This window comes from Triturus cristatus, chromosome 8, assembly GCF_964204655.1.
Source record: "Triturus cristatus chromosome 8, aTriCri1.1, whole genome shotgun sequence".
NCBI classification, from domain to species: Eukaryota; Metazoa; Chordata; class Amphibia; order Caudata; family Salamandridae; genus Triturus; species Triturus cristatus.
The window spans coordinates 1,612,110,698-1,612,182,786 of record NC_140591.1 but is presented as its reverse complement, the minus strand read 5'-3'; positions in this window follow the sequence as shown (position 1 = coordinate 1,612,182,786).

Here is a 72,089-nt window from a genome sequence, read left to right as displayed (position 1 = left end):
ACAGTGGAGGGGTGTAGAGTGTTGTAGAGTGAAGTAGAGTCTCATAGAATGGAGTTGCGTGGAGGTGAGTGGCATAGAGTGGAGTGTTGAAAAGTGTTGTGTCATGACGTACAGTGTCATGGCATAGAGTGAAGTGCGGTAGAGTGGAGTGGAGTGAGCTAAAGTGGAGTGGTGTGTCATAGAGTACAGTGGAGGGGTGTGTGATAAAGTGACATGTCATAGAGTATCTTAGAGTAGACGGTCATAGAGTGGAGTGACGCAGAGTGGAGTGGCATGTCATAGATTGGAGTTGTGTGTAATAGAGCAGAGTGGCATGGAGTGGAGTGGTGTGTAGTAGAGTAGAGTGGAGAGGCATGTGATAGAATGGCGTGACATAGAGTATTTTAGAGAGTACAGTTGTAGAGTGGAGTGACGTAGAGTGTACTGGCATGTCATAGAGTGGAGTGGCGTGTGGTAGAGTGAAGTTGTCTGTCATAGAGTAGAGTGGAGTGGCGTGGAGTGGTGTTGAATGGCTTAGAGTGGAGTGGAGTGTTTTAGAGTGGAGTGGTGTGTCTTAGAGTGGAGTGGTGTGTCATAGAATGGAGTCACATGTTGTAGAGTGGAGGAGTGTGGCATGTTACTGAGTCAAGTAGAGTGGCATAGAGTGGGGGCATAGAGTGGAGTACAGTGTTGCAGATCGGAGTGGTGAAGAATGGAGTGGCATGTCATAAAGTAGAGTGGAGTGGTGGGCCATAGAGTGGCATGTCGTAGAGTGTCTCAGAGTGAAGGGACGTAGAGTGGAGTGGCGTGTAAGGGAATGGCATGTTGTAGAGTGGAGTGGCGTGTCATAGAGTGGAGTGGCATTTCGTAGAGTAGAGTGGCATGTCAGAGGGTGGAGTGGCATGTCATATAGTTTAATTTCTTTTAGATTTCAATAGTTACCGCAGTTCTTCCTTGATAATTTCACCAAAGTATTGTGGTGCATCGTAAGATTTATTTTAAAATTACAAATCAATAAATATACTTTTCCCTAACTCGACAGACTTTCCAAAACTGCTTAATTTCTTCCTATGCATCTCTTCATTACAAATAGAGTAGTATCCTATACTTCACGTAAAAACACAAAACAAATAGAAAGTGTGGTCTAACTAATATGGCTGCTATTTCTTTTTGCAAGGGATTTGATTTACCAATAACATTGTGTTTCATCATAGCAATGTACTATGTACCACGGTGTGGCATGAAGGTGCCGCAGTCTACCGATACCAAATATATCACTACATTTTTGTCCCTTATTACTTAAAAGCAACTAAACAAATTCAGCTCAATTAACAAAAAGGAACCTTTCCACACCTAAATCTTTAGTCCTCCCAAATTTCTGTTCCGAAATCCGTTCAACCATTTTATTGCTGTGTCTTTTTAAAAGTGGATGGAAAATTCATTGATGGTAAAAACGTGTTCTGAGGTGCCCCTTTTTTCTTTCACCACAAAACTTTGCATCATCAACCAATGTAGAAAAACGAATAGGTCTGCAACGTTTCATTGAGATTCATCAAACGGTGACAAAGTTATTATTAAAAAAAATCTGAAGAATTTCAATCTCTCTGCATCCTAACTATAATTAAAGAGTGGCTACTGCCACTCTGTAATAAATATAGATTTGAAAATTACCCATGAATTCCTAGCAAAGTAAAAAAAAAAAGGTTTTGCCCCGACTACCAGGCCTATGGGGTTAGAGTATTATTGCCCTACCTTCTTATGTCTTTTTTTACCTTTTTTCATTTGGACCCAAGACTGCGTCCCGAGTACTAAGATAGCTGCCACCACATTGTTGTTGATGTGGTGGCAGCCAATCATATCTCACTTCGTGATCTTTTGGGTTCGCAGAGCCTCCACGGCAGGAAATATGAACAGTTTGTGAGCATTAATTCCTCAAAAACTACTGAACGGGTTTACAACAAATCACACAAAGCACTCTTTCTGGACCAAGATGTAATTCATCAAAATGTGTTGTAAATCCGTTCAGCGGTTTGGGCTGTAGCTGTGTTTAAAGTTCCTATGGAACACACATTTTAGGCCCCTCCTTTTTCTCGGCACCCACTTGACGGATCCCCCTGAAACTTTCCAGTAAAGACCTCAGGTGAAAACGTGTTTATTGGGGGGAAAGTTTCTTGAACAGGGCCCGAACTGCTCAATGGAATTACACCAAATTTGGCAGAAAGGTAAATGTTGGTTCAGGGAAGTGCCTTTTTGTGATTAGGTGTAAATCCGATCAGTAGTTTTTGAGATATTAAGAGAAGAACCTAATTGTATATATAGTGACACGAAGGATCCGCAACATCTCCCAATCTCGTGCTGAGATCTGATTGGCAGGTAACACTTCAAAGCAGGAACTGTTGGCAGTCAACAAAACGTAAAAAAGAGAAGGGCGCAGGGTATGAATGCCTTGACCTTTCGGGGCCTAAGAGCGTTTTTTTTTCTTTATTTAAAAAGAGATGCGTGGGCTCCCACACTTCTTTAGTAATAGGCCCCAGGTGGGTCGGAGCCCAGGGTCATGTGTTGCACTTAAAGGTGGGGGGCATGGGCCCCCCTTCTGGGGCTAATGAATGCCCTAGGACTACTGCCTCCCCGGGAATTATGAGTTTTTAAAGGGTGGCCTCTAGGACCACGTGGACCCCAGGGATCACCACCTCCCAGGGGGCACATTGAATAAATACATTGGGGGCCTCACAGATTCCCCAGTGCCACAGGGACACCAACTCCACAGGGCTATTTAATTTCTAATGGGGACCTCAGGGAGCCCACCAGGCACCGGTGACCACCACCACCCCGTGGCCAAATAAATGTTTTAAAAATGGGAGGGCAGTCCGTTCTCATCCCCGGGGTCTGCCACCTTCTACAACAATAAAGGAGGGGGGCCGTGTGCCCTCCCCTCCTGGAGCCATAGATGACTCCTGGGGACTGCCACCTCCCAGGCTGGCTCCTGCTCTGTCCTGGGGTATCAACTCCAGGACATACCTGTTTGCTGTGGCTTGGCAGGAGCATTACAGCTCCCGCCAAGTCACAGTGAACGCTCTGCTTCCAGTAAGCAAGAGCTGACAAAATGCTCTCGCTTGCTAGAAGCGAAGCATTTGTTTGTTTCTCTGCCTGCTATCAAGCGAGAAGGGAAACTCACAAATTGCTTTCAGACACAGGAGTTGCATCTTTTGCAGGTCCCTGTGTCTGAAAGCAATGCTGGCTCCCGCAGGAAGCGGGGAGCCGGCAGGGACCGCAGGGGTTTTGGGGCTTCCCCAGCGGACGTCACTGGGTGCTCTGGGTGGAACTAGGGCACCAACAATGGAGCCGGGCCCCGGGGAATAAGGCCCCCGGGCCAAAATCAGCCCAGGAAGGGGGGCTGCACGGCCCTCCTCCTCTTTTATAAATAATACTTAAAAAATAAAAGTTCTGACCCCGGGGGATGGGATCCCCAGGGCCTACATCATTCACTAGATGGGGCATTTTTATGTGAACTGAGCTATTGTTTCATCCACCTAAGGGAGCGCATGGAGAGTTCAATACCTTAACCCTTTCACTGCGGAGCAGGTAAGTGAACCAAGCAACTAGAGAGAGCTTGAATGCCCTCGTCCGGCTAGGCGACATACTCATCTAGGAGTTTTTACATGATTTTTGTACCCTGACTCACAGATTGGGATTACGGAGTTACTTCATACACTTCTGACAAACCAATACCATTTATGCAGACTCGCGTGGAGGGAATTGGAGTAAATAAAAAACAACCGATTTACCAATAAATGTTATTTTTAAACTCACTGTGAAGCATGAGGTGACTGAGGCTGGTTTCAGTACAATGCAGCAGTGCATGGCACCGAGTCCTGGGCACAGGCCTGGATAGATGCAAACACGCTTCACGCCTGTTACTTGCACTCAGAGGATGCGTACCAGAAGGCGCCAATTGCTCTTCTCCACTCTCCTCATGCACAATGCTGTAAGTAGCCTTTTGCTTCTAATGGACCATGCCCATGATAAAAATGTTGAAAGGGCACAAGCATACAAAGGGCGAGAGTCTAACATTAAAATGCGTAGCGCCTCAGTGTGATGCCTGGTTCCTAACGAACAACACAATTGCTTAAGCCATCTTCTTCTTGGGTGTACATACTTTGGCATTCAAATAAAAAATGCGCCACAGACTCTTGTCTAGCTATGCAAAAAGGGCAAAATTCTATGGTCTGGGCTGGGGGTTTCCACCGAGATGTAAAAGCATGAAGTGGAAGAGTCCTGGACCTAAATTTAAAGTAGAGGGTCCTATCAAAAGGTCTCTCTATGATATCAAGATATAATTCCCGGATCGGCAAGTCCTTGAATTACTTGCACTCAGAGGATGCGTACCAGAAGGCGGCAATTGCTCTTCTGCACTCTCCTCATGCACAATGCTGTAAGTGGCGCATGCATGAGGGGAAAAGGTGAAGAACATTGTCATTGAATATCACATTTAAAGACACATGACAATCACTGTGTGGATGTAAAATAAAAGAACACAGTGCTTGGTCATGTCCTTTAATGGTTCCACCCTCGCGCTGCCTCGAAAGCGCGGCCCGTGGGGACAGGCTTGTCTACCCAGGACCAACCTAGACTTTGCTCTCAAGGATTTCATACTTAGCTCTGCACAAGAGCAAAACAAGGATTGCTTGTGGCAGGTGTACTCAGCGCTCACAAGGAGACCAGGAGGGCGTGCTGTGTTCCCTCTGGCTCCCTAATGGAGCATGGGTTCGAGGCCTTAAGTGCGCATGTCAGGTTGGCCACAGTCCTAGACTTATCCACCCCAACATGCGCACAGGACTTCAGAAGCTGGCATCGTCAATCACTAGGGTTGGCTGGTGCCCACACTGGGGGTGGGGGGCAGGGCAACGCTCCTTTGCCCCTGGGGAGGAACCCCCGCTGCTTTAGCACCTTCTGACCAAGGTTATTTTAAGTGAATAGTGCATTTTTGGACAAGTGTTGCATAGAATGTACACTGTTCTTAGTAGATAATTTCTAATATGCTGTGGCGTATTTCTTTTAGGAATTTCACTGTCTGCAAACAGTGTCGTACAGAGCACATTCTCTGCATAGAGGAAACATTGTTTACAGTACCCACTTTTCTACTCATATCCATTTAATTTCTCACTGTAGGTTCGGTGACTGTGAGGGGCTTGATACAGATAGAAGCTGTCCATAGGAGGGCATTCGTTTTGGAACACACCTTGAGTATCTTCAGTACCTGGGCTTTCTCTGAAGAGTTGTATGCATCTTGAACCCCGTGTGCGATGAGGACTTCCCATACATCTGTGGTTGATTGTTAAAGTGAACTACGCTACCCGTGAAGTGGATGGTATGGGGTCAATGTTGCACATGACACATGCTTGCGACACCTACGGGAGTTGGATCTGTGATGTCTTCATATTACTCTGAGCTATTTTGTCCTTATTTTCAGGTCTCTAACGCCATACCAGTTTTTTTAGAACAATGTTTACAAAGGAAGCTTGGATGATGTCATCAAGTATGTCATTTGAAATGTCATCAGTGATATTATAAAACATGCCATGCCTGATGTGATATCTGAGGTCACAAGCAGTGCACGGTGCGCCAGTTAGAGTGAGATCTGCTAACCTTAATTGGTGAATTTATGTAGTTTTTTTCATTCAAAACTTGAATGTTGTCTTAGACATATTCACTTAACTATAATGTCACTTTAACCTTTATTGTTTTAGTGAATATATATATATATATATATATATTCACTGAAAAAACCATAGGTTTCACACATGTTATAGTTAGCTGGACATTTTACTGATAAAAAACCAATGAAATTCCCCCGTTATAGTTAGTGCAGGCAACTATAACTCACGCGACCGCAATCCTCTGCTGATGCTAATACTGTATTTAGACACTTATTTGCCCATGTCTTCTTCCATTAAATTTTAGCTTTACATATATTACAAATATTTTTTTTTCATAAAGACACATATGTCATCAGCAGAAGATTGCGGTTGCGTGAGTTATAGTTGCCTGCAGTAACTATAACGGGGGAATTTCATTGGTTTTTTATCAGTAAAATGTCCAGCTAACTATAACATGTGTGAAACCTATGGTTTTTTCAGTGAATTTGCAAGGTTTTTTAAATGCTAAGTTACTTTACGCTTTACAGTTCGTTCCGTGCGCGCACGGTGCGCTTCGCGCACCGTGCGCGCACAGTGAGCACGCGGTGCGCTTCGCGCACCGCGCGCCCACTTTACGCAGTTAGTGCCGTGCACGCACAGTGGTCACGCGGTGCGCTGTGCGCACCGCGTGCCCACGTTAAGCGGGATGTGCCATGTACGCACGATGCGCTTCGCGCACCGTGCGCACATGGGGGACATATTTTGCGCATCTTTGTGAAATGTATTCTTTGTTAACTTCTTAGCTGAAATAAGCCATGCACAAATGGTGCCCTGCGGGCACCGTTTGCACACGGGGTGGGGAGAATGTGGATATTTTTTTTTTTTTAAATTTTTACCGTACGCGTACGGTAAGCGTAATCGGCGAATTTCCGAAAAAAAAATAATTTTTTTTTTTGGGGCTTGGGGGTTGTTTGGGGACCCCTGTATCAATGCTGGGTGGTTAGGATCTCATGAAACTGCCTCTTTACACATTTTTGGGGTTCGTTTTTGCTGCCCAACTCAGGAAGCGAGAGAGAAAATGGCGGCCGCCGCTTCCTGGTTTCGACCGATTCGAATGTTTACTAAGATCTAAGAGCCAATCAGAATCGCGCTCGCGCACGCCACCGTACGCGTACGGTAAGCGTACCGTAAGCGCACCGTAAGCTGGCTCAGATATATATATTGATTTAAAGGCTATTTTCTCAGAATCTACTGAACAGATTTACACCAAACCTACAAAAGGCACTTCCTTGACCTGGGGACTACCTCTCTGCCAAATTTCATTAAATTCTGTTCAGCCGTTCGGGCTGTAGCCCTGTCTAAAGGTCCTATGGAAAAATGCATGGGAAAAACGCGTTTTGGGACCCCCCTTTTATCTCAGCCCCCGCTTGACGAATCCCCCCGAGACTTTCAGGGTAGGAGCGGAGCGTAGCGCCCCACCTATTTTGAAAAATTCGCGAGGAATCGTCGACCGGCGCCAAAGTTATTCAAAATAGAATGTTGCGGATTTCCTATGGAAACGTGGTCCTAACTATAACTACCTACTGGCGACCGCCAGTAGGTAATATATATATATATATATATATATATATATATATATATATATATATATATATATATATATATATATATATATATATATATATAGAGAGAGAGAGAGACAGATAGCCAGATAGATATTTTTATCAGTGGCTACACGATTATTTGCACGTATGTGTGTGTGTATTTATATATGAATGTGATGGAGCGGGTAGTACAAAATTTTGTATACCCCCCATTTCTGCATGATTCATATTAATCTGAATAATCTATTAATGGTAATAATATTAATTTGTTTAAAGTGATATCTAATCAATCGTATTAATGAAAGAATTATACGTGGAGTTTGCATTTGCATGGCTAAAATAATTTGTAAACTAATATACGTACGCATACTAATGCTAGAAAATTAGAATATTGCATGATATATGTTGCTTCTGTGACGTAATTGTAAGTCGCACCAGATGACATCGTTGGGTGAATATAAACGCTTTGAATGTTGCTATCATGCTAGATAATTACATACACATATGGGAATTAGTGAGGGTTAAACATTTTAATCGTTATTTCCATGTTTTAATTACTTTTGTGTTTGTTTTACTTAAGTTGACCGAATTGGGCCTATGTCAAGATGGCCGACTTTTGACTGGATGGGACTAGTCACCATTCCACGAGGTTTCGGGTGAAATGCGCCTGCGCCACCGCGAGCAACAATGGCCTCGTCCTGACCCCATGCAAGATGTACCCATCAAGGTCACAATGGGAGAATGGCCAGAACTTTAAACAAAGGACTGTCTCTTAAACCGGAACCAGCAAGTGTGATGACCTAACCAAATAGACTATGTGAGAACTTCACTGAACGACCCCAAACCCACCAATCAGGACTGCCTAAAACTGATTTTTGTTACATCTTGACATTAAATTTATTATAAAAGATGGTAGAATAGTGAGTTGATGAGACGCTGACGTACTTTTAAGGTGTGTATACCTCCTTATGAGTCTACTCCTCGCCTTATCTCCCAAGGAGTTCCGCAGGGTTCGGCACTTAGTCTGACCCTGTTCAACTTGTATGTACGACCACTGATGGGGGTTGCCAATAAATGGGGCCTAACCATGGTGTCATACGCTGATGACACTCAATTAGCGGTCGTACTAAATGGAAATACTGCACTGAATGCTTCTAATTTTCAGAGGGCCCTTAGGGAGGTGGCAAGCTGGATGACGGATAACCGTCTCCAACTCAATGCCTCTAAAACTGAAGTTTTAGTACTGGGCAAAGAAGATCACCTTTGGGGAGACGATTGGTGGCCGTCAGAGCTTGGTCAAACCCCCATTCCGGTGACTCAGGTGAAGAATCTTGGGGTTCTGCTGGATGCTAATTTATCATTTACCCCTCACACAAAAAAAGTTGCGGGTACCTGTTTTGGTGTCCTTCAGAGTCTTAGGCCCATTTTTTAATTTGTTGATGCCTCTACTAGGCAATTAATAGTTCAGGCTCTGATTCTTTCTAGATTAGACTATGCTAGTGCGCTTTTATTGGGCTCTAATCAAGCAGAACTTACACGTCTTCAGCGTGTGCAAAATGCGGCTGCCAGAATGTTGATTGGTCTGCCTAAGTTTTGTTCAGTTAGGCGTTCCATCTCTGATCTTCATTGGCTGCCTGTTAGGCAGAGGATAAAATTCAAAGTATTGTGCCTCGTTTTTAACATCCTGAAGCTTGCCTCCCCTCCTATTCTAGCTCAGACCATTTCTTATTATATCCCTGCCAGAGCACTACGTTCAACGGGTCAATTTTTGGCTAAGGTTCCCCGTTTTAAAAAAGCTAGAGTGGGCGGCCGCTCATTTGGTGTTTTGGCAGCCAGCCTCTGGAACACACTGCCTTTTTGTATCCGTTCTATCTCTGACTTGCTGCCCTTCAGAAAGGCTGTGAAAACATTTTTGTTTCCTTTGGCGTAATGGTCATTGCTGTAACTATGTGTCTGGTGTTGTGTTGCTTGTTCTTGTATAGCGCCGGGACGCCGCTTGGCTGTGGCATCTGTGCGCTTTATAAATATAAAATAACATAACATAACATAACGTAGAGATTCCTTCGACTTCGACTTAGAGACGTGCGAACTGATGCTTATTTTCCTGACGTTATGCTGACGGAGAGGACGGTGACACTGCTGGACAGCTGTTTCCCTGAATCTTTGACAGACTGAATCGCTGCCTGATTTTGATGAATTAAAGACTTTCACGACTTGATTGATTTAGAGGACGACTAATAGCCAGATTAGGTAAATATGATGTTCCGTGGTTTGACTAATGATTTATTAAATTTTGCAATTAATTAGATAAAAAAGTATTGGTCTACAGACAAATGTGTTGGGCTGTTTATTGAAGAGATTAGATTGAGATTGAATATAAAATAGAAGAATTGAATTACCAATTATCCAAAAACAACTAATTTGATCCATCGACTAAATGGAGGGAATATCTCGAGGTTCAAAGTTCAATAAAGGTATTCAATGTATGTATATGTAATTATGTTGTTTTAGGTCAAAAGGTATTCCTTTCATGTCAGCGATTGGAAAACTTACCCCTCCCGTAAGAGCAGATCAGAATAGTGTGAGTGTTGGTGTTATGGGCCCCACCAATGAATGTATTGAGTGAATGTGCTAGTGTGATGTTTGGTCTGTAAGGAAGGGAGGATTTGACATTCCACGCTGCATCAAATGCATGCATGTATGAATGCATACGTATGTTTATGTGCATCTATATAGTCATGCATTAATACAGGCATGTGTGTGTTTGCAATCATGAATGCATTTATGTATTGTTGGCATGTTTTATGCGTGATGAGCGCATGCGTGTATGTACGTGTTGGCACCGCTGTACCGCAGTTTATAACTCAACACAACAGCAATGCAAATCCTCGTGAAAATGAAAATGCTAAGACCGCAAACACAATCAGACCCTTCTGCTGAGGTGCTGAAAGTAGAAACGGAAGAGGGGCCGCCGGACGTCTGCCGAAAACGAGCGCATCCGGCTCCTGCCGCAGAGGGGCACTTACTGGGTATGAAGGGTGGGGGGGAGGCGGCACCGCTTCCGCCTCTGATGAACTTCAGTCTAAGCGCATTAATTCGGATATTTCCTCTGCCCCCCGAGACTGTGGGCTTCCAGGCCTGATAGAAAGGCGCATTCAGATAGAAAGACCCCGTGATAAGGCGAGGAGACACGTCCTTCCCCCCAGACTCTCCTGGGCAGCCAGGGCAGAGGCGACACAGCGCCTGGTGCGGTCTCAGCGGCCTCCTAGGGGAAGGCGCTTTGAAACACAGACGTGAGCGGCGCCTGGACTGTGTTTGATACTAACAGGATAATACGCCTCGAGCGTGCTGATAAGTGTGAAACAGTGATGGACTTTGGGTCACTTATAGAACTGCAGACAAATGTGCGCGCAAATCAGATGCAAACTTTTCTTTTAGGGGGCAAAGTCTCAGCCCTCGATGAGAGGGTGAGGATTGGGGGGACTTCGCCATCAAAAGGGATTTGCCCACACACAGACCTGCCAGTGGTGTTAAATGCCCTTATACTCTGCGCATCTGCATGTGTGGTTTATCAAGCCATGGCACGTTGCCACGTGCGCTTTTTTATCACTAGGTATTTACCCGGAACCAGGACGCAAGGAGTTCCATTAATGCCGCGCGGTGAAATCACAATGAGAGCGCACAGTGACTGCTGGGGGATTTGGATTTTTGTGTAATGTGTTTATTTCATTCCATTTGTGACGCAGTAACTGTGGTTTTTCTCTTGTGACGTTTGGTGTACAGTGGTGATGAACTCATTTGACCTTTGCACTACAGTAATAATTGCGTGTGTATTAGTACAGAAAGATGTGTTATTGTGCACATGTATGTTCATTACCAGGGTCAATTCTATATCATCATACATGACAACATTTTAGAGCCAGAAACTAGGACATTTTGAAAAGATATTCGGAGGGATTCATTTTCCCTGTTGATTTCTGTTGGAGCGGCTGCAGTTTGAAGTGGGGCGCGGGAGCCGGCTGAAATGGAACCAGTTTTGGATAATAAAATCTCCCACCTGAGTCAGGTCTATTGGCATGTATGCAATATCTATATATTCATGTATTCATGCATGCCAACATTTTAGATGAGGAAAGCGGGAGGATGCGTTTCTGCCCTGGACTTCTTCTGAGGTCAAGGCCTTCATCGGGTCTGTATGTAGGGGACTTGCAAGGGTGCTGCTGCGAGGTCGGGTACCAGAAAAGCAAAAATACATGTTTGTGCTTCCCTATCAGGAGCACAGAGAGAGAGCTATAGCAGGCAGAGACAGTGTGACAAACATGCTGTGCACTGGCCTGTGGGAGTAGGTTACTGGCGTGCATTCTCCGAGTCAGTGCTTTAAATGGGGAAAAATAAGTGCAGGTGCTCATTAAAATATAGGCGGGGCAAGTGGGCGGGGCTAGGGGCGGGGCTAAGGGCAAAATAACATCATACATAGAGACTTCTGTACTAGTTGCAGCACATATTAAAACACATGAGACGTGTTTATGTCAAAAAACACAGATTAACTCATAACACAAAATGAAAGTCGTGATGGCACTTTCTCCCGAATGGTCGCTGCGCACCTGATTGACAGGGCGGGGTCTGTCTAGAGACCCTGCCCTGTTAATCACAGCGCGACACAAACCCTCTCACCCCTCTGCAGTTTGGGGACAATGAAATGGGCGCTGCTGGAATCTTGCGTGCCGGAATCGAGAGGCGGGAGCCTAGCCTTGAAATCGGCAGTGTCCCGACTGGCTCGGGAGGGTTGGCATGTATGTACATTCATTCAGCAATGGTGTCTCCCTTTCCAAAAACTCCCAGCGAGCCACTCCAGAGCTGCTCATTTGGCTTATTTGTTCCACGCTGCCAGGGAACAAAGGACGCTTGGAGAAGGAGGGTCTGGGTCACATGATCACACTTGGAAGCCATTGTGCCTAAGAATAATAAAAAGTGAAAATGGACCAAATCTCTGTCCATGGAATAACTAATAAGGTGCAAAATGAGGTAAAACGGTAGCAAAAACATTAATTCATAGCTAGTCACTAGACTTAAATAATTATTCAGCAGAGATAACTCATTATCGGCTGTCAGTCACAATTGTAAGTAATTAATTTGCTTTGATAACATTGACCTATTCTGCGAACTTGTGAATGAAGATTTACTCAAATTGCTACCGGTATCAAAGCCACATATGGTCGAAAATCATAGGTGTTTGTTTTTCTACAACAATAGCAGTTAATTAACTCTCAGAGAGCGCAGAATTACGTTCTTGTGGGAAGGTTCATTGGATTGGATGTTTGGCAGGAAGTGCGGAGCGCGTGTTGGGTGGCACCTTCCTTGTACCAGTGCCCGACTGGAGGCTGCATATATATTGAAAACAGAAATGGGGACCCCTCGATAGGTCCCAAATGTTTTGGTCAAAAGTCCCCCATGTGGAGCACTCTACAACACCAGCGACACTCTGAATCTGCTCACCTCATATGTCTGTTTTTCTAGCAGGGTTTGTAAGCATCGGCTTAGCTCAGATAGTTCAAATCCCAAACGCGGCACTTCAAAAGATCTTACGCCAAAAAGGGTTCTGAGAACCGAAAGCCTACCAGGACCTACCTGCTCACTGCCTGGCTCAAGGTGCATCACCGGTCGGCCTGACTTCATGGTAGCTCCTGCTACCTTTTTCTCAGCAGCAGCAAATCCTATTTAGCGGCTCTTCTCTGGAAGGGTATCCGGCCTCATGGAGCCTCATCAGATACAGCCTGCAGTTTTGTCCCACTGGAGATATCCACTTCCATAAAAGAGACTAAGTCCGAATGCAAAATCTTCACAGCGACTTCGTCCAGTGGCTCCCAGATGACGAAGCCTCCTCCACGGTCACTGCCAGATGCCTTGCCCGCTGAATTTACCTTCTCAGACATTTTTCCTTGAAATTTCTTCTAAGCCAGAAGCCAACTGGAGATCAGGCCTAATCCAATTTGTGTCTCCAAACCGTGCTCCGAAAGTCGACCATAACTTTTCATTTCCCCCCGGTTTCGCATGATTAGATGTCTCTGGTTGCCAGTTTGGTCTTTTAGGTGCTATATTTTACTAAAACCTTTCAGAACTCTGGTTCTACTAATTGGATTTTTGTCATTTTGGTTTCAAATAATTTATTACATTTTACTCTATTTTTGGTGTGGGATTTTCTTGTGTCCTGTTTCCACTTTATTACTGATCATGTGCTGTATAAATACTGCACACATTACCTCTAAGTTAAGCTGGACTGCTTTTGTGCCAAGCTGCCAGAGGGTTGAGCACAGGTTAATTTAATGACTTTTGTGGTTCACCCTGGCAGGGATTGTGGCTGTTGCATTAGAAGGGCTCACAGCTCAGTCAACCATAAACCAGTTTCTCACACACAGGAAGTAATTGACCAGTAAAGTTATGATCCTGTAGATTTTTCTTTCAGAAATGGCCATCTGCATCCTTTCCTTTACATCGGTATTCCTTTGCTTCAGTAAATCCATCTATTAAGGGAAGATATTCATAGATTGATATCAATCTGTTCCCACTGCAGGTTCACGCCTCATAAACCCCCAAAGCTATGCCCCTATTCTACATGCTCTTCGGATAGAAGCTAGCACAAGCTTGAAACGGTTCAAATGTTTGGTATTGCGGGTTTGTTTGAGGCAGGGAGATCATCATTATGTACGTATCTACCGATAATGATAGACGAAAACAATTCAACAATCTGTGCTTCCCATGCTTCCATATTGACATGGAATGAATTATGTTGTTATATTTCATATCGGTACCCTAATATAGGTTTAGAGAGCATCGTACTCTTTCCCTACATCATCTCCCCTTCATTTCATATGAACGAGCCTTATAAGGACATAACTCCAAATAAGGACAGAATGCCTTATAGGGACTGAACGCCTTATAAGGACTGACACCTTTTAAGGACTAAACCTTTCACCTAGTTCCATGACGAGGGTGGGTTCTGCCCGATCTATATTGCTAAGACGTCATCCTTAGCACATATGAATAATTTATGAGAACACTCTCCAGGGGGGATACTTCACCTCTCCTATCTACGCACAAGGTTTAATCCCCAACGTCATTCTCATACTGAACAATGGCTAACAAACGCACATGGACTGTATAAATACAGCACCTCTTGCTATCAGTAGGCAGGAGGGAACCGAGACTTCAAGGCTGACACACTGACCAGAGACGCTGCGGCTTCGGCATGCCATCGCTCCAGCTGATAGTGGTCTAACTATCCCTGACGGGGTGTCCAACTCAGTCCAGGACGAAGTCCCACACTCTCGCTATTCAGGTATGGAGGTTCGACTAAATCCTAGCGTGATTCTTGGCTCTTAGATATTAGGCTCTTAGGCTTTCACACCTACTTCCATGTTAGGTACACTCAGGAACATCTAGACAGGCATCTTAGGAGTACGCACTTTATTGTATAAGTGCATTTTATATTTATGCATGTGTTCATGACCATTGCAAAATGGTAGAACAATACTATTCCTTTTTATTCACTGTACTGCTGGTTCTATATCTCTGCTACTGTGTCACAGTTGTAGCAGCACATTTGTTTTACATGAGAAGAACAACGGTACAATAAATTCTTATTGTAAACACGCCCAACTGTTCCTTCTGTGTACCTCTCTGAGAGCAAAACAAGCAAGCACGAGTGACTGGGTGTAAAGTAGTATATTGTTTGTACGAGTCCGAGGAATCAGGGTTTGTTGTGTTCTGAGGTTGCCAAAAACTAATCTCTCTGATAGAAGGAGATTCTTGTGGCACTGCAAGCTAGCTAATGCAAAACATAGGCTAACATATTCGGTGGGGGTGTACAGAGTCAGTCTACCACCAGCCCCATAGTTTATGTTATCCGTAAACAGTGCAGGTCCTGCATGAAGGGTACAATAGGAACTACACTACATGGCTCCCAACGTGGTCTAAATGGCACCCAACCATTTGGTTTTGTACTTATTTAACAGGAGAATCTGAGTAGCTCAGTCGTGCTTATTTTCAGCGACCCTACTTACAAAATCCAGAGATGTCTGGAGTGAGTGGGAAAAAACTCCGCCACAGCTGAGTAGGCGAGATAACCTTTTTATTGGCTGTTGGTTAATCAAGCTCGATATTCCCAAAATTGTGCATAAAACCTTTGCATAAAACCTTTTCATAACTCCCTTGGACTGTTATTCTATGTTCTATACACCATGTCTGATGAACAGGGAGTCTTAAACCAAATAGACCATCTGGCCCAGGGACTGAACCAGTCTGGGGAGGAAGATGCCAATGCAATACAAATTGCAGCCAAAGTAAGACAAACTCTGACAGTTAAACTCGTCAAACATGGGTTATCACCCAGAGGAGGTGTAGTAATATTCGTGATAGAGGCACCAAGGATTTCAAAACAGAGGTATTCTATTTATGGGTTACATTCTCAGAAGCAGATGCTGTAACAAAAACGTTTCATTATTACACACATGAAAAAGTTCCAGCGGCCTACACTCCGTTTGAGGAGACTGAAATTCCGCTTACTTACCAGGAACATATTTTCTGGTTTTATGGCGTGCAACCCCACACAAGAACAAGAGCAAGGCTTGGTCCTTTAGGAAGACCAGGAGCAACATGGCTGATATTAGTGACCTATGCACCACATCCAGACATTGACACAATGCCAGGTGATGGCTGCTTGTTCAACACAAAGAGTTGATAAAAGTTTACAGAAACATGACACACTTCATCTTGAGGACACTAGCGGTCCAACCAACGGTAATTACACCAAATGCAGCTCCCACACAGAGCACAGCTACTAAAATTACTCCACATACATTGCACACAGTAATGGGCAAAGTGCCCACAAAACGTGAACAAATTCCTTTCTGGGTAGCTCAGAAAATAACCCAGTTAGAAGCAGTATTCCCAAATCCAACACCATTTGAAAAACATTGGGATTACACCACAGTTAGAGGATTGCACCTCTTGGGGTACAGTCTTTGCTGCCATATATACCAGAACTCATGGTATTCCTTCATTGGCAGTAATATCTGATGTATTAAGACAAATACAAAATGAGTACGGAGCAGAACCTGCCCTAATCTTAGGGATGAAGTTATTAAATAACTACGACCAGGTATCAGCCATAATACTAGCTAACATTAAAGGGGAAGCAGCATCAGTGGCAATCCGCCAACGCCTAAGGGAGGTCGGCCCGTTAATACAGGGGGCTGAACTACCCAAAATAATTGAAACTGCGTATGCAGAAATAGGCAGGGATAGTTTGGGGGAAAAGCTTTAAAACCTCAACTACAGGGCAGTCCCGAAAAGGACACTTTCTAAGCAGACACCTACTTCTTCTAAAAAGAAGTGGGATCGTAAAAAAAGAAAGCTTTAAAGACAAATGATCTCAGTCCCAAGGTAGGTCTCCTCCACGGGAGCCCTCTGAAAAGAGGGACAACCTTAGGAATAGGGATAATATTAAGAAACCTGACAGGTATCAGGATACTGATACACGTTCCTCTCGTTTCTTTCAGGGCTCAAAGACAAGCTCTGAAAGAGAAGGACGGTCAGAAAATATAGAGGAGCGCACACAGTCCAGAGACAAGCAGCGCGCTCAAGACTTAACTTCAAAAAAGAAGATAAGCAAAATCCAAAACCTCAATTTAGGAAAAACAAAGTTGCTGGTCTGAAAATCAGACATGCCCAGAATTCTGAGGACACAACTTTTGAACGAGGAATGGGCTCTGACGATGCTAGACAGCGCGGCAGAAGTTACAATAGCTCGCCTGAACCTGAAGGAATTTCTGGTGACTGCGGAGTTGAATGATTACATCACGATGGAAACACCAGACACCAGGGTGAGCATCCCACATAAGTTATATGAAATAACACTCCGGGTGGAGGAGCACAAGCCCAGGAAAGTAAAAGGTCTTTTTTGGAAGAACTTATCATCTGGTTATGACATCCTGTTAGCAGAACAAGATTGGCCACCTGCATTCGTAATGGAGTGCCCCAGGGGAGAAAGTATAATTTTTCCTGCATTTTCCAACCACGTTCCCGTTCACCTTAAACATACATATGCACAGGAGTGGGCAGTAGTCCAAGCCCCGGCATTGTACAAAAATCACGCAGGGTGGGATGAGAACTCAACCTACCACGTGATCCCGTTAAAAGTTTCACCTAATGCTCAGAGGCAATATCCAATTAAGCAAGAAGCGAAAAAACAGGTCAGGGAGATCTTAGATCAACTTGAATACCAGGGGGTAATTGAAAAATGTACCTCTCCAATGAACAATTCTTTGTTTCCTGTCGCTAAACCCGACAATACATGGGTGATTTCTGGGATATTGTTTTTGTTTTCTGGCTATGCTTAGTACTGACTTTTAGTATGCTTATTAATGGACACTATCTTCAATGAAGTTCCACAGCCCAAAAGGTCAACATCCTACTGAAGCCATATACATCATCACATTGTGAACAAAGAGACTTGTTATCAGTGAATATTACAGCTGTTCCTATACCCGATGGTATAGTATGGGATAAGGTTGATTTCAACATTTTCAGCCCGACCGAACTTTTAAAAATTAATCATGTATTTAAAATCTCATTAAGTGATTTCATTACCTCCAGTACATTTTCTGATGATTGGGACACTGAAACAGTAAATAACATATTGTATGATTTAGAGAAAACTGCTGCATTTTCAAAAAAAATAAATGTTAGAGGGTTCTTCAGACTATGACAAATTGTACTGTTACCAACATTATGGTCATCATTTCCTGCACAAATCCATTTCACCTAGGGATGTATTTGAGTACCATCAGTAGGAACATTGCCCAACACCACCGAAAAGTAGGTCACAAATGTTTGCACAGAAATTTGCATACTTTTCAGGGTTTAACACCACAGACCCAGCCTCATTCTATTATAAGGTTGTACCAACACCAGCACTGAATATTATGTTGAAAAACACTAAATAGATTTACTCTGCTTCCTTTTTGGCCCAATTGTCTGAACAGGGTTTCAATCTATGGAAAGACGAAATTGACTCAAAATCGACTTGGGGTTCAAGGGGCTGGCAAGTCCAGGGTACAGAGGCACTATTTAGAGCATGCCTCATTCCACAGCAGATGATCTTTTTAAATGATACTGTGCAACAGACATCCTGTCGTGGAATAGCTAAGATAAAGGACCTGAACACTCCAAGGTTATCGACACCAACACAGGGGTGGCAAAATTCTTCTATAAAAGAAGGGGCAACAGTTGATGAAGTACTAAAGTACAATAGATCAGGCCCAAATTGGAAGGAGTGGGCGGTTTGGCCCTTAGACACAAACACATGTCATAAACGGTTCCTGAACATCACCAGGGGACTCAGTATGCATAGGCCAGACCCACGTTATGTACAGAGAGAAAATCCAGGGGTAGTGACATTCTACAGTGTTGGGAAGTTGTGCCTAGATTGGCTAGAAACCTCAACACTTGCAGAAGTGAAACAACACTTATCTTTACTCTCACAAGACATGGATCTTAAGGACTTTTTACAAGGACCTAGGAAACAACGTAAACAACTTTTCATATATGCAGGCATTTATGCAGCCTATAATGAAATCTGGAAGACTTCCCAACAAGAAGCCGCAGAGAGAATATGGGAAATAGACCGTATAAACTTAGAATAAGAATTAGCTGTGGTAGATAATGGGTTAATAACTTTGACCTTCAGAATTTATTCATTGGGCAACGTTGTATCTTCTGCCACTGACATACTGAAACAAGATTTAGCCATATCACAAAACGGCCAATCACAGTTACGTTCTATTATGTTATTAAGCTGGACGCTGCAATCTTTGCGTGCAAGAATTGTGCCATGGCGTTTTATAAACAGTACGTCTCTGTTTTCAGAATACAATCTAACTGATACACAGATAGAAATGGCACGAAGGGGAGTAAAATATACAATGCTGCAAATTGAAAAACTGGATAGGCTACCATTCGCAGTGGCTGAATTACCATCAACAGATTGGCTACTTCATGGCCAAATCACTCTCCCGGTCACGACCTTTCAGTTTCACTACTGCCTTGAGCAAAGGCAGATAGGCAGATATGAAAAATTGGGTAAAGAATACATTAAGAAATCCTGGGATTTACCATATAAATTTCAATACTGGAGAAGGGGATCGAGAAGTGTTTCTTAGTGCTACTAACTGCTAGAACGCTTTAAGCGGTTCTCTCATGTGCCAAGATATTGTTTTACACAGGGCCTGTAATGGTTCAGTTTCGAATCTGTCTTGCCAATTGAAAGGAACTCTAGCTGCCGTGATCACGCCACCGTTCGAGTTACTTTCGAATGGGAGTTACTTGATGCTGAGCGATCAAGGTTGTTGTGGGATGCTCCCGGGCATTGCCTATCTGGTCACCATGACCACCATGGTTACTTGCTGTATGCAAGTATTGTTTCCTCCGACAGATACAGTCAGGGAGGCGCCAGTATGAACGTCACTGAATGTTTCTTTTATACAGTTTGATGCTTTGAGCAGAATGAAAGCCATGCTTTTACAGCAAACCGTGCTGTTAACCTCCGCTCGGGAAACTTTTGCACTTCAGGTCGCAAGGACTTATTCGTACTAACTGCCCCCTATATTTCGTAGAAATGGTGGGCTGTATCTTTAGTATGTCAAATACGAGTGGTATTGTACACCTATTTAAGACCATAGGGTCAGGATGTCTTAACACCTTCCAGACCATCCTCGGAGTTATTCCTAACTTTATACACTGCGTATTTGGAAGCATTTTTGGGGTTCTACCTCTGATCCTGCTTGCTATTGCTGAAATCCTTACTATCGTTTACCTGCTGCGCAATGGACGGACCATCCGCCAGCAAGATTGCCAAAGCTCTCCTTGAAAGATGTTACCGTGACCGCATGCTACAACATCTGGGTGCACCTCGCCTTCGAGAACTAAGTGCTTCTTGGTTCCTGTCATTCAGACCAGTCTTCGAAGACTGCATCGTACCTATTTTCCGATACCTGTTTTGCGGAGGAGAATGCGAGTTGGACATCTGTCTGACTACTCTAATGGAGACGCCAGCGGACTTAGACTCCAGGCTGGAACCACTGCGGTCCCATGCTCGTTTCTGTCATCAGCGTATTCCCATCCAAACAAATGCATTCCTCGAGGATCCACAGGTGCCCTTAACTGAGTTGGATTTCAGCTCCAGCATCGTCACCGAGATATCGACTACAGCACCGGCTGCCTCTCCAACAGCTGTTGGCAGTGATGCAGCGCGGCTATAAATAAAAACCTTTTCCTTATGACATCAATCCAGAAAACCCCTACACCTATTTATTTATATAAACCTACGTCGGTGGGGCCCATGACACCGAATTAGCAAATCTACTCCGTTTTCTGGATTAATGATAAGTAGACGAGCTGGAGGACGAACGGGGTACCTTATTAAAATGACCGAATGTACATTATATACATTATATACATTAATCTTATAAACTGTTGGTTCTAAACATCAAGGTACTCCGCTATTCCGTCGATGGACGAACTAGTAGAATCAGTTGATGGTGATTAAGTCCAGCTCAATCACAATTAAAACCTTTAACATTTATTGATCATGTTTAATTTAAGAATCACAGACTCAATCTTAGAGTTAGCACATGATTTTATCTGAATTCATTGAATGAAAGTAAATAAGTAAAGTTTTAATAGGCAAATACATTTAGCATTATCCGTAAGCATTTAAGTAAAATAGAAACGGAAAATACTCATTATCCTTGGCCATAGGGCGATGAAGAGAATGGTTCACCAGAAAGAAGAATGAACCGCAGATCACAGGATAGATCTCCCAACACTGACTGACTGTCCCTCTAACCTCCTCGGACTCAATCTCCTCCCAGGGCAACTCCCTCTACGGTCTCTTTCCTACTGCCCACCAAAGTTCGAAGTCCAAAATGACAGAGTCTCTCGTAGCATCAGGATAGAAAAATGAAGGAATGTCGAATCGAATCTGATCGAACCGAACTGAACCGAACCTCTCATAATGTAAGCGCAGACTCATTGATACCTTTTCCTCTAACTCGCTAAACTCAAAATTGATATCTTTAGGGGCTGAATTCATTCTAATTGGTCCATTGGAGGGGTGGTGATGGTCACCTCATCGCCCTCCTTGTTCGAACTGGTTTGCAAACAATAAATGCATACAGTAGTTCTCGTGATCCACAGTGTCCAAGGGAAATTCAGCTTGTTAATGAAATTTGTAACAAACTCCGATGGTCATCCTCTGTAGCTCAGTTCTCCCATCCGTTCCCATGCATACATGCTGACCTCTTGGCACGACTCTCGTTTCAGGTAAGGCTGGCCTTGACATCTCTCACTCCGGGCATAGGCCGCATACACGTGACTGGAGCATCCACTCTGCTCATGCGCCGGGCCATCTTATTCGGCGCACGCAATCCCATCCCTCTCCGGCAGCCATTTTCAGGCATGGCCTACCAGGCCAGAACGAAACTAATATAAGAACAAACACAACAGAATTTAGACATAGAAAATAAGCCTTTCTGTTTACCACCCGCCATTCTAATAACCCGTGTTAGATATTACCTAGCAAAAGCGACATTTAAAGCCATTTTACTTGCCATCTGCATTCTTTGCCATAGTATAATTTTGCCACACAACAAAATCCATGTAATTTTACTCTATTTATTATGTAAATCACAAGACCTATGTTATTTAATCCACACTTGTAAGTAAATTCGATTTCACAAAGCCAGTTAGTTTTCCCACATGTAGTGTCTAATAAAGGTGCATTTTGTTGATGAGTACATGCGTTCAAACAATTAGTATCATTAAAGGTATGAGGTCATTAATTTCAAAGGGGTACCAACAGTGTTTTGTTTCCGTTGCTCCATCAATTCCCTCCTTTGGTGATTTTTTAATATCACCACTAAAACCTATCTTTATCAAATTTATCAGGAATCATGTTTCTTGTCCGTTTGCATTTGTTATTTAAGACAATGGTGTTCTTTTCATTTTGGTTCTCTTTAAATTCTTCTAATTCAATCTCTCCCATTTCTTGCTATCTTTCCTTATTTTTCTCATTTTCTCTTTTTACTTTGTTTTGTCTTTTTCTCCTTTTAACACACACACATGCTAATCTCAACATTAATGTCATCAATATTAATAATGTCACTGGAATTAGTATTTTCCCAATTAGGGAACTACCTACTTCGGTGAACCATGTCTTTATTGAGGAAAAACTCTAACCAAGCTTCTCCCAAGCACCTTCAACCTCCAGTGGGGCAATTTCTTTATGCAATTCAGTAATGTTCTTTATACATTTTTGTATATTCTGACTTTTGTCTGGAATGTAAGTGCAACAATGTTGTACCTTCAGCATTCCACAGACTCCACCCTCTTTTGCCAAAAGAATATCATGGGAAAGTCGATTTTGCATCACCATAGCTCTCATGGCAACCATCTCGGTATTTACCATCAAGAACCCTCCAGCAGTATTCGTTGACAAACGATCTACTACTATAGATAATTTCCGAATTTTGTATGCATTCAAAGGTACACCCACTGCTGGTATCAATGCTCCAAAAATGTCTCCTATTATTTCTGAGAAGCTTTCCCTTCTTCTACGTGTTAATGGTTTACCTATCTTGTGAATTCCCTTAGTTCCCCTTTCTACATGAAATATCTTTGAAAAGACCAGGCCTAGATAACATGTTCCATACCAATGGTCCAGTAACCTATAATAAGCTTTGTTCCCGCAAATATAATAGATCCCTGGAAATACTGGATCTTTTCCTCCTTTGAATCCCCATCCTCCTATAATTTTGTATGTATCTCGGCACTCACTAGAACCCACGAAATAGTTATCATACACGGTTTTATCTCTGCTAATACACAATTTTCCTTGTTGTGGCCAATCTAAAACCATTGCTGCATTGGTTTCACCTTTATTGTACCTTCCTTCCTCAAAAACCCAAGGTGGCGTTTTCATCTTTTCTCCTGTTGCTTTTCTTTGAAATTCAACCCTTCTGTCTTCTACCATGTCTAAAAAGACCCGTTCTTCTTTCCTCAATGTACAAGTAAGATTGTGTCTAAATGCGTAATCTAATTTTAATTCTTTTGTTTCTTAAGAAAAATTCTCCAAAAATCTTAGCAAGTTTCACCTTATTTAATCAGGGACCACGGAAACTTTAGCAAAAACAGTATATATGTCAGTGTAATAATATTCTTATTTGCCTATCTTATAGAATATGCTTGCTAGAACACTACAAGTTATTCCATACGTCAAAAGAAGGTGATGATATGTTACACCTTTTGACACAGACGCGGGTAACTGCATGCAGACATAACAATCCCTGACGTCCATTGTCTCTACATATTCATACAAAAGTTTAGCGAAAACATTCTTGGAAAAATCAGTTATTGACCTGTCTCTATGAAGTTCAGTGCTATCTATCAGTGTTGTGGTGTCCATTATGTTAGATGTCTTGTCACTATTCGTGTCATTGTTAATTTTAGATGTATTTTCTTCAACTAATCTTAGTTGAAATCATTATTGCTAAAATAAACCAAATAAGCATCAGCAAACCTGTACAATGGAAACACATCTTACACCATCTACGGAGGAACTCACATCTAGATCTTCTACTCTTAGTGTCTACTATAGTGGACTATAATCTAAAATATGTACAGGAAAAATGTATCTCTCCACACTCCCAGAATGACCTTTGCCACTTTCCCCTTTATTGTTGACTGGAGTCAAATGCTTTTAGCGTACTTTTTAGTCCTTTACAAATTTCTTTTAACTTTATCAGTTCATGTGTCTTTTCTGGTTTCTTTGGTCTCCTCAAGAAGTGCACAGTTTACTCTCACCCACTTGTTTACAGTCCTCGTTTGGGTTTTCGTGACTGCTATCCACCTCTTCAATGTCAGGCAGTGCTATGTATGTCCATTCAGGCAATTTGTATTTCAAATTAGGTCTTTTCATTTTTTTGGGTCTCTGCAATTGTCCTTTGTTCAATTTTATTTGTTTTCTCTGGCTTTTTATTTCATTCACTTGTTCTTCTTTATTTTTGTTCAAATGTATTATTGTATATCTCAGTCTTTTATTTTCGTCGGGCCAATTGTCTCCTTTCCTTGGCCTTTTGAGTTTGTTTTTCTTTTCCCCACGTTCCACTTTCCAAGCTCTCTTTCTCGGTCCTCGGCTTTGCCTTATCTCTTCTTCACTTTCCTCAGATTCTGTTTGAGATCTCACTTCACCTTCTGTAACTTTGAATTTTATGATCTCTGATTCTTGGTCTGAATCTAGATTTTCTTCTGTTGTTTCAATTATTTCTGAAGGGATTTCCCCAAAACTTGTACTTGGTTGTTCGCCATCACTGTGAATTATTTCTGTCTCTCCCGTTTCAGTATCAATTATTTGTCTTCCAAATTCTTCTACTTGTCTTTCACTAGATTCAGATAGTTCCGTTTCAGATGTCGAACTGGTATCCGATATTTCAAGATGTTGACTTACAAGTCGATCTTCAGGATCTGGAACTCTGACTTCTTCAGTTTCTGCTTCAGATGCCGAACTGGTTTCTGATATTTCCAGATGTCGACTTACAGGTCGATCTTCAGGATCTGGAACTCTGATTGTATGGCTGGCACAAATCCAATTTTTCACACCTACACACTTTACTGCTGTGGTAGTCACCAGAATCACCTGTCGTGGCTTAGCCCAACGAGGAACCAAGCAATTTCTTCCTCTGTGGACTTTTATATGGACCCAATCTCCTGGACTCAGATCATGAGCTGGTTTTCTCTCAAGAGTGGTCGCATCCGGCCCAACCTGATGAAACACAGAATGCACCACATCAGCCAATCCTTTGCAATAGTACAGAATGAGATCATCAGTTATGGTCAGCAGTTTGTTGACAGGTACGTGTGCTTGTCTCATTACTCATCTCATTATTATTTCATGAGGAGTCAGACCTGTTTTTCTGTGTGGTATGCTCCTTATGCTCCTGAGCACGAGGGACAAGGCATCTGGCCACCTGTGTCCTGTGGCCTGACACATTTTTCCCAGCCTATTCTTGATGGTGCAATTTACTTGCTGAACCACCCCAGAAGCCTCTGGTCTGTAGGCACAGTGCAGCTTTTGTTGAATATCCAGCGCTTCACATATCAGCTAGATAATTCCATTCTGGAAATGGCTTTCTCTATCTGTTTCTATCTTTACTGGAAACCCATATCTAGGAATGAATTCTCTCAGTAGAAGCTTAGCTACAGTAACTCCATCATTCCTTCTTGTCGGATAGGCTTCCACCCAACAAACAGGCAACCACCAAGACATACCTCAATCTGTTACTCGGGGCATTTCAATAAAATCTAATTGCAGTCTGGTAAAAGGACCTCCTTCACAGCCTATTGTTCCCAAACTCACTACTGTCCTCCTTCCAGGGTTTAGCTGTTGGCATATCAAACATCTTTGAGAAAGGCTTTCCGCTATAGCCCTAAATTTGGGGTTGTACCAAGTCTGTTTGAAAAGTCTAATCATGGCATCTCTACCTATGTGTGCCTGTGCATGGTACATCCGTGCCATGTTAGAGATCATGCTATCAGGCATAACTGGTCTTTCATCTTTGTAAACCCAAACTTCATCTTCCTCTCTTCGTCTACAGCCTGCTTTTATCCATGTATCTTTTTCCTCATCACTTACTTCTTCTTGCAGTTGTCTCACCTCATCCCATGTTTCAACTACGTTAGTAAACAGCAATGGACATGAAACATGTTATTTTTCCCTCCTCCGATTTATTGAGGTCATATTTCTAGCACAGTATTGAGCTATCTCATCAGCAAACTTGTTTCCCTCTGTAATGTAGTCATTTCCATTTTTGTGTGCAGCACATTTCACCACTGCAATTTGTTTAGGCAGCTGTATCGCCTCAAGCAACATCTTTACAAACTCACCATTCCTAATTGGAGACCCTGAGGAAGTCAGGAATCCTCTCTGGGACCAGATCTGTCCAAGATCATGGACCACTCCGAAGCCATACTGGCTATCTGTGATCACAGTGATTCGGAAATTTCTTCCCAGTTTGCAAGCTCGTATTAGAGCGATCAGCTCAGCAACTTGGGCAGAACGTATTCCTCTGAAACAAGACGCTTCCATTATGGCTGCCACCGTGCATACAGCATATGCAGCGCTTAAAACTCCTTGTTTTGTTCTCAGGCATGACCCATCCACAAACATCACATAATCTGACTCTTCTAGAGGTTCATCTCTACTTTCAAGACGGGGCTTTGTGCAGAATTCGAGCACATTCAAACAATTATGATGAACATCATCTTTGACCTCTGCATTTACTGCATCAGGCAATATGGTGGAAGGATTCACACTTATGCATCTTACAATCGTCACATTATCTGCACCCAAAATCACCTTTTCATACCTAGTCAGCCGACTATGTGTCATGTACTGTGTTTTTGTTCTGGTCAGGAGAATCTCAACTGAATGTGGGATGTATATCCATAAAGGATATCCCATTACAATGCCTTCACTCTGTTCCAGTCTCACACATGTAGCAGCTACTGCTTTCAGACATCCAGGCTACGCTTTTGCTACTGGGTCCAAAACAGCTGAAAAGTTAGCAATTGGTCTTCTCATTCTTCCATGCCTTTGTACTAGTACTGAAAGTGCACATCCGTCTCTTTCACTGCAGTACAACTCTAATTCTTTCTCATAATCAGGTATTCCCAATGCTGGGGCTTCACACAGACTGCTTCTCAGTTGCTCAAAAGCTTCCATTTCTTCCTCATTCAGCACAATCAGATCGTTTACATCACTTTTGTTAATCGCTATAAAGGTTTTGCAATCAATGAAAATCCACTTATCTACTGTCGGCAATAACCAACCATTCCTAGGAACATTCTCACTTCTCTCTGTGTCATTGGGGCTCTTATTCCTTTAATAATCCTGATTCTTTCTGTTGTCAATTTTCTCATTTCTTTTTCAATCTTATGACCTAGATACTGTACTTCTTGTGGACAAAACTGCAATTTTGATGGGCACACCTTGTGTCCTCCTTCTGCCAAATGATTCAATCATGCAATTGTGTCGGTGACACATGCTTCTCTTGTCCTTGATGCCACCAGTAGGTCATCAATGTACTGGACCATCACAGATTTTTCAGGCATCTTCAAACTCTCTAAACATTTTTTTTAAATTTGATTGAAAATGGAAGGACTTTCAGTATACCCTTGAGAAATTCGGCACCATGCCAAAATACGCTCGCCAAACCGAAACGCAAATAATGGCTGGCTGTCAGGGTGTAATGGAAAGAATGCATGGCACAAATCAATGACTTTGTACCATTCTGCATCATGAGGGATTTGGTACAGTATTACAGCAGGATTTGGCACAATTGGGCAGCAAGGAACAACAATTGTGTTCACTTTTCTTAAATCTTGCACTATCCTATATGTCCCATTAGGCTTCTTCGGTCCCACTATAGGTGAATTACAGGAACTGCTCATTATCTCCCTCAAAATTCCTTGTTCAATCATTTTATCAATCACAGGGGTTATTCCTTCAATAATTTCTGGTGTCAATTTGTACTGCGGGGTATTCGGGAAATTTGTTCCTTCTTTTGCAGTAATCTTTACAGGGTCAACTCCTTTCATTAGACCTATATCTTCACCAGTGAAATCCCACACATCGGTCCTCACTATTCCTTTCAATTTAGTAGGGATTTTCTCTGCATCAAACCCAGGAAACATATCACACATTTCTGGTTCTAGTTCTGTCATAGTCACTTTATACAGAACATCATTACCTGGTGTCTGGAAAGCAAAACCATCTGGGGTACAGTAGATGGTGCAATTCATTTTACAAAGTATATCGAGTCCTAGTAAATTTACAGAACTGCAATCGCACACTACGAAGCGATGCATATCTCTAAATGGACCAATGTCCACCTCTACTGGTTTTCTAAGAGGGGTTTTAATTTGTCTGTTAGAGACACCTACAACTTAGATGAATTCTCCTGAGAGAGGAAGGTTTGAAATCTCCACTGATCTTACAGTAGAACGGGTAGCACTAGTGTCCACAAGGAAAGTAACATTTACACCATTCACCTTTCCATCCACAAATGAACCTGAATGATCTACCTCTAGAATTGTGCCAAGCACGCACTCGTCTTCCTCTCCTAGGCACCGTCATAAGCTTTCATCTGATTCATTTCCATCTGGCTGTAGCCAATGTTGTGAAACAGTAGCTGCGCACGGCAATTTTGTTACCTGCTCTCCACCGTAGAATCCTGCCTCTGCACTGTATCTTTGAGGATTTACACTCTTTTGTAGAAGTGGTTGCGGCACCTGACTCTGTTGAGTAACTACCTGCTGCTGTCACGGCTGTTGGTAACTCACCTCATTCTGCACCTGTGGATTTAATGATTGATTCTCGGTATTAACTTTTGGAGGTACTTTACACTCATTTTTCCAGTGTCCTAATTTTCCACAATTATGACATGGCCATTTCTTTTTGGCTTCTTCTATGCTCATCTCACCTTTTCATTTACCAATGTTAGGTCTGAACTTGGTCTACCCTGCATCACTAATCTGGTTACTTATCTGGGCTTCTTGCTGTTCTGCAACCTTTACTTGTGCCCACATTGCTCTTTCTTTGAGCTTACGTTGTCTTGCCTCAATATCATCACTACAATATTTTGCATACCGTAGTACCTCATCTACTGTACTAGACTGCCAACACAACATATGCTGCTTAATCATTTCACTTATCATAGGTCTCATCCCAAACACAAATCGGTATACAAAATGACTCATGTCCTTTTCACTCAAATTCTCATATCCACTATACTGTTTAAAGACTGAAAGCAACCTTTCATAATAAGCATGCACAGACTCCGTATTCTCCTGAGTTGTTCTATCAATCTTTACCCAGTCCGTTTCTTTCGGTGGAATTTTTCAGGAATGTGATTGCCTGCGAATACTTTCTCAATACTTCTGGACCTGGTGCTCCTGTTTTTGCATCTCTAGGATATTCTTCCTTCGGCCAGTCAATTGTAATTTTACATTCTGTCCATAAATCAGCAGGAACAACAATCTCAAATAATCCATCCAAATCTTCCCACAATACTTTTGAAACTTTTACAAACCTTTCCACATGTCTATACCATTCTACAGGCTTTTCTCTCAATCTTGGAAAATCATTTGTAAACAACAATATATCTTGTCTGGACCATGGGACGTGTACATAACCTCCTCCTGGAATTTCTCTCTTCGGACATTCTATTACCGTTGGTTCCTTTTCTTTTACGGGGAAAGCTAATGTTGCCTTATCAGCCGTTCCTTCTTTTTTCCTTATCCATCTACTTCTCCACCTGTCTACGTCTCCATGTTTTCTCAGTAACACAATCAGTTCTTTTATCTGTGTTAACCGTCCAGAAGTGTTCAGGTTTTCTATATCTTTTTCAATGAAATCTACTAAAGTTCCCAGCTCTCCAAGTAATAATTTTACACATAAACATTAATTCATCATCTTGATAGGATTTTAGTCGATCTGTACCAATAGTCCCTAGAATCAATTCTTCCATATCTATCTTTGACCTAACCACATCCAAAGGTTGTTGTTCTGTGTCTTTCTTCTGCAAACTACTTACCCATTCATTTAATTCTTCCGCAGTCTGACCCACAGGGGTTCGTGTTTAATTCTACCCTACTTACACTTCTCTGGGATTTCAGTTGCTGACTTGGTTCCAATAGGATTTTTATTTATTGGACTCTGATTTATTGTCAAATTCATAGGTGGAGTTGATCTAACCGAATCTTTTGCTTCCCTGACATCCAGAATTATCTTTTCTCATACTTTTTGCATGCTAGAATTCAAGGGAATGGTTAAGGAATGTTCATCTATCTTTTGATTTTCAAACACTGGTATGACTGGACCTATAGTTACCGGCGCAGCTACAGCTTTTACATTCTTTGTCAATTCTCTTATCTTTTCTGTCAACTCTCTTGTTGTTCTGTCTAGTTCGGTCGCATTTTGATTATTAGGTTCCACAGTCCGTGGTATTTTTTGTCTATTAAATGAACTATCAATTTCAAAAAATTGTTTAGGGTTTGTATTTTTCACAGTTTCCATTGGCGGTGCATTTGGAGTCACCACCGCAGAAGCCTGTTGCTATGGAGGGGGTCCTTTATTTAAAATGTCCTCCAGCAACTCATCATCAATATTGCTAACTCCATCTCCACACCTCTGATACTGCATACTTCTTTTTCTCTGTACACTTTTTCCCTGTTACCTCCTCCACTGTTCTAGCAGGAAACATACCATCCGTCATATTAGCATACCGCCATCGTCTAATCCTGTCCTCATGACTAATTCCCCATACTCTTCCAGGAATAAAACAATAATCCTTTGTACCTCTGTGTCTCTCTCGTTCATACATCTCATCTTCCTATTCACCTAGGGCTTCAAACTGAGTCGGTCTAGGTCTCGGTTCAAGTCTCATCATTTTGCTTCTTAAATTTCGAAGTACAGCTGTGCTAAACGAACCGGTTCCTTGAAACGCCAATGCTCCATCATTTTGAGTATATTTTGCCCAATTTTCCAACCAAATACAAGTATGATAGCCATATTTCATCATCATGTAAGATGCTTAACCAGAATACACCAGAGCACACCAGATCATTGTATCTATTATCCAAAAGAAAAATCACATAAAAAAAGAATTTCTGCCACAAGGTATGTTTCAATTTGCCATTAATCAAGTGTCCTTTCGATTGGAAATTAGAGAAAAGTCTTGAATCAGGTCCTTCTGTTAATTTTATTTTCACTTCTCAAAACATGGAAAGCAACAGCAGCTGACGCACGTTTCGCTCCCTTGGGCTTTTTCAAGGATCGAATTTTGATAAAATAATGTCCAAATGTTCGTATCAATGTTAATGAAAAGTTAGCCTTCATGCTGGTTATTTCTGAACAATCAACCAACAGATGAGATGCCATCCCGACTAATAATGATGTCATCTACTTTAAAGTTATGAGTCCTTTCCAAGAGCTGCCGCACATAAATGAAAACCGCTATATTTTCTTTTCACTCGGACCTTGATAAGTCCATTCTGTGTCTTGCCATGTTCACCGCTACTTGTAACCGGTAGCTCAGCCCATATAAGATGCTGGTGTCTTCGGTGGAGGAAGCACTTCTTCTTGTCTCGTTACAACCCTTTTGTCTTTCTTAAAAATATTCTTTAGCTTCGTAAACCATGACGGTTTCTCTCCATCTCCCTCATCATAATAAGCCATATTTTCACTATTGTTTGTCGAAACAAATTCACACTATTCTCCTTCAACCTGCTCAACTATTCTGTCCAATCCCAGCGCGACTCACACTAATGCACAAATCAGAAAGTTCTACGTCACTTTCACACGGACCTATTCCAGCGCGTCTTTACGCCAGCACACCAATCAGAAAGCTCCTCATTCTACCACGACTGACCAATCCCAGTGTGGTCCTTGTTGACGTTAGCTCTACTGCTGCTTCTGCTGATCCCTCCTTTACAAAACATTATCGGCACTAATTCCCTCTACCTTACCCTTCTCTCAAGCAAGAGGTAAACCCGTTTCTCTGGGGATAAAACACATGTGAGACTACACTGCTCCTGAGAATTAAGGCCAAAGTTTCACAATAAAACCTGTTGCTATTTCACCCAACGCAACTCATACATGAAATTCCCTAACATAACACAGCCCTGTGTTATCACCAAGTTGAAATCAGACAATGCACAATTCCATGTGACTTCTCTTGTCACACTTGTCCACTTCCTACTTCCCGGAAGCTTCAAAATTTTGACTACATATAACATAATACAAACTCAACATAAAGTGTTAGACAAAGAAAAAATCAATAATCAATAATCCCCAAACTGACCTATAGAAACCATCCGCTGCTACCAAGAAATCTGATGCAGCGCAGCTATAAAAAAAACCTTTTCCTTATGACATCAATCCAGAAAACCCAAACACCTATTTATTCATATAAACCTACGTCGGTGGGACCCATGACACCGAATACACAAATCTACTCAGTTTTCTGGATTAATGATAAGTAGACGAGCTGCAGGACGAACGGGGTACCTTATTAAAATGACCGAATGTACATTATACACATTATATGCATTAATCTTATAAACTGTCGGTTCTAAACATCAAGGTACTCCGCTTGTCGGTCGATGGACCAACTAGTAGAATCAGTTGATGTCGATTAAGTCCAGCTCAATCACGATTAAAACCTTTAATATTTATTTATCATGTTTAATTTAAGAATCACAGACTCAATCTTAGAGTTAGCATATGATTTTATCTGAATTCATTGAATGAAAGTAAATAAGTAAAGTTTTATTAGGCAAATACATTTAGGTGCCGATTCCGATCCTGGAGAAACCGGGTACGAACCGTCGGACGGAGCATTTTCTCCGTCCGACTCGTACCCGGCAAAAAAACATTACAAAAATGCAAGTACGATTCACATGGAAACACTATTTCCGTGCGAATCGAACAAAACACCGACCGACGAAAATATACATACAAATGTGATCCGGGAAAGCACCGACGTGACGTCGGAACGCATTCTGGCTCCGTTTCACAAACCAGGAAGTACGATCCGCACCGACGTCACCCCGCACGGATTATATTCTCCGGCTGCCAAAAACTGCCGGGAAATCAGGACGACGCGCACAAGGAGCACCTGTACGCGACGGACAGCCATGGACCCCAACCTACGCGTCATCCCGGCCCTCATAGCAGTCCACCTGCTCTACAGGAACCGACGCAGACGCCGCAGAAGGTCAGAACAACACCCAGGGGCAAAGGGGGGGGCAGGGGCAGGAAACATAACCCACACCCAAGTCCCAAATCAGACATGCCCTGGACATACCTGACCTGCAGGACCTGGTCACCTCGAGGGGGTGGGGGCGTGTCCAGCAATGCAAGCGTCCGCCACAACGGAAGTGGATGTTGACGCGAACCGGCAACACAACAATTCCGGTACGTACTGTACCCACGCCTTAAGAGCGTGGGCACGGGTCGTACCACGCCCACCCCTACGTCACCCCAACAATGGCGGTACGGCCCGTACCCACGTTCCAAAGGCATGGGTACGGGCCGTACCAACATCGTTGGGGTGATGTAGGGGTACGCGTGGTACGACCCGTACCCACCCTCCGAAGGCCTGGGTACGGTGCGTACCCCTACGGCACCCCATTGGGGGTCTGCACCCTACCCAGGCCTCAAGAGCGTGGGTACGGGTCGTACCACGCGTACCCCTACGGCACCCCAACAATGCTGGTACGCACCGTACCCACGTTCCAAAGGCATGGGTACGGCCCATACCCAGGCCTGCAGATCGTGGGTACGGGAATGTACGGAGCGTACCCCCACCCGTGTATCAATGGAGCGTACCCACACCCCACCAGTGTATGTACGGAGCGTACCCCCACCAGTGTATGAATGGAGCGTACCCCCACCCGTGTATGAATGGAGCGCACCAACACCCCACCAGTGTATGTACGGAGTGTACCCACACCCGTGTATGAATGGAGCACACCAACACCCCACCAGTGTATGTACGGAGTGTACCCCCACCCGTGTATGAATGGAGCGTACCAACACCCGTGTATGAATGGAGCGTACCCACACCCCACCAGTGTATGTACGGAGCGTACCCCCACCAGTGTATGTACGGAGCGTACCCCCACCAGTGTATGAATGGAGCGTACCCCCACCCGTGTATGAATGGAGCGCACCAACACCCCACCAGTGTATGTATGGAGCGTACCCCCACCAGTGTATGAATGGAGCGTACCCCCACCCGTGTATGAATGGAGCGCATCAACACCCCACCAGTGTATGTACGGAGCGTACCCCCACCCGTGTATGAATGGAGCATACCCCCACCCGTGTATGAATGGAGTGCACCAACACCCCACCAGTGTATGTACGGAGCGTACCCCCACCCGTGTATGAAAGGAGCGCACCAACACCCCACCAGTGTATGTACGGAGCGTACCCCCACCCGTGTATGAATGGAGCGCACCAACACCCCACCAGTGTATGTACGGAGCGTACCCCCACCCGTGTATGAATGGAGTGTACCAACACCCGTGTATGTCCCGAGCGTACATGCCCAGACACGGGAGGCCTGCAGATCGTGGGTATGGGAATGTACGGAGCGTACCCCCACCCGTGTATCAATGGAGTGTACCCACACCCCACCAGTGTATGTACGGAGCGTACCCCCACAAGTGTATGAATGGAGCGTACCCCCACCCGTGTATGAATGGAGCGCACCAACACCCCACCAGTGTATGTACGGAGTGTACCCCCACCCGTGTATGAATGGAGCGTACCAACACCCGTGTATGAATGGAGCGTACCCACACCCCACCAGTGTATGTACGGAGCGTACCCCCACCAGTGTATGAATGGAGCGTACCCCCACCCGTGTATGAATGGAGCGCACCAACACCCCACCAGTGTATGTATGGAGCGTACCCCCACCAGTGTATGAATGGAGCGTACCCCCACCCGTGTATGAATGGAGCGCATCAACACCCCACCAGTGTATGTACGGAGCGTACCGCCACCCATGTATGAATGGAGCATACCCCCACCCGTGTATGAATGGAGCGCACCAACACCCCACCAGTGTATGTACGGAGCGTACCCCCACCCGTGTATGAATGGAGCGCACCAACACCCCACCAGTGTATGTACGGAGCGTACCCCCACCCGTGTATGAATGGAGCGCACCAACACCCCACCAGTGTATGTACGGAGCGTACCCCCACCCGTGTATGAATGGAGCGTACCAACACCCGTGTATGTCCCGAGCGTACATGCCCAGACACGGGAGGCCTGCAGATCGTGGGAACGGGAATGTACGGAGCGTACCCCCACCCGTGTATCAATGGAGCGGACCCACACCCCACCAGTGTATGTACGGAGCGTACCCACACCAGTGTATGAATGGAGCGTACCCCCACCCGTGTATGAATGGAGCGCACCAACACCCCACCAGTGTATGTACGGAGTGTACCCCCACCCGTGTATGAATGGAGCACACCAACACCCCACCAGTGTATGTACGGAGCGTACCCCCACCCTTGTATGAATGGAGCGTACCAACACCCGTGTATGAATGGAGCGTACCCACACCCCACCAGTGTATGTACGGAGCGTACCCCCACCAGTGTATGAATGGAGCGTACCCCCACCCGTGTATGAATGGAGCGCACCAACACCCCACCAGTGTATGTATGGAGCGTACCCCCACCAGTGTATGAATGGAGCGTACCCCCACCCATGTATGAATGGAGTGCATCAACACCCCACCAGTGTATGTACGGAGCGTACCCCCACCCGTGTATGAATGGAGCATACCCCCACCCGTGTATGAATGGAGCGCACCAACACCCCACCAGTGTATGTACGGAGCGTACCCCCACCCGTGTATGAATGGAGCGCACCAACCCCCCACCAGTGTATGTACGGAGCGTACCCCCACCCGTGTATGAATGGAGCGCACCAACACCCCACCAGTGTATGTACGGAGCGTACCCCCACCCGTGTATGAATGGAGCGTACCAACACCCGTGTATGTCCCGAGCGTACATGCCCAGACAAGGGAGGGGTGGGTGCAGAGTCCTCCCAGCAGTGTCCAGACACAGGAGGGGTGGGTGCAGAGTCCTCCCAGCAGTGCCCAGACACAGGAGGGGTGGGTGCAGAGTCCTCCCAGCAGTGCCCAGACACAGGAGGGGTGGGTGCAGAGTCCTCCCAGCAGTGCCCAGACACAGGAGGGGTGGGTGCAGAGTCCTCCCAGCAGTGCCCAGACACAGGAGGGGTGGGTGCCTATCACTCCCAGCAGTGCCCAGACATAGGAGGGGTGAGTGCAGAGTCCCCCCAGCAGTGCCCAGACACAGGAGGGGTGGGTGCAGAGTCCTCCCAGCAGTGCCCAGACACAGGAGGGGTGGGTGCCTATCACTCCCAGCAATGCCCAGACATAGGAGGGGTGGGTACAGAGTCCCCCCAGCAGTGGCCAGACACAGGAGGGGTGGGTGCAGAGTCCTCCCAGCAGTGCCCAGACACAGGAGGGGTGGGTGCCTATCACTCCCAGCAGTGCCCAGACATAGGAGGGGTGGGTGCAGAGTCCCCCCAGCAGTGCCCAGACACAGGAGGCGTGGGTGCAGAGTCATCCCAGCAGGTCCCAGACACAGGAGAGGAGGGTGCCTATCACTCCCAGCAGTGCCTAGACACAGGAGGGGCGGGTGCAGAGTCCGCCCAGCAGTGCCCAGACACAGGAGGGGTGGGTGCCTATCACTCCCAGCAGTGCCCAGACATAGGAGGGGTGGGTGCAGAGTCCCCCCAGCAGTGCCCAGACACAGGAGGGGTGGGTGCCTATCACTCCCAGCAGTACCCAGACACAGGAGGGGTGGGTGCAGAGTCCACCCAGCAGTGCCCAGACACAGGAGGGGTGGGTGCTTATCACTCCCAGCAGTGCCCAGACATAGGAGGGGTGGGTGCAGAGTCCCCCCAGCAGTGCCCAGACACAGGAGGGGTGGGTGCAGAGTCCTCCCAGCAGTGCCCAGACACAGGAGGGGTGGTTGCAGAGTCCACCCAGCAGTGCCCAGACACAGGAGGGGTGGGTGCAGAGTCCTCCCAGCAGTGCCCAGACACAGGAGGGGCGGGTGCCTATCACTCCCAGCAATGCCCAGACATAGGAGGGGTGGGTACAGAGTCCCCCCAGCAGTGGCCAGACACACGGGCGGGGTGGGTGCAGAGTCCTCCCAGCAGTGCCCAGACACAGGAGGGGTGGGTGCCTATCACTCCCAGCAGTGCCCAGACATAGGAGGGGTGGGTGCAGAGTCCCCCCAGCAGTGCCCAGACACAGGAGGGGTGGGTGCAGAGTCATCTCAGCAGGTCCCAGACACAGGAGAGGAGGGTGCCTATCACTCCCAGCAGTGCCCAGACACAGGAGGGGTGGGTGCAGAGTCCGCCCAGCAGTGCCCAGACACAGGAGGGGTGGGTGCCTATCACTCCCAGCAGTGCCCAGACATAGGAGGGGTGGGTGCAGAGTCCCCCCAGCAGTGCCCAGACACAGGAGGGGTGGGTGCCTATCACTCCCAGCAGTACCCAGACACAGGAGGGGTGGGTGCAGAGTCCACCCAGCAGTGCCCAGACACAGGAGGGGTGGGTGCTTATCACTCCCAGCAGTGCCCAGACATAGGAGGGGTGGGTGCAGAGTCCCCCCAGCAGTGCCCAGACACAGGAGGGGTGGGTGCAGAGTCCTCCCAGCAGTGCCCAGACACAGGAGGGGTGGTTGCAGAGTCCACCCAGCAGTGCCCAGACACAGGAGGGGTGGGTGCAGAGTCCTCCCAGCAGTGCCCATGGAAAGAAAAGGGTGCAGTACCCACAGATACAATGGCCACAATTGTCAGTCAGGTGCTCAAAGACCCTGCAGAACACGTAACACATGTGTGCGAGGCTGGGAGTAAACACATGCATAGTGTGTAAAAGGGAACATGTCCACATGAAGTCATGTCAATATACTCCATTCACAAGTACAGTGACCACCAAGGATGCCACTAATGATGCAGGTGGAGACATTGCCCAGCATGCATGGGCAAAGTTGAACGGATCCGTCACACACCCAGGATATGTAGACACAGCCCAGCACAACATTTATGAAACACCCTCCAGGGAAGATGTCAGGGGCCACAGAGGAAGGAACACACCTTGGGACAATGTCACCATGCAGTAAGAGCTGACATGAACAAAGAGATTTGGCCAATACCTTGTGATGGCACACAGATACCAGGGTCCACCCCATGAGCAGCACACCACTACATTTCCCAGACACCTAACACATTATCACCACCCCAAATCATGGAGCAGCACCAACAACAGCAATACCAGAAAAGCAGTAGTGTTCAAAGGAAAAAAAGCATTGCTTTATTCAGCATGAAAAAAAAATGGGTAATAAAAGTTCAATATGTACAAGGCCCATAGGGCAGTCCATAGTCCAATTCCTGGTGGGGGACACATAGGGACGCGTGTCCCCTAGCTTGCCTGCACAGTTCATACCTCCTTAGCTTCCACAGGGGGAGGGCATCATGTGGGGGGGAAGGACCAGGCACCGCAGGGACAGGAGGGGCAAGGGTAGGTGTTGTGGGTGCAGGGATGGAGGACTCCACCACAGGGGGTGGGGCAGCGCCGAAGGTGGTGGTGAGAATGGCGCTGCACACGGTTGCAAGGTCCCCCAGCGTCTCCCCTGCACCCGAAGGAACCACAGGCCCCAAGGAGAAGGGGGGGGTCGGAGGGATGGGTCGCAGCGCTACTGGGGGAGGGTGTGGACAGGGGGGGGGACTCAACTACCCTGACCGGGCACTCCTTTGACCGCTTGCGGGGTGGTGACACACTGGGGCTCAGGAACAGAGCGGCCATGAAGGAATCTTTGTTTGAATCTTGGCCAGGAGACCTGAGGGGAGTGGATTTGGAGGGAGTAGGTTGTGAGGAATGTGGACTCCCACTGTGGCTGCGTGTCTTCCGTTTGCCCCCCGACCCAGTGGGTGTGCCTACTTCACCCTGTGTGTGCGTGACAGGAGGTGTACGCTTGGCCTTCCCTGGTGGTGTGGTGCCTGTGTCTGGTGGGGTGTGTGCATGGGGACGTCTGGGCGTGCTTGGGACAGGCATGGGAGTGGGAAGTGTGGATGGTGCAGGGGTAGGGGGGGACACAGCGCTGCAGGAGACCCACTGCTGCAGTCAGTGTCGAGTCTATGGACCTCAGCAACTGGCGTTGGTCAGACTGCGCAGCTGAGATGCCCTCCATGTATGCCTCCATCTGGGTGAGCACACGAGTGTTGCCATGGAGGACATTAAGCATCGCAGTCTGACCAACCTGCAACTGGCGCAGGATGTCCACAGACTCGGCATTCGCGGCAGCAGTGGAGACAGGGGCAGGGGGTGCGGTGCCTGGCAAGAAGGAGACACTTGGTGACCGAGCACGGCGGGAAGGGACCCGAGCAAGTGGGAGGCCGGTGATGGTAATGGAGGGGGCGGGCAGAGATTGAGTGCTGCTTTCAGCTGTGGGAGCTGCCTCCGCGCCCTCTGGGAGCTCAACCTCGGACCCGTCAGCGTCATAGTCGGTGGTGGGACTGGACAGGTCCTCCGCCGTACTCCCCTCGGCTTCCGTGCCACTTGATTCGCCAGACAAGACAGCACTGGTGCTCGATACCTCCTCACGGTCCGTGCCAGTGTCTCCCTCGGAGTCCCCCGATGATGCTGTGGGCAAGGTGAAGAGACAGGAAATAATCAGACACCTCGATACATATGTCACATGAGTCAAATCTACATAGGTCACAGTGCAGAGCCTGAAAAGCAACATGAGTAACATCTACAATACAAGGTACACACGGTTGGTTGACCCACCATGCCACTGAGAAACAATGGAGAGCATGACACAACAGCAAATTACTTGATATCAAATTGGACAGAGGAGCCAGGCTCTGGGGACAATCGTGCACAGCATCTGCACCACACAGCGTTGCCAAAAAAGGGATGAGCAAGAACCATGTCTATGAACTTTATGCACATGCTGCAAAGCTAATACATTAAACCATGCCAAACATGACTGGGTCACTGCACCTTGAGTGTATGTCCAGACAAACATCACACACAGGCCAGACCTACCAAGGAGACTTCAGATTTTTACATGTAGGCCTTGCCCGCACAAACCACCCCCTACCTGAGACAATGTGATTGAGACAGAGGAAGTACTTCCACCTCTTACTCTGGGATAAAAACACATGGCCTGCACTAAATCCTGATTGTACACAAACTACCCCTGGTGCGCCTGTCCACATATTTCATTGACAATAAACCATCATCAGATTGTCGTACCAAGACACACAGGCACTGCCCACTGTGAGTATGCACAAGCAAAATTGGGTCACACAGTACAGTGGACACATGTAGCACAGTTTACGTAAATACAGATGAGGCCAGGGTACAATGCCACAGAGCCCAACCTATGCCGAAGACACAGAGAATGTCCACATTGTTGGATGACACACATGATACCTAGGAAAAGGTGCCCCAGGGCACGGTAGTGGCCACACTCCTCCATGGTCCTGGATGGATATGACTGCAACTGAAGCAACCGTCCCTGCACTATGCATTACTCCCACTCATGCACATCATGTCAGAGGGCACAACATTGGACATGCATGCTGTAAGGCAGTACACTTGTAAGACACACTCCTATGTCGGGACTCACCATCAGTGCCAACTGACATGGACCCCACAATGACTGAACTGGCCAGGGCACAGGCAAGGTCCCAAAACCTGTTACACACCACCCCCACACATGATGCTGCAAGCATTGGGCACTTGGATTAACTGGCAGCCTAGATAACCTTGTGCAAGAGTGACTACACACAGACCAGGGAACACATGGCAAGGAGGGGAAGGGAGGAAGAACAGCACCGGTGTACTTTGGGGAACAGGTCATGCACTGCACATTTAAACCCTGGCAGTTTATCCATGCAACAGCACACTTCCAAAAGCTGGTGACACACAACAAACACACATGAACCTACCCCCTTCCTGCTGCTGCTTCTCCAGTAAGCGCCTATCCAAGTCGGGGAAGACCACCGCCAGCACACGCTTATGGATGTGGGTCAGACGCCGGCGCCCACGGTTCTTGTGGCTCTCAGGTGAGTCCCCCAGCAGGACCCGTGCGATCCTCCTCGTCCAGCACCGGATATCCTGCCAGCGTTTCCTCACTTGGGCTAGGCGCCGCTTCCGACCCTCCGTCTTCCTCACGGCACTGACGGCTTGCTTCCATATCTCCCCCTTGGCATGGACGCCTACCTGTGAGGATGCAAAAGTGAGAATACTTTAATACACCTGAGCAATGACACAGACACACACATTAAATAACTTGTCTTGTTTGAACAGGCCATGGTATGCAGGCAACTCATTGCACCTTTGTCATAGGGACATTATCCTCTGGGGAAGGCCAAATGCACTACGTGGCATTGAACGTACACAGGTAGCATGAGGGGTGCCACACAATCAATGATCCTGGATCACACTGTGCATCACAAGCTACACCAGGATTATGTACAGCACCTCAAAGCAGTCACATGCCCCAGCCCACTGACGCAACCTCAGCAGAGTACACAGACACACACAGGCACAGGACAATCACCTGCCATTGGCAACTGCAGGTACAAACCTCACTCTGCCCATGTGCCACTAGACTGGGGGGTGTCACAGGTGTGGGGCTGGCTCAGCACGGCAGTCACACAGCACTGCTCCCTGCTCACATCAGATGGCCAGGGTATATCCATCCCTCATGCAGCTGGTGTGCAACACTCCCCATATGCACTCACCCACATGACAGGGGACTTACACACACACACACCAATGTCCAGGGGACGAACACATCATTTGGACACTCACAGCACAGGTACACTAAACAAACACACATCTATGGGTACTGTCACCTGTCACACTGGGGGGACCACAGAATCACATCAGGACTGTAGAAACAACATTCCCAGGAGGAGTAGCCAGGCAGAATGTGGCATGCACCATGCATTGATTGTCACAGTAAGCACTATGCAAGTGAGGAGTGCACACAGGAACTACAGCATGCTCTGCATGGGAGACATGAGGCCTTCCCCACCCTGGGACCCACTCTAAACAACATTGCATGTCTGTCACACATGGACACAATGCCAGAAGTCACAGTCACAAAAAGGGGCACAGTCTAAGCTAGTGGACTCTGCACTCACCTGCTCCCCTGGTCGACCATACAGCATGGTGTACTGTGGGAGGATCACATCCACCAACGCCATATTCTCCTCCATGGTGAATGGCTGGGCCCTCTCCACAGACCTGGACATGGTGCCAGAGGAATCACAAGCAGCACCAGTGTTGTGGAATGAAAGGATGTGCAGGCAAGTGCTCTCTCATGGGACCTGGCTGCCTTATATCTGCCTTGCTGGCCTGTTTCATTTACAGGAGTACAGAGTGATTGTTCAGTCACATTAGCATTCTACATTTCCTCCAATCCCTTTAAACCTACCCCAGTGAGTGTCTTTGCATGGTTTAAAAATTGAGCAAGATGTCAAGTCAACAACCACTTTGCAACAAAGTATATTGTTTCCAACCGACTTCTGCTGGCCACCTGATGGAAAAATTCAAACTTTAAACTCGGTCTCCATGACAACCAGCATGCATTTAGGCCCTTATACTTGTACCTCATGTGTCCCCTATGTTATTTCAATATTCACACACAGGTACGGTGCGTTCCACGGCCCTAGGGCACCCCAAATGCAGTGAAACGGACCGTACACGCGTGTGTAGGGTCCCTATCACTATGGGAGTGCTTGCGTATTCGTACGCCATAGTAATACGGACCGTACACACGTGTGTAGGGTCCCTATCACTATGGGAGTGCTCGCGTATGCGTACGCCATAGTAATACAGACCCTACACACGCGGGTACGGACCGTATCACCATGGCGTACGCCTAGCGCTGCACAACCATGGTGGTACGGACCCTACACACACGGGTACGGTCCGTATTACTATGGCGTACGCATACGCGAGCACTCCCATAGTGATAGGAACCGTACACACGCATGTACGGTCCGTTTCACTATGGCGTACGCATACGCCAGCACTCCCATAGTGATAGGGACCCTACACGCGCGTGTACGGTCCGTATCACTATGGCGTACGCATACGCCAGCACTCCCATAGTGATAGGGACCCTACACGCGCGTGTACGGTCCATATCACTATGGCGTACGCATACGCCAGCATTCCCATTGTGATAGGGACCGTACACACGCCCTCAGTGCATATGTACGGTGCGTTTCACACCTGACAGTGGTGACAGGCAGCACACAGACAGGAATAGAGCTGTCATACTTGGCCAAGGCTGGACATCAAGGCATTGTCTGTGCAGTACTACATGTGTCGGGCACAGGTGTGTCAGGCTGTGATGTGGCACATTACCCCTGAGGTGTGAAGCAAATGACTGTATGATGAGCTGTGTACACATGTCATGTGTGATGGTGCACTATGTGCCACACATCCCCTTCACTCCTTTGACATGTGTGCATGTAGTACAGACTTGTTGAGCCATGCGTCACTGGCATGGCACAGTCACCGACACCCGCAACTGTCCCCTGATGCCAGGTACACAGAATGTTACACCTGAGATGTGAATGCCCGCGTTGCACGCTGTAACTATGTCATGTGTGTGTCTTGTGTTCCCATGGGTTTGCCGTAGGTATTTGGTCAAATGCATCTGCAGTTGCTGCAACCAACATGTGTCTGTGTGTAGATGGGCATGGCACACTGTTACGCACACCAGCCCACATGTGTAATCCGACGTAAGGTGTGTATGTATGCATCGACACGGAGTTCCAAAACAAGGACATATCTGCATACTCTCAATGTATGTGTGATCAGTCTTGAAATGTACCCCTTGATGGCAAGGTGTGTGGTCTGTACTTTTTACATTACATGTGACCTGTGCCTCTAGTGTTCCGCAACCTGTCTGTATGATTGACATATTTATTCTGCCCATATGCGGATATTTGGCACTCATGTGATGCGTCTGCCTGTTCACTCACACTGGCCCACCGCTAGTTTAATGCCATGTCATGTTGAGCCTGAGAATCCACGTTTGTGGCTGGCTCTTGGTAGGAGTGTCACCTGCCTGGCATACGTGTCAGGGCATATTGCACAGACCTGACTCTGTATGTAGCATATGTGTATTGCCTGTTGAACATGTGCTCAGTACATTGACATTGGTGGTGTACTGTACTCACTCTTCGTTGTCCCTTCAAATTCACTGCAGGGCTCCGCCTCTCCTTCGACCAATTCCGGACTTGGCTGACCTGAGGGAACGTGACTGTATACGCCGCTACCGCTTCCCCCAACAGTTGATTGAGGACTTGACGACACGGCTGGCACCACACCTCCAACCGCTACACAGGTATCCTACTGCACTGACACCCAAGATGAAGGTGATGGCAGCCCTACATTTCTTTGCCACGGGTACCTTTCAATATACCATTGCTCATGTTGGGGGCATGTCCCAAACCATGTTCAGCCGTGTTCTGCGTGATTTTTTAGAGGCCATGTTGGATCACCTGGATGAGTTCATTAAATTCCCAACTCCTGAGCAGTTGACAGGTGTCAGGCGTGAGTTCTATGCCCTGGGAGGGATGCCCCATGTCATTGGGTCCATAGATGGAACACATGTGGCTTTGGTACCACCACAGGCACAGGAAGTAGCATATAGGAACCGCAAGCATTACCACTCCATTAATGCCCTTGTGGTGTGTCTTGCCAACATGGTGATTTCACATGTCTGTGCTCGTTTTCCAGGATCAGCACACGATGCCTACATCATGAGGCGTAGCAGGCTGCCTGAAATGATGCTGCAGCTGCGCAACAAACGAGCATGTGTTGTTGGTGGGTATACTCTGGCAGTCCTGTATTTAACGTCATCTTCCTGTCTTACTGCTTCTCCTGACCCACTCTTGTCCATGATGTTTCCATGTAGGGGACGCTGGCTATCCCAACATGCCATGGCTGATCATGCCTCTCCGCAACCCCAGCACAGCTGGCCAGCATGCTACAACAACGCCCATGGGCGGACCAGGTGAGTGATAGAGAGGACGTTTGGCCTCCTGAAGAGCCGACTCCGTTGCCTCCACAAAACCGGTGGCGCACTCCCATATGCACCGGTGAAGGTCTGCAAGATCTTCCTCGTGTGCTGCATGCTGCACAACATGGCAGTGGAGAAAGCTGTGCCACTCATCCTGGATCCGGATGAGCAGGACCATCCACCCGTGGAGGATGAAGGGCTTGGTCACGAGGCAAGTGATGTGGAGGAGGAGGAGGCGGTAGAGGACATCCGGAGTCGGCTCATACGCAACTTCTTTGCTTAGTGGTGAGTTCCAGTGTCTGAGTGTGCACGCATTGGGCCGTGTGTGGCATGTGTTGCGATGTGTGTGTCCATCTGCATATCTGCCAAGCGAGTCAGAGGTGTGTTTGGATGTGTCACTCGAGTGATGGTGCAATGGAAGAATGTTTTTCCAGAGACATCATTGTCACCTAGCATGTTGACAACCTTATACGTGTCGAGTACATGCACATGCATGCGGATGTGCTTCTTTTGGCTGACTTCTGGTGTGTGTCTCATCCACAGGTACTTGCGCTTGCTGTCTGCTGGTGGCATTGTTGTGCTCCTGCTATTCCTCATGAACACAGCAACATGTGCTGAATCAGCGTTACATGCACGGACAAGTTTGAAAATCTCCTTAGGGTAAGGGATGCAGCACGGCTTTTTGGGTGTGGTATTTGTTTGGAATGTGTGTGCACTGCTCCTGTTCATGTTTGGATACTTTACATACATGTAGAATCACCATGGGGCACATGACATGGAGCTGAATTCCCCTGAATTGATGGTCAGACTTGGTGACAGTCATCTGTAATGGGATTGTGGATTGTGATGAAGCCATCAATGTGTGTAACACTGCCCTCGGAAACATACGGGTTGCACCGGGTTGACATGGTGTGTGAATTCCCCATTAGAGGCTCAATGGTGTATAGCAGCCTCTCCGTGAGCAGCAGGGGATGTTTAGCTGTAACCCGTCACTTGTGTGCCAGTTCTATGGATTTACAGCATCTGTGGTGCACAGGGGGGTGCCAGTGTTGGTCCCACGTGTTCATCCACATGACCTGTGTATGTGTTGACAGAGTTGCATTAGCATTCCGACACACATGACTAATAAAGGTGTCCCTCTGCCTCCAAGGTGCCTCATCTCTGTCAATGGTGGTCTGTTGCCACTGTGCATGCGGCATGTCTGGCATAGTTCTCAGAGATGGTGCATATGAGTCTATGTGTAGAGTAGCAAGATGCAAGCTGTTTGTCAGGGATTAGAATCTATATTGTGCACGATGTCCATGGCTGTGTAGGTATTGTGGCATGTCAGTCTCCACAACAGCCACTGTGCTGCATGTGCATCCATTGTGTGTGTGTGTGCCATGTTGAACCAGACAGTCCTTCCTTGACATACACCGTTTGCATGGTTCCTTCCTGAGATCCTTGTCTTTGTGTGCTACTTGTGGCATTGTTTTCTTAACATGGCGCATGCTGCTGGAGGCCCTGCAGCAAGGGCACCCAGTGTCCACGCAAACGAGCTGGTTGTCATCATGGATTGCTTGCTGACATGTGCTATGCAGATCAGCAGCATCTGTGCCTCATGCTGCTGCACACTCTGGATTATGCACAAGATCCCCAGTTCCATCCACTTCAAGGCAAGAGAGACCATCCCCCAGGTCAACTACGACATCCGTGTCTAATCCTACCGTGCACTCTACGGACGTGTGCGTTACAACTCCCATGATACTTGTCCACATCCAGGGTGCATCTGCACAGCTCTGCTTCTACATCCGGCGACCAGGCCACATCAACGTCCAACAGAGATGGGGGAATGAATCACTGCCAGCTGCAGGATGACCTTCTCAATCCACGCACACACTCAGGATGCAGCCCACAACCACAACACAACCTTGTGGCACTGTGATCCAACACCCCATTGTGCCATCTCCATGCATCCAACGTTGGCCGGCCCACCATTCTCCACATCCACCTGACTCAAGCATGCAGGACATGGTTCTGCCACGTGTCTACACATACCTGGGAGTAGCACCCCAGGACACTCCACATGATCCCTGACCTCTGCGCATGACTGTTGCTCTTCTACATAGGTCTGTAGGCACAGTTGTGCGGGCACCCCCTCAGCTGGTTGGGCCCATCACGGGTGAGTATGGTGCTCCATGTCTGTATTGGATGGTACATTGTAACCCATGTGTGTCCTGTGCCAGACTCAGACCCCAGGGTATGGATGTTTGGAGTTACTTCTGAAATCAGGCATGGTTTGACTTTACAACACACACATGTAGTGGAATAATGCAAAATGACGGCATCATCTTGTGATTGTGATGAATTTTATTTGTGCTGGGGTACGTGTTTGGGGGGGTGACAAGAGGTGCTTGGCGGGAGTGTAGAATCCAAAGTTCACAGGGGGAGTCGGTATCCTTGCCATTAAAAGTCATCAGAGTCTGTGCCACAGTCTTTGTCAACATTGGTCAGACAGTGACCAGCAAGGCCATGTGGCAGAGAATGTCATTTGCTGCTGTGCTGCTGTTGGGCCAGAGGGCCAGGTGCCAGGCCAGGTGACCTGGGAGATGGTGATGTTCCGCTGACTCTCCCGGTCTTTTGCGTGGCCGACCCACCTTCCTGCGGGGACCCTCAGAAGCAGGCCGTGATGATGCTTGGGATGCTCCGTCGGATGAATCCTCCTCCTCCCGATCCCTCCCTGTGGGTGGTGATGTTCTTCGCCTGGTGGCACAGGGAGGGTTGCCCATGTTTTCGGCAATCCGAGGGAGTACACGGGTCATGTCCGTTTGCACCGCCACGAGCTCAGCCTGTCTTGCCTCCATCCATCCTTGGTGTCGCTGTTGACAGGCATGTTGTTCGGCCTGCAGGGTCTTCAACTCCTCGAGGGTCCCCTTGATGTCTGTGAGGGTTGACGCAATCTGGACCATGCCCCTGGCGTCACGCCGGTATGTGTCCAGGATGTTGCTGACGTGGGACAGTACCGGTTCCTGAGCCAACTGGTCAGGTTCGCGCCTCCGCCGTCCTCCACTCCCACCACCCCTGCCCACTGGTGTCTGGCCTGCCGTTGTGGGCACATCAGGTCTCCGGGACCCCTGAGGGATGGCATTTGCGGTGTCGCCTGCCTCCTCCTGGGTGCCCGGAGAACCTTGTCCCTCCTGGACAGACTGGCTGTGTTGTTGTGTGTGGGCAGGGCTCCTGGATGTCTCCTGGGATGTGGCAGGAATGGGGGTGGTGGTTGGCACAGTTGTACCTGACGCAGGTGCTGCAGGTGGTTGGACACCAGAGGGGCCAGGTTGGTCTGGGTCATCCACGGAGTGGTGAGAGTCGTCGCTGCCGGTGGGGTCCTCTTCACGCAGAGCCTGGTCCTGTGAGTCTTCCCCCCCAGTGTTGGGGGGAGATGGACTACGTTGACCTGTGTGTGAGAGAGACAATGTTAATTGTGTTACATGCGACATCCATGTTTGATTCATTTTGAGTTGGCACAGTTCCTCTGTGTGGTTGGATTTGGCTTGCATTCCTCTCACAGTGTACTCGTGCATGGGTATGTCCCTTGGCCACAGCTTTCGACACTTGACCTATGTGTGACACAATCTTAATTGATGCATCTTTTTGGAACGCAGTCAGCAGTGTAGTGAGCGGGCGTAGCAAGCCATGCAGAGCCGCCTTACGTGTTGCACTGTACGTGGCCAAATGGTGTTTTTTCCATGCTATTTGGAATGCAGGTAGGTAACTTAAGCATTTGTGACAGGGTTCTAACAAACACAGTGGGTGGGTATACTCGGTGTAAGGTTAGGTTTGTGCCTGCAGCACGGATGTACTCGTGCACAGATTGACACATGGCCCAGTGTTTATCAAAGGTTGAAGGGGGGTTCACGCACTGCCAAACCTTGTCTACATGCACACAGTCCACCTGCTGACGAGCGGCCATGGCCACAACACCCAAGGGAGGTTTGGTCTCCCTCTTTCTCCCTTTCTCCCTCCCTCTGTCAGCCTCCTCCCTCTGTCCGTCTCCCTCTGTCAACCTCCTCCCTCTGTCCGTCTCCCTCTGTCTCCCTTTCTCCCTCCCTCTGTCAGCCTCCTCCCTCTGTCCGTCTCCCTCTGTCTCCCTTTCTCCCTCCCTCTGTCAGCCTCCTCCCTCTGTCCGTCTCCCTCTGTCAACCTCCTCCCTCTGTCCGTCTCCCTCTGTCTCCCTTTCTCCCTCCCTCTGTCAACCTCCTCCCTCTGTCCGTCTCCCTCTGTCTCCCTTTCTCCCTCCCTCTGTCAGCCTCCTCCCTCTGTCCGTCTCCCTCTGTCTCCCTTTCTCCCTCCCTCTGTCAGACTCATCCCTCTGTCCGTCTCCCTCTGTCTCCCTTTCTCCCTCCCTCTGTCAACCTCCCCCCTCTGTCCGTCTCCCTCTATCTCCCTTTCTCCCTCCCTCTGTCAGCCTCCTCCCTCTGTCTGTCTCCCTCTGTCAACCTCCTCCCTCTGTCTCCCTTTCTCCCTCCCTCTGTCAGCCTTCTCCCTCTGTCCGTCTCCCTCTGTCTCCCTTTCTCCCTCCCTCTGTCAGCCTCCTCCCTCTGTCCGTCTCCCTCTGTCTCCCTTTCTCCCTCCCTCTGTCAGCCTCATCCCTCTGTCCATCTCCCTCTGTCTCCCTTTCTCCCTCCCTCTGTCAACCTCCTCCCTCTGTCCGTCTCCCTCTGTCTCCCTTTCTCCCTCCCTCTGTCAGCCTCCTCCCTCTGTCTGTCTCCCTCTGTCAACCTCCTCCCTCTGTCCGTCTCCCTCTGTCTCCCTTTCTCCCTCCCTCTGTCAGCCTCCTCCCTCTGTCCGTCTCCCTCTGTCTCCCTTTCTCCCTCCCTCTGTCAGCCTCCTCCCTCTGTCCGACTCCCTCTGTCTCCCTTTCTCCCTCCCTCTGTCAGCCTCCTCCCTCTGTCCGTCTCCCTCTGTCAACCTCCTCCCTCTGTCCGTCTCCCTCTGTCTCCCTTTCTCCCTCCCTCTGTCACCCTCCTCCCTCCCTCTGTCTGTCTCCCTGTGTCCACCTCTGTATCCCTCCCTCTCTCTCCCCCTCTCCCTCCCTCTGTGTGTCACCCTCCGTCACCTCAGCCCAGCTTCCTGGGCACACACAGTTTGCAGGTATTTCAAAGGTCATTGGCTTGTTCATGTGGGTTTGTTGCTTATCTCCGGGCACCCATTGGGCGGAGTGTCTGAGTCTGCGCTGCTGCTGTGGCGGTGTGTGCTGTCACTCTTTCAGAGTGAAGCGTCTTCATTAGCTGCTGTTATGTGCAAATTGTGCCTTCATACCCATGTCATCCTGCAACGCGGCCACCATTTGCAGGCAACACCGTACTGTGTGGGGACACACTGTTTGTATGGCTGTGCCCTAGGCCATATGGGCTGAGGGCATTGTTGTGTGCTTCAGAGTTGCTCTATATTAGTTTTGAGGGCCACCCTCCCGGCATCGGGGACATCCTGTCTTGTGTTGGTGTTTTGTGTGGCCTGTGACTCGGCCTGGCCTTGCTTGGGGCATGGAGGCGCTAGTGGCATGTGTGTGTTTTTGGAGTGTGGTTGTGTCCGGTGCTGGCTTTGGGGGGGTTGCGTGCATGATTGGTATTTTGGTTGTGTATGGAGTTCCCCCCATGTGAGGTGAGTTGTTTGTGTACTCACCAGGCTCTCGGACTCCTTCTACTCCGTCTACTCCCACCGGCGGCAGCGTGGCCATCACCTTCTCCTCCCAGGGATGGTAGTGTACCGGTCTGCGGGGCGGCCCTCCTCCAGTGATGTTGGCCTGGTTGTGCTCGTCCGTCATTTTGCGGCGGACCGTCCTCCGCAGATCGTACCACCTGGCTTGGCACTCATGCCTGGTCCTTCTGGTGGACCCAACAGCATTCACAGCATTGACAATACTCTCCCACATGGCTGATTTTTCGGATATGCTGGTCCGTCTGACCAATGTTCCAAAGAGCTGTGGCTCGACTCTGACGATTTCGTCGACAAGGACCTCCAGCTCCTCCTTTGTGAACTTTGGATTCTTGTTAGTGGGCATGGTGTGGGGTGTGGGTGTGGATGTTTGTGGGGGTGTTGGTGTGGATGGTTGTGTGTGTGTGAGTGTGGTTGTGAAGGTGTGTGTATGTGAATGTGATGAGGGGGTGTTTGTGATGGTGGTTGTGTGAAGGAGTGCAAGTGTAAGGTGTATTGATGGATGTAGTATGGTGCAGTGCGTTGTCTCTGTGGTCTGGCAGTAGTGGATCCGTTGCAAAGGATCATGGTTTGTGTGTGTTGGGCCTTTTTATTGGTCCATTTGTGGGTGTGGCTGTGTTTGAACTTTGGGTGGGTGTGTTATAAGGAGTGGTTGTGTTTTGGGCCTCTGTTTAGCTGTTTGGCAGTTGCAGGTCAGTGTATAGGATGTATTTGGGCTTGTTGGACATGTTTTGTGGTGTTGTGTGCATCAAATTGACTCTCCTTGTGTTGTTTTTGTTTGTCCTGGTTCAGTACGAGTGTTTTTGGCGTCTGTACGGTGCGTACATGGGCCATGTTGTTGTAGTGCTGTCCTTTGCTATGGCTTAGTACGACTCCTACATGCGCGATGTTGGGTGAGGGTGCTGGTATAGGGGCCTGGGGCAGGGTACGTACAGACACGGGCAGGGTGTTGGACTGCACCGTCCATCGGTGGTGGTGTTTCGCACCGTACATACAGGGGGGGCTGGGTGTACGCTCCATACATACACGGGTGGGGGTACGCTCCGTACATACACTGGTGGGGTGTGGGTACGCTCCATACATACAAGGGTGGGGGTACGCTCCGTACATACACTGGTGGGGTGTGGGTACGCTCCATACATACACGGGTGGGGGTACGCTCCGTACATACACTGGTGAGGTGTTGGTACGCTCCATTCATTCACGGGTGGGGGTACGCTCCATTCATACACGGGTGGGGGTACGCTCCGTACATACAGTGGTGAGGTGTTGGTATGCTCCATTCATTCACAGGTGGGGGTACGCTCCATTCATACACGGGTGGGGGTACGCTCCGTACATACACTGGTGAGGTGTTGGTACGCTCCATTCATTCACGGGTGGGGGTACGCTCCGTACATACACGGGTGGGGGTACGCTCCGTACATACACTGGTGGGGTGTGGGTACGCTCCATACATACACGGGTGGGGGTACGCTCCGTACATACACTGGTGGGGTGTTGGTACGCTCCATTCATACACGGGTGGGGGTACGCTCCATTCATACACGGGTGGGGGTACGCTCCGTACATACACTGGTGAGGTGTTGGTACGCTCCATTCATTCATGAGTGGGGGTACGCTCCGTACATACACGGGTGGGGGTACGCTCCGTACATACACTGGTGGGGGTTTGGAGCGTATATCCGCGGCCGGGGGGCGTTTGGCGCGTACATGCGGGGCCTGGGGGGGTGTTCGGCGCGTACATACGAGGGCTGGGGGGGTGTTCTGCGCATACATACGGGGTCTGGGGTGGGGTGTTCTGCGAGTATGCGGGCACATGTCTCCATGGTTGCTATGGGAGTTGGGTCCGTACGGTGTTTTTTCCATACGGTTGTGAAATCTAAAGGACGGGACTGATCGTACTTGCGCGGTCGGACTTCATCTTTCCGAATCGTACGGTAAATCGTCCGGGGATGTGTCGGACACATTTTCCGACCCGAGGACGTGTGGGGAAATTTTCCCACTGCGATTCGTATGGACTTTTTCCCATGCAAATCGTACTTGGCAGTTTGTACGCTACTTGTACGATTCGTACGGTAAAAAATCCGGATACGATTCGTACGGGGGAAATTTTTCCAGGATCGGAATCGGCACCTTAACATTATCCGTAAGCATTTAAGTAAAATTAAAATAGAAACGGAAAATATTCATTACACTTGGCCATAGGGCGATGAAGAGAATGGTTCCCCAGAAAGAATAATGAACCACAGATCACAGAATAGATCTCCCAACACTGACTGACTGTCCCTCTAACCTCCTCGGACTCAATCTCCTCCCGGGGCAACTCCTGTGCGGTCTCGTTCCTACTCCCCATCAAAGTCCAAAATGACAGAGTCTCTCGTAGCATCAGGATAGAAAAATAAAGGAATGTCGAATCGAATCGAATCTGAGCGAACCGAACCGAACCGAACCTCTCATAATATAAGTGCAGACTCATTTATACCTTTTCCTCTAACTCGCTACACTCAAAATTTAAATCTTTAGGGGCTGAATTCATTCTAATTGGTCCATTGGAGGGGTGGTGATTGTCACCTCATCGCCCTCCTTGTTCGAACCGGTTTGCAAATAATAAATGCATACAGCAGTTCTCGTGATCCACAAAGTCCAAGGGAAATTTAACTTGTTAATGAAATTTGTAACAAACTCCGATGGTCATCCTCTGTAGCTCAGTTCTCCCATCTGTTCCCATGCATACATGCTGACCTCTTGGCACGACTCTCGTTTCAGGTCAGGCTGGCCTTGACATCTCTCACTCCGGGCATAGGCCGCATACAAGTGACTGGAGCATCCACTCTGCTCATGCGCGGGGCCATCTTATTCTGCGCACGCAATCCCATCCCTCTCTGGCAGCCATTTTCAGGCATGGCCTACCAGGCCAGAATGAAACTAATATAAGAACAAACACAATAGAATTTAGACATAGAAAATAAGCCTTTCTGTTTACCACCCACCATTCTAATAACCCGTGTTAGATATTACCTAGCAAAAGCGACATTTAAAGCTATTTTACTTAACATCTGCATTCTTTGCCACAGTATAATTTTGATACACAACAAAATCCATGTAATTTGACTCTATATATTATGTAAATCACAAGGCCTATGTTATTTAATCCACACTTGTAAGTAAATTAGATTTCACAAAGCCAGTTAGTTTTCCCACATGTAGTGTCTAATAAAGGTGCTTTTTGTTGATTAGTACATGCGTTCAAACAATTAGTATCATTAAAGTTATGAGGTCATTAATATCAAAGGGGGACAAAAAATATTTTGTTTCCCCTGTTCCATCAGCAGCACTGAGTTTCATCTATGCACACTTGACGTGCTATGCGAGGTATTGCAGTGTTTGTCCCCTGCTGTAGCAGGCAGCAATAATGTTATATCTCCCAGCCAGGACTTCTAATCTAAATCTGGCTCACCGTGTGCTGGAAACGAATTCAGTTTTTCTTTCCCATTTTTCTCAAAAGAACATTTTCAAATTGACACTTTCGATAACAAAGCATGGCCTTCTAAGTACGCTTACAAAAGTTCAACTTGTGTGATCGAACTCATTTAGAACTGTGATTTGCGGACCTTTACAACAAAAGTCAAACTTTAACAATGAACATTTTGCCTTCTTTTTAAACTGTTTTTAAATGATTTTTTAAACGTTTTTAGAAACATTTTAAATGACTTATTGATAATATTATGCACTTACACAGTTATAAATGTGTATCTCCAAATGTGTATTATTATTGTTAAGTATAAGGAGGAGTGGGTGTTATATTTCATATCGGTACCCTAATATAGGTTTAGAGAACATCGTACTCTTTCCCTACATCATCTCCCCTTCATTTCATATGAACGAGCCTTATAAGGACATAACTCCAAATAAGGACAGAATGCCTTATAGGGACTGAACGCCTTATAAGGACTAAACCTTTCACCTAGTTCCATGACGAGGGTGGGTTCTGTCCAATCGATATTTCTAAGAGGTCATCCTTAGCACATATGAATAATTTATGAGAACACTCTCCACTTTACCTCTCCTATCTGTGCACAAAAGTTTAATCCCCAACGTCATCCTCATACTGAACAATGGGTAACATACGCACATAGACTGTATAAATATAGTACCACTTGCTATCAGTAGTCAGGAGGGAACCGAGACTTCATGGCCGACACACTGACCAGAGACGCTGTGGCTCAGGCATGCCATCGCTCCAGTTGACAGTGGTCTAACTATCCCTGATGGGGTGTCCAACTCAAGTCCAGGATGAAGACCCACACTCTCACTATTCAGGTATGGGGGTTTGACTAAATCCTAGCGGGATTCTTGACTCTTAGATTCTAGGCTATTAGGCTCTTAGGCTCCTACTCCCATGCTAGGTACACTCAGGTACATCTAGACAGGCATCTTAGGAGTACGCACTTTATTGTATAAATGCATTTTATATTCATGCATGTGTTCATGACTATTGCAAAATGGTAGAACCATACTATTCCTTTCTATTCACTGTACTGCTGGTTCTATATCTCTGCTACTGTGTCACAGTTGTAGCAGCACATTTGTTTTACATGAGAAGAACAACGGTACAATAAATTCTTATTGTAAACACACCCGACTGTTCCTTCTGTGTACCTCTCTGAGAACAAAACCAGAAAGCACGAGTGACTGGGTGAAAAGTAGTATATTGTTTACACGAGTCTGAGGAATCAGGGTTTGTTGTGTTCTGAGGTTGCCAAAAACGAATCTCTCTGATAGAAGGAGATTCTAGTGGCACTGCGAGCTAGCTAATGCAAAACATAGGCTAACATATTCGGCGGGGGTGTACAGAGTCACTCTACCGCCAGACCCATAGTTTATGTTATCCGTAAACAGTGCAGGTCCTGCATGAAGGGTACAATAGGAACTACACTACAATGTTATCTGAATGTTTACGTCTTATGGTCGACTCTACCTCTTAGAAGCGTTGCTCAAGGCGGAGCAGGAACTTTCCAGAAGGAGGAGCAGGAGCTTTCCTGGAGGAGGAGCAGGAGCTTTCCTGGAGTAGGAGCAGGAGCTTCCCCATAGGAGGAGCAGGAGCTTTCCTGAAAGAGGAGCAGGAGCTTTCCTAAAGGAGGAGCGAAAGTGTTCCTGAAGGTGGAGCAGTAGCTTTCCTAAAGGAGGAGCAGAAGTTTTCTTGGAGGAGCAGCAGGAACTTTCCTGAAGGAGGAGCAGGAGCTTTCCTAAAGGAGGAGCGGACATTTTCTTGAAGGGGGAGCAGAAGCTTTCCTGAAGGAGGAGCAGGAGCTTTCCTAAAGGAGGAGCGGACGTTTTCTTGAAGGAGGAGCAGGAACTTTCCTGAGGGAGGAGCAGGAGCTTTCCTAAAGGAGGAACGGAAGTTTTCTTGAAGGAGGAGCAGGAACTTTCCTGAAGGAGGAGCAGGAGCTTTCCTAAAGGAGGAGCGGAGGTTTTCTTGAAGGAGGAGCAGGAACTTTCCTGCAGGAGGAGCATGAGCTTTCCCAAAGGAGGTGCGGATGTTTTCTTGAAGGAGGAGCAGGAACTTTCCTGAAGGAGGAGCAGGAGCTTTCCTAAAGGAGGAATGGATGTTTTCTTGATGGAGGGGCAGAAGCTTTCCCGAAGGAGGAGCAGGAGCTTTCCTAAAGGAGGAGCGGAAGTTTTCGAGGAGCGGAAGTTTTCTTGAAGGAGGAGCAGAAGTTTTCCTGAAGGAGGAGCAGAAGCTTTCCTAAATTAGGAGCGGAGGTTTTCTTAAAGGAGGAGCAGGAACTTTCCTGAAGGAGGAGCAGGAGCTTTTCTAAAGGAGGAGCGGAAGTTTTCTTGAAGGAGGAGAAGGAGCTTTCCTGAAGGAGGAGCAGGAGCTTTTCTAAAGGAGGAGCGGATGTTTTCTTGAAGGAGGAGCAGGAGCTTTCCCAAAGGAGGTGCGGATGTTTTCTTGAAGGAGGAGCAGGAACTTTCCTGAAGGAGGAGCAGGAGCTTTCCTAAAGGAGGAATGGATGTTTTCTTGAAGGAGGGGCAGAAGCTTTCCTGAAGGAGGAGCAGGAGCTTTCCTAAAGGAGGAGCGGAAGTTTGAGGAGCGGAAGTTTTCTTTAAGGAGGAGCAGAAGCTTTCCTAAATTAGGAGCGGAAGTTTTCTTGAAGGAGGAGCAGGAACTTTCCTGAAGGAGGAGCAGGAGCTTTCCTAAAGGAGGAGCGGAAGTTTTCTTGAAGGAGGAGAAGGAGTTTTCCTGAAGGAGGAGCATGAGCTTTCCTAAAGGAGGAGCGGAAGTTTTCTTGAAGGAGGAGAAGGAGCTTTCCCGAAGGAGAGGCCGAAGCCTACCTGAAAAAGGAGCAGAAGCTTCCACGGCAGCTGGTAAAATAGAAAGTGGTGGGGTGTAAAAAATGATGAATCAATTGCTTTTCCTGCAATTCGAGAGGGAGTTCTCTGTGTCCTCCGTCCTTGTGGGTAGTGCAGTTAGTGTTTCCTGTGTGGAGGCGGCAAAGAGCTGTGGCATGTTACAAACATAGCCAATCACTATACAGATTTAAACTAGATGAATACAGCTGCACAGTGATTGGTCATGTTTTAGTTACTCCCCAACCCAAGCACTATTAGTCCTTCGTTACCTTACACAGGTACCTTGGAGAGGCTTGCTTCTGTCATAGAGCCCACCTCAGCCAATCACAATGCTGCTCTCATTCTCTGTATTACAACTGAAAGCTTGAAAACAGCATCAGAATTAGCTGGGCGGGCCAAACCAGCGCTTCCTCAGAGTACTTTGGGACTGGGTCTCTGTCCCCATAGCTCCCTAACACAGCGCAGGTTTGGAGGGCTAATGTATGCATGTCAGGATGCCTGCATTGATGGTATCGGTCACTCAGACATGCGCACTTTACTTCACGGCAGCAGGCAATCATCAAGATGATGTCACATTAGTGCCCTGTGACAGGGCCATGCCTTCTTCCTCTACAATACTGCACACACAGTACTGCGGTCTGTCTGGCTCCGCACTAAACTCATCAAATGTGGGTCTATAATACTTACAGTGTGTGGCGGCTCGCATTGGGGGAGGGGCACGCCCTAACGGTCCTTCAGAGCAACCGCCTTTGAGAAGCTTTCCTGAAGGTGGGGTTAACGCCTTCCTCAAGGCTGAGTGAAAGCTTCCTCCTTCTGTAGGAGAAGCAGGAATTTACCTCAAGGAGCAGCCAAAACACCCCTCATAGGGGAGCAGAAGCTTCAGGAGGGTGTAGGTTTTCCTCATGAAGGAGCAGGGATTATCTTCGAAGAAGACCAGATGCTTTCCATGCAGGAGTAAATGTTCCTCCTGCAGCAGTGGGGGAGTGACACGTTCTATGGGGGGGCAGGAGCTCTCCTTCCTCTGTGGAGTGGAGTGGAGATGAAACTTTCTATGGGGGGCAGGAGCTCTCCTTCCTCTGTGGAGTGGAGTGGAGATGACACTTTCTATGGGGGGGGGGGCAGGAGCTCTCCTTCCTCTGTGGAGTGGAGATGACACTTTCTATGGGGGGGCAGGAGCTCTCCTTCCTCTGTGGAGTGGAGATGACACTTTCTATGGGGGGCAGGAGCTCTCCTTTCTCTGTGGAGTGGAGATTACACTTTCTATGGGGGGCAGGTGCTCTCCTTCCTCTGTGGAGTGGAGATGACACATTCTATGGTGGGGCAGGAGCTCTCCTTTCTCTGTAGAGTGGAAATGACACTTTCAATGGGGGGCAGGAGCTCTCCTTCCTCTGTGGAGTGGAGATGACACTTTCTATGGGGGGCAGGAGCTCTCCTTTCTCTGTAGAGTGGAGATGACACTTTCTATGGGGGGCAGGAGCTCTCCTTCCTCTGTGGAGTGGAGTGGAGATGACACTTTCTATGGGGGGGGCAGGAGCTCCTCTTCCTCTGTGGAGTGGAGATTACACTTTCTATGGGGGGCAGGAGCTCTCCTTTCTCTGTGGAGTGGAGATTACACTTTCTATGGGGGGCAGGAGCTCTCCTTCCTCTGTGGAGTGGAGATGACACATTCTATGGTGGGGCAGGAGCTCTCCTTTCTCTGTAGAGTGGAGACGACACTTTCTATGGGGGGCAGGAGCTCTCCTTCCTCTGTGGAGTGGAGATGACACTTTCTATGGGGGGCAGGAGCTCTCCTTTCTCTGTAGAGTGGAGATGACACTTTCTATGGGGGGCAGGAGCTCCCCTTCCTCTGTGGAGTGGAGTGGAGATGACACTTTCTATGGGGGGGGGGGGGCAGGAGCTCTCCTTCCTCTGTGGAGTGGAGATGACACTTTCTATGGGGGGCAGGAGCTCTCCTTTCTCTGTGGAGTGGAGATGACACTTTCTATGGGGGGGCAGGAGCTCTCCTTCCTGTGTGGAGTGGAGATGACACTTTCTATGGGGGGCAGGAGCTCTCCTTCCTCTGTGGAGTGGAGTGGAGATTACACTTTCTATGGGGGGGGGGCAGGAGCTCTCCTTCCTCTATGGAGTGGAGATGCCACTTTCTATGGGGGGGGGGGGCAGGAGCTCTCCTTTCTCTGTGGAGTGGAGATGACACTTTCTATGGGGGCAGGAGCTCTCCTTTCTCTGTGGAGTGGAGTTGCCACTTTCTATGGGGGGCAGGAGCTCTCCTTCCTCTGTGGAGTGGAGATGACACTTTCTATGGGGGGGGGCAGGAGCTCTCCTTCCTCTGAGGAGTTGAGATGACACTTTCTATGGGGGGGGGGGGGGCAGGAGCTCTCCTTCCTCTGTGGAGTGAAGATGACACTTTCTATGAAGGGGGGCGGAGCTCTCCTTCCTCTGTGGAGTGGAGATGACACTTTCTATGGGAGTGGGGGCAGGAGTTCTCCCTTCTCTGTGGAGTGGAGATGACACTTTCTATGGGGGGGCAGGAGCTCTCCTTTTTCTGTGGAGTGGAGATGACACTTTCTATGGGGGGCAGGAGCTCTCCTTTCTCTGTGGAGTGGAGATGACACTTTCTATGGAGGGCAGGAGCTCTCCTTCCTCTGTGGAGTGGAGATGACACTTTCTATGGGGTGGGGCAGGAGCTCTCCCTTCTCTGTGGAGTGGAGATGACACTTTCTATGGGGGGGCAGGAGCTCTCCTTTCTCTGTGGAGTGGAGATGGCACTTTCTATGGGGGAGAGGAGCTCTCCTTTCTCTGTGGAGTGGAGATCACACTTTCTATGGGGGGCAGGAGCTCTCCTTCCTCTGTGGAGTGGAGATGACACTTTCTATGGGGGGGGGGGGCAAGAGCTCTCCTTCCTCTGTGGAGTAGAGATGACACTTTCTATGGGGGGCAGGAGCTCTCCTTTCTCTGTGGAGTAGAGATGACACTTTCTATGGGGGGCAGGAGCTCTCCTTTCTCTGTGGAATGGAGATGACACTTTCTATGGGGGCAGGAGCTCTCCTTCCTCTGTGGAGTGGAGATGACACTTTATATGGGGGCAGGAGATCTCCTTTATCTGTGGAGTGGAGATGACACTTTCTATGGGGGGCAGGAGATCTCCTTTATCTGTGGAGTGGAGATGACACTTTCTATGGGGGGCAGGAGCTCTCCTTTCTCTGTGGAGTGGAGATGACACTTTCTATGGGGGGCAGGAGCTCTCCTTCCTCTGTGGAGTGGAGATGACACTTTCTTCATGGTGGAGCAGATGCTTTCCTCTAGCAGGACAGGAAGAGTGCCTCATGGAGGAGTGCAGACTTTGCATGGATGAACTAACCTTTTCCTCCTAAAGGTGCAGAAACAGTCCTCTTGGGAGAATGGGTTCTTTCCATGAAGAAACAGAAACCATCCTCACAGAAAGCACGAAAGCTTTTCATGAAGGAGTGAAAGTTATTCTGATGTAGAAGTGCGCTTCACTTTTGTAGGGTGGAGGTGAACTTCCCACTGCCATGGGGCGAGGTCTTCTGTACACCACTTCCGGAGAGTTGGAACGAAGGAGGCGAACACCATTGGTGGTGCTCCCGCCACTGTCCATGAAGCATTGGACACACACCTTCAGCATCTCAGCAGCCAATCAGAATGCAGTGTCCTGAACTGCCCTTCCGGGTTATATAATACCACTTGGCTTCTGAAGTGATGGAGGCTCCAGTCTTCACACTGCTTGGTGGTTCGACATCTACTCCCACCACAAATGTGGCCCACACGTGTCCCAAGCTGAGGGCTCTTCAAAGAGGGACACCATTGAAATTCCTGAGGCAAAGTGTTGCACTGAAGCAGCTTTCAGGGCAGATTTCTGCCTGTTATTGATTCATTTTCAAGGGATAGGTCTGTTCCACAGAACTTGACATTCCAATCACACAAGTGGTGATTGTGCAAGAGCAGGCCTGCTACTGCCAGGTTTGTTTTTAGCCGCAGTTGTACAACTGGTGCTCAGCTCTAGTCACTCTTCCTGGCCACGACCCTGCAGCAATGCCTTTATACTCAACAACAGAGCTTTACATGTGTTTAGAATAATCAGCAGATCTGTGGTAAAGGTCTGCCACAAAGTCAAGTTATGGCCTGGGGGAAGTGGTACTTCCAAGAATAAACTGTAATCCACCCTTTGCATCTTTTCTAAGGCAAACAGTTTCACTCTTGTATCTCACAGTTTGGGCGGAAACGGCAATTGTGATGACACCAAATGAACACATATACAACTGCACAATTGTGCTTTTTTGAAGGGGAGGGTCATGGAGGGGATATTCTGGGGCAGATTTAAAAGCCCCTTGCGCCACTTTTGCGTCATTTTTAACGTGGGAAAAGTGATGCAAATCTGCCCCCCTGTCTTTATGACTCTCTCCTTTCTTCTTCTGATAATGGATGGACGTATGTGGATAGATGGATGGATGGATTGATGGATGAATGGGCAGATAGAATGATGGGTGGAGTATGGGTGGATGGATACATTTGAGTTAATGGGTGAGAAGAAGGAATCATTCGTAAACAGAGTGCTGCGAAATTTACAGCCTCCGGGCACTATTAACAGATTACACAATAATATTATATTATGGCATCTATATAGTGCTTGCTACTCCTATGTATAACACTGAAGCGCTTCCCTACACTGACAGCAAGCTACATTGTGTAGGATGTGTGGTTGGGAGGGTGTTTTTGTTTTGAGCCTGTATGGGAAGTGTTGTCATATCATGCGTGATGACCGCAGAGGCGTGACTATCGGACAATGGGATGCAGCGCGTGGCAGCTTGACGGGTTAGGGTATGTGAGAGATAGACATGCAAGTTATGATTATAATTAAAACTAACCATCTCAGACCAGTGGGATGCTGTGTGCCCTTGGGATGCTATGTGCCCGTGGGATGCTATGTACCTGTGGGATGCTGTGTGCCCGTGGGATGCTATGTGCCCGTGGGATGCTATGTACCTGTGGGATGCTGTGTGCCCGTGGGATGCTGTGTGCCCGTGGGATGCTATATACCTGTGGGATGCTATGTGCCCGTGGGATGCTATGTGCCCGGGAGATGCTGTGTGCCCGTGGGATGCTGTGTGCCCGTGGGATTCTATATACCTGTGGGATGCTATGTGCCCGTGGGATGCTATGTGCCCGGGGGATGCTGTATGCCCGTGGGATGCTATATACCTGTGGGATGCTTTGCGCCCGGGGGATGCTGTGTGCCCATGGGATGCTATGTGCCCGGGGGATGCTGTGTGCCCGTGGGATGCTATGTACCTGTGGGATGCTATATGCCCGGGGGATGCTGTGTGCCCGTAGGATGCTGTGTGCCCGTGGGATGCTGTGTGCCCGTGGGATGCTATGTACCTGTGGGATGCTATGTGCCCGGGGGATGCTGTGTGCCTGTGGGATGCTATGTACCTGTGGGATGCTATGTGCCCGGGGGATGCTGTGTGCCCGTAGGATGCTGTGTGCCCGTGGGATGCTGTGTGCCCGGGGGGTGCTCTGTGCCCATGGGATGCTATGTACCTGTGGGATGCTATGTGCCCGTGGGATGCTGTGTGCCCGTGGGATGCTGTGTGCCCGGGGGATGCTGTGTGCCTGTGGGATGCTATGTACCTGTGGGATGCTAAGTGCCCGGGGGATGCTGTGTGCCCGTGGGATGCTATGTACCTATGGGATGCTATGTGCCCGGGGGATGCTGTGTGCCCGTGGGATGCTATGTACCTGTGGGATGCTATGTGCCTGTGGGATGCTATGTGCCCGGGGGATGCTGTGTGCCCGTGGCATGCTATGTACCTGTGGGATGCTATGTGCCCGGGGGATGCTGTGCGCCCGTGGGATGCTGTGTACCTGTGGGATGCTGTGTGTCTGGGGGATGTTGTGTGCCCGTGGGATGCTATATACCTGTGGGATGCTGTGTGCCCGTGGGATGCTATATACCTGTGGGATGTTGTGTGCCTGTGGGATGCTGTGTGCCCGTGGGATGCTGTGGGCCGTACACCAACAAGAAGGGTAATCAGAGAAGGCCCAGAAATCCATACGTGTGCCGGGCAGATATTCTTTTGAATGAATAAAAGGACAACAAAAAGGCAAGAATGAGGATTTGTGGCAAAAGCAGTAGCTGTGCACAATTTTATTTTATGTATCTATTTGATACTGTCTACTGCTGAACAAATACACCCCATGAAGAGGGAAGGATGTGGAAGCGCAGTCAAGGCCGGCAACCTGAGCAGAAATACACAAACTTCAAACGTTCCAGATTCCACCTACTTCTGGTGGGATAAAGAAAGACAACATTTGAGCAGGGTGGGGTCACATCCCAAGCCCCTTCAGGCTCTCCAGGGACCTGAAAGACAGACGGGGAAGCCTCAGTCAGGTCGCAGCTCGGACCTCAAGTAGACAGGGGCGGCTCCTCCACTATGGCGGATGAGCGTAGCCCCACTACTGAAACGCAGTGGACGGAAGAAAAATAAAATGACAATAAAACTATTTTATTATGATTTTATTTTTCACTTCCAGTCAAACAACTCTAGCACGAGGCGGGGCCACGTCTCAGCGTCAGCAGCAGGAGGAGGAGGAAGAGCGGTAGTCACTGAAAGTGCGCATGTCGGTTTGGCCGGTCGTCTTAGGACGACCAAACTGACATGCGCACTTGGATATCTCCAGGCAGTTCCTTGGAGATATCAGCAGTGTCTCAGTGCACAGGCTCCCAGACCCTACTGGAGCCTGAAACTGGCCCAATCCCAACGTTGCTCTCATGCTGGGAATAATAGCGTGAGAGCAGCTCTGGGATTGTGCGGGGAGTCTGGGAGCGTGGGCTCATGGGGATTGTAGTGCCGGGAGCAGAGGAGAAACAAGCCATGGCGCGGAAGCAGAAGATCACGAGGCGGCAACAGGCAGCGAAAGGTACGTGTGCATTTATTCATTTATTTGTATTATTTTTCCCCCGTGCTGTGCCCCCCCATGTTGGGTTGGCAGCAGCCGCCGCTGCAATGAGAGGGGCACCCTGCACACCCTGAGAGGCACCTGAGAGACAAAGCATTTGGTAGCTTGCTGCCCTGGCAGTGCCAAAGTGAATGTGTTACCCTGCGGTGCCCACCCCTACATGTCTGTCTATACTTTTCGTGGGTCCTGGAGACGCTTATTCTTGTTAGTTTACATAGGGAAGCATCCATATCCTTCAAAATGTCTTCTTTTCTGTTGTACTGAAACGGGTGATGGCTGCACCAGAGCCTGTCATTACCCTAAAGGCAGCTGGTCTAATCTGGGGCTTGCATAGCCCATGCGGCCCCATGGACCATCCACAGCCTGGGTGTATTGTCCCACAAGCAGCAAATGATGCTCCCGCACAGAGGCCTCTTCATCTAGGGAAGGGAGGCCCGTGCCTCAGCTTTTAGGATGATGGCCTGAAATAGACAGCACATTTATAAGAATGGCGACTCCTCTTCCTGGTTGTATGGGATGATTCTGACCTGCAGAAGGGGGCGGTAATACTAAGAAGGTACACAGACTGCTCTCACACACACCCACTGCCACCGCTTACAGACAATAGGGGTGAACACACACACACATACACGACCCCTCACACACACACTCACTCACACACCCACACACAGCACACACACCTACCCACACATACACCCCCACACACAACCTGCACACACCCACCACACACGTACACACACTCACACACCTACACATACACATACACATACCCACACCGCCACACACACATACACTGTGTGTAGGGTCAGCAGCAACGGCCAACACTGCACTTTCACTTGTCCTCAGAGTGATGAAACGCTGAAGACCTCCGCCCAGCCCATAGTCCTCTTCCTCGTTCTCTCATTGGCTCGGCTTGATAGAGACATAGCCAATGAGGGGTCCCGTTTGGGACAGTGTGCGTGTGGCAGCATGTGTTGCCTGTCCTTGCCCTCACTGCTGCCTCGTGCTCCTCACCACATCTCTGGCTTGTTCCGGTCCAAGGTGGTGCTGTCACTTTGATCTCAACCGAGTTAAGAAGGCAGAGACCTGGTGACTGGCTGAACCTATGCCTTCATGCTATGTATGTGTTGGAGGGTGCGCATGCGTCTGGCTGCATGCCTGCTTGCTGCGGTGCTTGTGTGAGCACATGACTGTAAGAAGGTCTGCGGTCATACTCACCATCTAGTGGAACCCCTAGCACAAGGATCCTTGGCCAAAGGTGGTTGCGAATCCCAATAAACGGTGGTCTTCCCCCGCATCTGATGCCCCCCTTGGCAACGAAGCAGCATTGCTGCAATAGGCTGGATCTCTGGTATTATATGGTCATCTCTGGTGGTTACTGCTGACCGCCAGTGACCAACCTAGACATTTGGTGGAGATCCTTGGTGTTTAGTGGTCTCCCTTGGAGTCTTTTAGCCACCTCTGGAACAAGGTGGGATATGTGACTTTAGGTTGGATCCCTGACGTTTGGTGGAATTCCAAGCACTAAGTGGGCATCCCTGGCTTCTGTGACCAGCTCTGACATTTGGTGCCCAACCCTGACCCGAGGTGGTGACACATGGGCATTCAACCAAACTGATGTGCTTATCAAAAATTAAAAACTGATTTGTGAGTTCAAATGAATGTCATTTCAGGAAAGGCCAAACTGCTGTTTGAAGAAACATGAGTTTGCTTAAAAATAAAAGCTTGTAATTGAGGGCGAATATATGTATTTTCAGAAAACGGTAAGGTGGTCTTAGAGGAACAGTGCATGTATTTATCAACAAAATATAAAAATTGTAATTGAGAGCACAAAATACGTGTTATACTTTTCAGAAAATGGCAAGCAATGTTAGGGAAGAAAAGGATTTACCAAAAATTAAAAGACGTCGTTTGAGAGCACAGTAAGCGTATTTTCAGAAAATACAAAAACTATTGCATTTCCAGTTAATATATAATTATCCCATTGGAGTCATTTCTATTTACTGCTTCTTCTGACATTATCATCACTAGTACTGTTTGAAGTGTCAGCCTGTGAGCTCTCCCCTCACAGAAAACCTGAGGGATATCTCTTCTGGCCCACATCTGAGAACTGTGGGATCTTTATACCTTATCAATTTTTCGTCATATCTATTCCAAATCTATATTCTGCATTTATTTGGAAGGGCCATATTGGAAAAACAGGAAAATAAACATGGTAGAACTGATGGAAGACGCTAGGTAGATTTTGGAATAAAATGCTAGGAGGCCATGCCAAATTGCACATGTAGATTATCTGAATTACCTCCAAACTTTGCGGTTTGTTAGGAAAGACCTTATTATCGGGGGTGGGCGTAAATTCTGCGCCACCGGCAGAGTTTGCAGAGTTTTTCCCACCCCTTGTTCTGCTTGGAATGCAGAGTTCCGGCAAAACTCTGCCAACCTCCGTGTCGCAGAGTTTTTTCTCATGTGCGGCTCGCCAATGTTAGGTTGGCGAGCATGAGCAAAAAGTTGACCCTCTATTGTGATTTTTTTGGCGCTAGATTGCCTCCCGGCGAGATTTCTCAATGTCGGTGGTTGTAGCAGGTCGCAACCGTTTGCGTTGAGAAAGCTGCCACTCGAGGAGAAAATGTATTCAAGCGGCAGAAAGAAGCGGTTCCTTCTGGCGTGCTACGTGGTGCTGTTTGCACTGATTTTACAGCGCACATCAAGCTCCTATCGCTAAAAAATCAGTGTGAGCAGCATGATGTGCCGAATTCCGTCCACTCACTGAACTCGGCGGAACCTCATGGAGTTTTTATGTAGCTCCACGGAATTCCACGGAGTGAAACTCCGCGAGTTCAGCCCACCCCTAATTATTATGGAAATAGGACACGAAAATGTACCTTTTGCCCCATTAGCTTTGGGTGCAGACAACTGAGAATTACGAATGTGTCGCATTATTTCATGAGCTCCCTTCCAATGCCGCTGTATAATGTTAGGCATTGGGGCCATTATTGTACATTTTGCTGTGAAGCCCTGTTTGGCCACTCTTTAAAAACCTTCAGTGGAAGAGAAATCCCTGAAGCTTCGGCCTAGTCCACTTGCATGGATGGAGCAATCACGTCATGAACATGTACCCGCCCCTTTCAGAGATCTCCAGCCGGCACTGAGGGCTATTCTAAAATATAAGGGCATCTCTGCCGTGTCTCGCTTCATTGGATCTCCTGTGATGACAAGAAAATTCAGCTTTGAGAACCATGAGGAACATTTTACACATATGACTGGGGACTTAAGGAAAACGAAGGCAGAAGAACAGAAACAAGGAGGTTCTAGGACCTTGGTTTACAGCTTCTGTTATTTATACAATAGCACCACGAGGCTAGGACTTCAATGCTCACACTTAAAAAAATAATTATTGATTTTTTGCACAGAATCATGCACCATCTTCCTTGCTTGGACAACCTGCCTTTCTCAGTTGGGTGCTTGGTCTCTCTCTGTGCCACCAGTGTACTCAGTAGACCAAGGGAGCAAAGGGTGTCCTGTTTTCGGTCAGGCCATTGTGGGTTGAGATACCCAGATTGGTGCACTGCTGCGTTAATGGCACCTCTGGTTCCTGCTCAGCCCCCAGAATATTGCTGATCTCTTTGCAGTGTGCCCAAAAGACACCGCGGCCCCACATGGCGTGCAAGAAGACGCCCTCCTCTGGTGCACATTTCACAGTGATCATCTGGTGTGAAGCCTCCTCCTGTTCCAGTGTGCCCTTTGTAGGATCTCCAGCTGAATACATCTCAGGTTAGCTTTTTATGGCAACCTCCCTTGGGTGCATCTTGGCCGCCTCCCCGTCCACATTACCCAGAGGGTCCACTTCTCCCTGAGGCTTCTCAGGCTCCAGGAGTGTGGCTCATTGGTGCTTTGTGAATGCATCACAGACTCCCCTTGTGAGCCTCCCTTTTAGGACTCTCCTCTCAGTGTGAGTGGCCTCTGGCAGGATTGGCCAGTTTATGGTATGTGATGGTGTGTTTGTGCACCTATACTTCTCTGTTATTGACTGGCTGTAACCTTCCTTTATGTGCATAAATATCCTCATGTGCCCCTTCCCTACTACATCTCAGAAGCCCATGAGGTCCCATTGTCAGAGTGCACCTCATTTCATGGTCTCAAATGTGCGAAGATTTAATGGGGATAGTGAACCTACAAGTCCCAGAATGCAGCCTTGCTGTTGTTAAAAAGCCATCAATTCTAATATCATACTATTAAGGGTTAATTGTAGGACATACTTGAAGGACCTAATCAGTTAGCCTCTTAACCTAGATAAGATAGTGTAATGTTAGCATTGATTTATACCTACAACTAATAGGGATACACATGCCCTGACGAATGCCCCAGACCATTTAGGCTAATGCTAACATGCAGAAACATGTTGACAGATAGTAAATGGGTATGAGTCGTTATTCTCTATCGACCCATTCAGCTTTGATTTTTAATCATTACTAGTGTCCTACTGAATAAAGATGTTACCCTAGGGACACTATTATTAGGTATTATTAGGTTTACATCTGGATCCCCACTTCAGTCGGTGTTGTCCAGTAAGATTTATGTAGGAACTCCCTCCTACCTGTACAGTCTTCGAGGTGGCTGAGTCCGCCTGGGTGGCATTGCCCTACCAGGATGGGGAGAGGACTCCTATGAAGAAGCATGGCACTAAGAAGGGTGTGAGGTTTCCTTTCACAGGTCGCAGACAAGGGTTGAGTTTTCCCTCAATCTGTAGACGTGTAATGGGCCAAAAACCTTGAAGCGCCAATGACGCTGCTCAAGGTGCCTAAGTAGCTGCCACCGTGCTATTGTTTGTTTGTTTATGTCTAGTAAGTGAAGGGAGGTACGGTGTCCTACCCTTCTCCTCTCCTTCAGTCGTGTTTTCATGTTGTAAGATGACAAAAGGAGCGGGGGGGAAGGTCCCAGGGAGCGGGCAGTGCTGCTCAGAGAATCTCACCAGGGGGGGTGCAGGCATTTAGTGGGAGCCAAGCACTGATTGGTTGGAGAGAGGTGTGTTCTGAGGGGGGGGGGGCATATCTCAAGTGCAAGAGCCGTGTGTGTGAGGGGAGATGAGAGCTCTAATTAAGAGAGTGTTTGAGGACATGAATTGTGAGAGGGACATTGAATCAGGGAGCTGTGAATCCAGGAGAGATTCCGGGTCAGAGGAGGAGAGGTTGTGGAGGGCTGTGCTCTATGACCTTCCAGGTCATGATGGGCAGCACCCACTCTGGTCCTTCTGTCCCCAAATCTGAATTGCAGCCACAAGACCTGGGGTAACAAACATGGCACATCCATAGCACCCCTTCGATAAGAGCCATGTGAGAAAGGACCCGAGATCGCATACGATCAGGGGCGCGAGAAGGTATGACTCTCTGTGCATATGTGGGAGCAGTTTCAGGACTCCCTACACCGCCTTCCTGTCGCCACCTTTCACTTCTTCAGAAAGTAGGAAAAAAGTAGAAATCAATCCATGTCAAAATATCAGAAAACATGAAAAACAGACAAAGAGTGCAAAAGGGAGGCGTTCACTACAGGGCTTGTGAGTCGCATACGCCAATGCCAACCTTTGGGGTCAGTCTTCTCTGGCACTTTGCCCTCTATAAATGCCAGTTGGCCTCTGCTTTGAAACCCAGATTGGGGAATATCTCTGTGCAGCCACAGTAGAAAAATACTCATCCATGATGGCTACCTCCCCAAGAGGTCTTGGGCCCCAAGTCCTTAACTGGCCTACTGTGGGGCCTGCTGGGCCACCCGGAGGGGATTTATTTAAATTATTTCTCCTTTCAACTTTTTGCTGTTGCTGGAGTTGTTTAAATGAAAACATGTTTTGGGCCCCTTTTGGACCAAGATTTACAAATGTTTCACCCAATGTAGCGCAGAAAGTAAAAATGTTACGATGCATTGCGCAATGGAGAAAACAAAGCACTTAAGGACATCCGTGAAGATTTCTCTAATAACTGGTGCTCTTGTGCAATGCACAACCATATTCACGAAGGTTGGCCTCCTGCTGCTGTCACCCCCCTGCACTGGTGCTCTAATAACTGGTGCTCTTGTGCAATGTGCAGGCATGTCCACGAAGATTGCCCTGCTGCTGCTGTTATCCCCTGCACTGGTGCTCTTGTGCAATGCATAGCCGTATTCACGAAGATTTCCCTGCTGCTGCTGTTATCCCCTGCACTGGTGCTCTTGTGCAATGCACAGCCGAATTCACGAAGACTAGCCTTCTGCTGCTGTCATCCCCTGCACTGGTGCTCTTGTGCAATGCACAGCCGTATTCACAAAGACAGGCCTTCTGCTGCTGTCATCCCCTGCACTGGTGCTCTTGTGCAATGCACAGCCGTATTCACGAAGATTGCCCTGCTACTGCTGTTATCCCCTGCACTGGTGCTCTTGTGCAATGCACAGCTGAATTCACGAAGACTAGCCTTCTGCTGCTGTCATCCCCTGCACTGGTGCTCTTGTGCAATGCACAGCGGTATTCACGAAGATAGCCCAGCTGCTGCTGTTATCCCCTGCACTGGTGCTCTTGTGCAATTCACAGCCGTATTCACGAAGATTGCCCTGCTGCTGCTGTCATCCCCTGCACTTGTGCTCTAATAACTAGTGCTCTTGTGCAATGCAAAGCCGGATTCACGAAGACTGGCCTTCTGCTGCTGTCATCCCGTGCATTGGTGCTCTAGTGCAATGCGCTGGCGTATTCACGAAGACTGGCCTTCTGCTGCTGTCATCCCCTGTACATGGTGCTCTTGGGCAATTCACGAAGACTAGCCTTCTGCTGCTGTCATCCCCTGCACTGGTGCTCTTGTGCAATGCACAGCCATATTCACGAAGACTGGCCTGCTTCTGCTGGTATCCCCTGCACTTGTGCTCTAATAACTGGTGCTCTTGTGCAATGCATAGCCGTATTCACAAAGATTGCCCTGCTGCTGCTGTTATCCCATGCATTGGTGCTCTCATAACTGGTGCTCTTGTGCAATGCACAGCCGTATTCATAAAGACTGGTCTGCTTCTGCTGGTATCCCCTGCACTTGTGCTCTAATAACTGGTGCTCTTGTGCAATGCATAGCCGTATTCACAAAGATTGCCCTGCTGCTGCTGTTATCCCATGCATTGGTGCTCTCATAACTAGTGCTCTTGTGCAATGCATAGCCGTATTCACGAAGACTGGCCTTCTGCTGCTGTTATCCCCTGCACTGGTGCTCTTGTGCAATACACCACCGTAGTCACGAAGACTGGCCTTCTGCTGCTGTCATCCCTTGCACTGGTGCTCTTGTGCAATGCACAGCCGTATTCATGAAGACTGGCCTTCTGCTGCTGTCATCTCCTGCACTGGTGCTCTTGTGCAATGCACAGCCGTATTCACGAAGACTGGCCTTCTGCTGCTGTCATCTCCTGCACTGGTGCTCTTGTGGAATGCACAGCCGTATTCATGAAGACTGGCCTTCTGCTGCTGTCATCTCCTGCACTGGTGCTCTTGTGCAATGCACAGCCGTATTCATGAAGACTGGCCTTCTGCTGCTGTCATCCCTTGCACTGGTGCTCTTGTGCAATGCACAGCCGTATTCATGAAGACTGGCCTTCTGCTGCTGTCATCCCTTGCACTGGTGCTCTTGTGCAATGCACAGCCGTATTCATGAAGACTGGCCTTCTGCTGCTGTCATCTCCTGCACTGGTGCTCTTGTGCAATGCACAGCCGTATTCACGAAGACTGGCCTTCTGTTGCTGTCATCCCCTGCACTGGTGTTCTTGTGCAATGCACAGCCATATTCACGAAGACTGGCCTTCTGCTGCTGTCATCCCCTGCACTGGTGCTCTTGTGCAATACACAGCCGTAGTCACGAAGACTGGCCTTCTGCTGCTGTCATCCCCTGCACTGGTGCTCTTGTGCAATGCACAGCCGTAGTCACGAAGACCGGCCTGCTGCTGCTGTCATCCCTTGCACTGGTGCTCTAATAACGGGCGCTCTTGTGCAACGTACAGCCTCGTACCATGGCGCAGTGGTGACTGTATGTCGTCTAGGACAGGATTTGCGC